Source organism: Rhinoderma darwinii, chromosome 1, assembly GCF_050947455.1.
Source record: "Rhinoderma darwinii isolate aRhiDar2 chromosome 1, aRhiDar2.hap1, whole genome shotgun sequence".
Lineage (NCBI taxonomy): Eukaryota > Metazoa > Chordata > Amphibia > Anura > Rhinodermatidae > Rhinoderma > Rhinoderma darwinii.
In genome coordinates, this window is record NC_134687.1 from 161,124,949 (window position 1) to 161,190,925 (window position 65,977).

Sequence of the window (65,977 nt, forward strand, 5' to 3'; positions counted from 1 at the left end):
TCAGGAGCACCGTTATAACCGCAGTTGGCTTGCCATGACTGTACACCACTCCCCGGGACACCACCCAGCAGGAGCCCAAAATAAGCCAGACTACTGACCAATTCTATCATTTGGGAGGGACCATACGAGCATACCCCGATCTGCCACACGAGCATACTTAGAACACCTTCAAGTCTGTGAGCCCCCACCACCCAACAAGGCCCGCTCTATCCCCTCCTGTATCCGTAAGACCCAAAGGTCAATACCGACAGCGTTCAGATGAACCCCATCCCCCAACCAGAAATTTCCCAAGCCATCCTCGAAATCGTAATGGCGGACAAAAACGCCGCCCTTTCTAACCACAAAACTGGAAACCGCCCGATTAACCTTACCCCGTGTTTTGTTAAGGCGCGCCAACGACCTATCATGTCTCCAAACCCTACGAGGGACTATTTCGGGCAAAACCACTACCACCCCGGGAAAGCATGACCAGAGACGGAGTAGGTCGTATTTTATATCCCTAATCAATTCTCGAAAGGGGCGTGCACCCAGGTCATTACCCCCTACATGTAGCACCAACATGTCCGGTGCTCTGTCTAACTGGGCATACCGATGGACATCCGGGAGGACCCTATTCCACACCATACCTCTAGAGCCGAGCCAATGAATTATTGTCGCCCATTAGGGCAAACATCTGCCCGTACAGCCCCCCAGTGCACATATGAGTGTCCTAATATCCACACCAACCGAGGACCCCGATCTACAATGAAAGGAAGCAAAATTAATTAGAAGAATCGAGAGAAGCAAACAAAGAAAGTGGGGGGGGGGGGGAGAGGAAGCCAACTAATATCACTGTATCACAACATACCAACAACATAAATTCCACAAGTACAAATGTAGTTATGCCAACTGAGAACGAACATAAGATCTAAAACGATTAGACTCCCAATGACCTATCCGTGTTACTATCCTTGGTCCCAAACCCCAAGCAGTCACCACCGTAGCGGGCCCAATACGAAACAAATGGGGAGAGAAAACCGATCCATCCAACCCCATAGCCACTAAACATCTACGGAAAACCCACGTGAACTGATACCGAGACAAAAATGTCCCATCAGCGTGACACAAAAACTGACCTCCTGCCCCCCTCTTAACTGCCCTATAGCGAGAACAACAGGTCACCGGGCACACACGCGCCGCAGGTACCGCCCCCAGCACCACGTGCTTACCCCTACCCTCTTGATCTGTTTTTGATCGCCGAATTCAAAACTCCACCCTGTCTTAAAATAACATAACATCTCCCGCCTGCAACCCTCCTGTCTTCTCGGTGCTTGGCACCACCAGTTCCCCCACCCACAGAGCCCCAAAAAACGCCCACGAAAATGCCAATCTATTCAAACTGACTTTAAACTCAGAAAAACAAACCTCCATCAGTACCTCTCCTATCCGTTCCAACATTAAGAAAGAAACTGGGCGACGCACCCATCTGGCCAAACCCCATCCCTATGGTACCCCCTCAGGGCCTGGACCACCAAAAAGTATTTTGTTACATCCCGCAAACCTCGAATCTTAAACCCGAAAGCCAGAACTGACAAGAACCGATTTACCTTGGACACTGACCAGCCCGTTACTGAAACCTGGCCTACGAACCCCAGCAATGCTACCACACGATCGCTGTCCCCCTCCACCCCTGTCAGTCCCACTAACCATGCCTCCCAATCCTTCCACGCCGCGTCGTACGCTATCCACGTACCAGGCGCAAGAGAAGACCGTAATCATCTTCCTGCTGCTCGTAAACCAGCCCCCAAAGATGTTCTAGGCAGGCAATCCCTTCTACTTCCATTTCTGGTGCCACCCGACGCTCCCACTGTAGGCGAGAAAGAGCATCTGCTATGTCATTCTGCACCCCGGGCACATGCACTGCAATGATCCACGCGTTCAAAGATAAGCAGCGCAACATTAACTGACGCAACAAGCGCATCACCGGAGGAGAAGATGCCGAGACATTATTAATGGCCATCACCACCCCTATATTATCACAATGGAAACAAACCTTGCTATCTCGGAACCGTTCGCCCCAAATCTCCATGGCCACCAAGATCGGGAAAAGTTCCAGGAGAGCAAGGTTCTTCACCAATCCTAGTTCGAACCAGTCCGCAGGCCAGCGTGACGCGCACCATTGTCCTCTACAATAGGCTCCAAAACCAACCCCCCCAGAAACGTCAGTAAGCAGCTCCCAATCAAAATTATCCACGACTGGAGACATAAGAAGCGACCTACCATTATAAGATTGCAAGAACTTCAACCAAACTGCCAAATCCTCCCTATGTTCCCTGGTCAATCTAACATAATGATGTGGGGCCCTAACGCCTGCCTTCGCCCCTGCCAACCTCCTAAAGAATACCCTACCCATAGGCATAATCCGACACGCAAAATTAAGTTTGCCTAGCAAGGATTGCAGATCCTTGAGTACCATTTTACGTAAATGTCTCTGTAATGACAGGGTAGGGAGACAGACAGGTGAGCCCTAATCTACCCGCAACTCAGTCCCTGCCTACTTGCAACGACCCATCCTAAGCGACGGGGTACAACTGGACGACGGTCCCTACGCTCAGTAAGTGCAAGACAGACAAAACAGACAAGGGTATACAGAAGCTAGGGAAACGGGGCAGCTGCCCACGGAGACACCGTGAGCAACAAGAGTAGTGAACGAGCCGAGTCAAACCAGGAGAGAGCGAGGTACAAAACACTGAGCAGGAGAGTGGTCAGAAAGCCAAGGTCAATCACAAGCAGAGGATGAGTAGTACAAGCAGCAGCAGCAAGCCAGGAAACAAGCATAGAAGAATCACAGGCAAAGGAGGAACAGGAAAGGCAGGTATAAATAGACAGTGGGCGGGAACTAGCTCCGTCTGGTTAGGCTGTGATAGGCTCTCCCACTCCTAAGCCTGCCATCCTGAGTGGTGGAAGATGGAGTCAGTCTCACAGACATAGGAGCAGGTGCAGACTGATTGCCCACAGGCGTAGACACAGAAGCTGTGTCTGGCAAATCCTTTACAGTACCCCCCCCCCTATTATGAGGGGCCACCGGACCCTTTCTAGGTGGACCTGGTTTATTGGGGAAACGAAGGTGGAACCTCCTGAGCAATACCCCAGCGTGAACATCCCGGGCGGGTACCCAAGTCCTCTCCTCAGGCCCGTATCCTCTCCAATGGACCAGGTACTGGAGGGAGCCTTGGACCATCCTGCTGTCCACAATCTTGGCCACCTCGAATTCTACCCCCTCAGGGGTGAGAACAGGGAATCGGAGGTTTCCTCGAGGGAGCCAAGGACGGGGAGCAGCGTTTAAGGAGGGAGGCATGAAAGACGTCGTGCACTCGAAAAGACGGGGGCAACTCCAGTCGGAAGGAGACAGGGTTAAGGACATCAATGACCTTGTACGGCCCTATAAACCGGGACTTTAAGGCGCAAATTTTTAGAAGATAGCCACACCAGATCCCCGACCACAAACAAGGGGTTAGCAGAACGTCTTCTATCTGCCTGAGTCTTTTGTATGCTCTGGGACGCCTCTAGGTTCTTCTGAACCTGGGCCCAGACTGTGCACAGTTCCTGATGAACGACATCTACCTCGGGATTGTTGGAACTACCAGGTGAAACGGAGGAGAGCCGAGGATTAAATCCAAAATTACAGAAAAAGGGGGAGACCCCTGACGAGTTACTGACCCGGTTATTAAGGGAAAATTCGGTGAGGGGAATGAATGAGACCCAATCATGTTGACAGTCAGAGATAAAACACCTTAAATATTGTTCTAGAGACTGATTAGTCCTCTCCGTTTGGCCATTAGTTTCAGGATGGAAAGCCGAGGAGAAGGACAGATCAATCTCCAACTTTTTACAGAAGGCTCTCCAGAACAATGAAACTAATTTTACCCCTCTGTCAGAAACAATATTGACAGGAACCCCATGGAGACGCAGGATGTGTTTGACAAACAAGGTAGCTAACGTCTTAGCATTGGGTAGTTTTTTGAGGGGCACAAAGTGGCACATCTTACTGAAGCGGTCTACTACAACCCACACCACCGACTTGCCTTGAGATGGAGGCAAATCGGTGATAAAATCCATGGAGATATGGGTCCAAGGTCTCTGGGGAATGGGCAAAGAACATAGTAAGCCCGCTGGTCGGGACCTGGGAGTCTTGGACCTAGCACAAACCTCACAAGCGGCGACGTAGGCCTTAACGTCTTTAAGCAACCCAGGCCACCAGTAGTTTCTGGCAATGAGGTGCTTGGTACCCAGGATGCCTGGATGGCCAGATAGTGCAGAGTCATGATTTTCCCTAAGTACCCTTAGCCGGAGTTGCAGGGGAACAAACAGCTTGTTCTAAGGAAGGTTCCCGGGAGCTGAACCTTGATCAGCCGCAATTTCGGAGACTAAATCAGAATCAATAGAGGAAATGATTATACCTGGAGGCAAAACACAAGCAGGATCCTCCTCCGAAGGAGGTCTGGCGATGAAGCTACGCAACAGTGTGTCAGCCTTAATATTTTTAGACCCAGCCCTATAGGTGACCAAAAAGTTTAATCTGGTAAAAAATAACGCCCATCGAGCTTGTCTCGGGTTTAGCCTCCGGGCAGATTGTAAGAAAACCAGATTCTTGTGGTCGGTAAGGACCGTTACCTGGTGCCTAGCCCCCTCCATGAAGTGGTGCCCTGCCATCCTGAGTGGTGGAAGATGGAGACAGTCTCACAGACATAGGAGCAGGTGCAGACTGATTGCCCACGGGCGTAGACACAGAACCTGTGTCTGGCAAATCCTTTACAGTCTCGCTCTCCCAATATCAACCCGCAGGGACTCCAACTCATCAACTGGAAGACGACACTCCATCTTAACAGAATCCACTGTAATTCCCAGAAAAACGAAAGAATTCCGAGGGTCCTCGGTTTTCTCAGAGGCCGGTGGAACTCCAAAACGAACTGTTACCCACTCTACCTTGCCTAGTAGCGACGAACACACCGATAAACCCGCGGGGCCGACACACAGGAAGTCGTCTAAGTAATGTATAACCGACCGTACCCCCACCACATCACAAACCACCCATTTCAAGAAGGAGCTGAAGGCCTCAAAGTAAGCACAGGAAATTGAACAGCCCATCGGCAGACAGCGATCCACAAAATAAGCCCCATTCCAATAACACCCCAACAGCCGTAAGCTGTCCGGGTGCACCGGGAGGAGGCGAAAAGGCTGACTCAATATCCGTATTTGCCCCCCTGATGCACCGCCGCACCAACTCAACTGCCGCATCGAAGGAGGTATATACCACGGAGCAAAGTTTCGGCGCAATGCCGTCGTTTACTGACAACCCATTGGGATGAGAGAGGTGGTGAATGATATGAAATTTATTCGGCTCTTTTTTTGGCACCACCCCCAAAGGTGACACAATCAGATCAGGTAAGGGAATGGTCAAAAACGGGCCCGCCTTCCTCCCCAACAACACTTTCTTATTAAATTTTTCGGTCACCACCCCGGGATACTGCATAGCTGAACATAAACTGCTTCGAGAAAAAGGGACCACATGCAGTGGGGAAGGGATCTTAAAACCAAAATGAAAACCCTCCAATAACAACTCTGCCCCCTTTTTGTCTGGATATCTACTTAGATAAGGCTCTATCCATTCCCAGCTCACAGTCGTCCGACCCTTGGCTAGCACCACCTGCTCCCCGCCCTTTTCCTTTTCGAAAACATTTTGAGGAGCCATGTGTCGTTCCTCCACATAACGAACAGGAATGTTTGAATTTGCATCCTGCCCCGAACTTGCACTGGCCGTCGTTGAACTGCCAGCACAAGCCCAACTTCCCTCCCGACGCTCCGTTACTCTGACTGGATTGCCCAAGGGACCGGCGACTCTGGCCCCCCCCCCTGGAAAGGACTGACCGAACCGGGGCCATAACCCGCAACCATAGCCCAATGTCTTTATTGTCCCACTTGATATTGCGACGAACCGCCTTCCTTTGCCTGAACTGCTCGTCGTATCTGAGCCAATTTTGCCCCCCCCCCCCATAAACCCTATGCGCTTCCCCTATAGCGTGCATATAACAGAAGAGGGCGGAACAATTTTCCGGTGCCTTTTCCCCTATGACGCTCGCCAAAATGGCAAATGCATGCAACCAATTGCCAAAAGTTTGTGGAATCAACCGATAGCAAAGCTTTTCCGCCTCCTCTTTTTTGCTCTCTAAGCGTTTACTCTTATCTAAATTGAATTTTTCAAGGGGGAGAAGGGAAAATATCTCCACATATTCATCCCTCCAAATCTTGTCTCTAACATCCTGCTTCAAATGAGCGCCCAAAGGACCCTCAAAACAAACATATACCTCGTCCTTAGCTTTGTCATCCAACCGCACCCTGTCTACCTCTTTATCCTTAACTGTCTGAATCTAGACGGTTACCCGCGCGTCCCTGGCCAGTGACCCCTCCCCCGAGAGTTGACCACCCCCTACAACGGGCCCAACCACCGGCGGCACCCACGCTAGAACCGGTGAAGAAGCTTGCAACAAACTGCCCTCACAGCGCGCAATAAGTTCCCTCACACAGCCCAACAATTCCTGGACCTCACCCGCAACATCACGCCCCTCTGACAACCCGCTAACACTTATAACCTCTGCAGTCCCACCCCGTGACCCACCCCCTACCCCTGGGTACCTAAATATAGCAAGAAAAGTATATGAAGGGGATATAGACTCACCGGGCTGCGCAGGTGCTGTGTTCCTATCAGCCGGGGCGAAGGATCGCTCCTGACGACCATCCTCATCAACCAATCCGTCTGCTTCATCCATACTGGTCTGGCCTGAATAAGCGTCCTCGGCACGACCACCGTGATCAAACGCAGCGACATCACGGGTCTCCACTGGGCCTTCCAGACCATCCTGCAGGAACCACCAGATCCACAGCAACGCGCCACCCTCTCAGTGAACAAAGGATTGGATGGATTAAAATTCAAGCTGTCTGACCAACAATATAGGCTTTTTTGTGGCATTTTCTCCATTGAGCTTATGTTTCTGTCTCATGCAAATGGAAAAGTCATGTGAATGGAGCCCATACAGTGGCACATGGAGATCCTATGGGTTTGTATTAAAGAGTTGTAGGCATTACACTTGCCGTGGTATAGTGCATCTGTGAGGCACATTATTCTGCACCTTTGTAATACAGAATGTGATGAGTGTGGGTCCACAAATTTTTATGCCACTCATTTGACAGATCTGTAAACTGTTCGTAATAAAGTCGCGTGCATGATATAGAAGACTTAGCTCTTCACACAAGCGTATTTCACTTCCATGTGCTGTCCATTTAAATAACTGACTCCACACTGACCATGGGTCGTGTGTTTGTGGTGTAAAATTCACTCCATGTACTTCTGTTTTTGCGGACCACATCACCCATTAAAGACAATGGGTGCATGAAAAAAACGGACAGCACACAGACAACATCAGTTGCTAAAAAAATGCAGAGAAAAAAAACTTTATGACTACCACTATGGAAGCTTAGTGGCAGCCATATTAGCTGTCACTCAGCTTCCCTAGAAATGGATATAACTGGACAAAGGCTGAAAAGAACTTGAAAGAAGGCGACATCTCGAGATCTTATATTTGATGTTATATCTTCTATAAATATAACCTGCCCTTACCTGCAACTTGGCTACTACAATTGCCCTATACTGTAGGCAGAAAATACAGGTTTGAGAAACCGTGACCAAGGATAAAAAGAGTAATAAATGGGAAGAAATGCGAATTACTAGTTATGACACATATGATAAGAACGACAGGTCCCATGTGTCACATAATTTGCAGTATTCCTCACCTCCATATCATCTGCTGCTGTCTCCTTTCAGACGGCAAACTGTACACTGGGGAAAGCAGCGGTCTATTTTACTTAGGTTGTGCCCCGTCCCGTGCTGCCGTTATGCCAAAAGACTAGTCATTTTAGTCTGCCCTAGCAACTGTTCCTAAACCAGGGGCAAGGGCAGGATTTTTAAAGGGGGGTTTCCAAACGAATACTTTTCAAATCAAGTTATTTTCGACAAAACACCGCCACTACCCTCTGGTTTTTACACTACGAGTATTGGTCTGCACGTATCCACCAGCCGAGCCATTTATGTTGCAAGCTCTAATAAAAAAAAAGGGCTAGGCGATATGTGCTGACCACTACCGGTAGTGTAAAAACCAGCATAGATAGTGCCACACTCAGTGCCCCTTCTAGATGGTGCCCCACACTGTCTCATGTAGATAGTGCCACAGTGACCCCAGTAGATAGTGCCACACACTGCTCCCTGTAGATATTGCCAAACACTGCTTCCTGTAAATAATGCCGCAGTGCCCCTGTGGACAGTGCCACATACAACCACCTGTAGGTAGTGTCGCACACACCACCTGTAGATAGTGCCACACGCACCCCTTGTAGATAGTGCCACACAAACCCTGTAGATAGTGCCACACACAGCCCCCTGTAAATAGTGCCACACACAGCCCCCTGTAAATAGTGCCCCACACCCCACTGTAGATAGTGCTACACACACCTTCTGTTGATAGTGCCACACACACACACACACACACACACACACACACACCCTGTAGATAGTGCCACACAGCCCTCTGTAAATAGTGCCACACACAACCCTCTGTAAATAGTGCCACACACCCCCTGTAGATAGTGCCACACACTACTTCTGTAGATAGTGACGCACATACCCCCTGTAGATAGTCCCTCCCTGTATATAGTGCCACACACCCCACTTTTTAGATAGTGCCACACTCCCACTTGTAGATAGTGACACACAGCACCACCTTGTAGATAGTTCCACACAGCACGACCTTGTAGATAGTTCCACACTCCCACCTTGTAGATAGTGCCACACACTCCCCCTTTATAGATAGTGCCGCACTCCCCCTTGGTGGATAGTGCCACACGGCCCGCCTGTAGATACTGCCACAACCCCCTGTAGTGTCCAGGTGACCCCCAAACAAATTAAAAAAATGTATACTCACCTAGCCTCATTCCCACGAATAACGGAGCTCCATAGTCTCTGCAGTCCCGCAGCCTATGAGACGCCGAGATGGAATCCTTGCGTAGACTGGCGTGATCCAGTGATTTTACCGTGCTGGCATGCGCAGGGATTCTGTCCCAGCGTCATTAGGCTCCAGGACTGAGGAGGCTGTGGGGCTTCGATCTTCACGGGCCTGTAGCGTAATGAATGGCAGAGCAGGAAGTGGTTGGTTTCCTGCTCCACCATAGTAGTCAATTGTACCTGCATTTTGAGGACGCAGATACAATTGAATATGGGGGGGGCGGGGTTTGCAGAGACATTACCTCTGAAAATTCGGAACTGTCCCGGAAACTTTGGGACTGTTGGCAGCTATGGCATTATGACTAAAATAACAATAAATTAAAAACACTTAAATACGTTTATGGGAAAAAAAGAATACAGTAAAAAGAAAATAAAACCACTTTTTTACGTAAAAAGTGGTTTTATTTAGTAAAAATAAAATATACATTTAAAAAAATACACATATATGGTATCGCCACGATTGAAACAATGAAGATAACACATTAATTAAACCGCCAGGTGAACGCCGTACAAAAAAAAATGAAATAAAAGTTAATTAACTTTAATTAAGTCCCATGCACCCCAAAATAGTATCAATGAAAACTACACCTTGTCCTGCAAAAAACAAGCCCATATAGCGCTACATTGACGTAAAAATAATAAAGTTACGGCTCTGCAAATACAAATTTATATTTTTTTTAAAGGGTTTTAGTATCTATACATATTTAGTATCGCCACAATGATACCGACGCATAGAATAAAGGAAACATTTTATTTACGCCGCATAGTGAATGGCGTAAACTTAAACCACGAAAAACAATACTGGAATAGCTGCTTTTTTTTAATTCCCTCGCAAAACAAGTTAATAAAAGTTAGACCCCATGCACACGACCGTATTTTTTCCCTCCCGTAAATACGGGTCCTTTATCACTTGTTTTTAACCAGTATTAACGGACCAGTGCACGTAAATACGGGTCCATTGTTATCCGTATTCCACCCGTATTTACGGACCCGTAAAAAATGGGGGGCTGGAAATGATGTCACAATCATGTCCAAACCCCTTAAAAGGGTCACATGATCGCTCAGACGCCATTTTCTCTGCTTCTCTTTATTCAAAAATTGAAATCCCATGACGTTGTCTAGCAATGCTCCCGTAATTACGGGAGCCCCATAGACTTCTATGGGCCTGCCCGTGCCGTAATTACAGCCTGAAATAGGACATGTTCTATATTTTTGAATGGCCCGGGCACCTTCCCGTACGCAAACGGGAAGGTACCCGTGGACAATAGAAGTCTATGGGCCCGTAATTCCGGGCGTTTTTACGGTCGTGTGCATGGGGCCTTAATAAATATACTATGTGCACCCAAACTGATGCAATTGAAAAATACAACTTGTCCCGCAAAATACAAGCCCTCATACGGCTATGTCGACGGAAAAATAAAAAAGTTAGAAATGCAACTGTGAAAAAACTGAAAATAATGCTTGGTGTTTTAGACCAAAATACGCCTGGTCGTTAAAGGGGTTTTCCCATCAGCGACATTTATGACATATCCACAGTATATGCCATAAATATCAGGTAGATGCGGGTCCCAACTCTCGGACCCGCACCTATCTCTAGAGGTGGGACCCGCATCTATCTGACATTTATGACCTATCCTGTGGATAGGTCATAAATGTCGCTGATGGGAAAATCATGTAGTATACATTGTATTGCGTGCATTTGTTTCTCAAATATACCACCTGCTGGCTGCAAATGAAATAATTTTTCATTACATGAATTGATTACAACCTGATATGAGCTTTAAGGCCTAGTTTACACAGAATAAAGTAGAAAAGAATATCAGATCACTACTGGATCTGCTTGAGCGCAGTACAATTTGTACGGTGCCAACAAAGGAGTAACAATTTCTCAAAAACAAACAGGAAAGGGGAGGGAGGGAAGGAAAAATAGGATTGGGAAGAGGGGTAGGAAAGGGGAGGGGAGGATCAAGACTAAGGAAAATCCCTGGTGCAAACACACACTCGGCTCAGCATTAATATAAAAATATTTAAAAAAAATATTTGCAAAATATTATTTAAAAACAGAAATAACACCATACCATATGTGATCCTGCATCTAAAAAATAATAAAAGGGCATAAACATCACAAGCCTGGCCGGGTGAAATAAGCCTAACTCACGCTACGCCAAGTCACTTATAAAGAATATATTATGCACATAAAATGCTACACATGAATTTATCTGATTACAACTTCAAATAGGTAAGTTGAGCATATGTGTAATCCATGTGAATAACAGAATTAAATAAAGATAGATCCCATATGGCAGCGGGGAATGAAAGGCAATCAGGTATAATACCACGTAAACATGAAAGATATCAGCCGCAGATGTAAAATTAATATTATCACTTATTCAAGGGCACAAATATTGCAAAATTGCCAAAAAAGTGAAAGTGATGGTAAAACCACATTGGGTCCGTAGCTATGTTAACACAATAGCTAAAAGTAAGCCAAATGCAGAACCAACTGCAAATAGTCAATGCATTTTTACAAACAAAGCATTAGTCATTTAGGCCATATACTTATCACCGTATAGCGTGGATTGTAGGTGATGAGCCAATACGTTCAGCTGCCGGTTTTAATCTGTAGGTTGGACCTAGTTTCCGTGTTAAAATCAGCGCCAAAATACTGTGTGAGCTAGAGATGCTTCCGATTTTCTAAGCAACCTTACTGATTATTAGATAAACTGCCATAATCATATGGAAATATGTTTTTTTTTCCTTTATTAGTTTTTGATCTCTATTTCATGTCATTACATTGTAGTGTCCTTGAAATAATCATCTTTTAACAGAGATCAAGCTTTTAAGAAGATGTTTCAGACTAAAGAAATTCTCCAAGATGGCGGTCCAAGATAGTCAAAAGATCAGGAAGCAAAACAGTTAAAGCACAGTGAGAGCTGTCATTGATTAATTCACACATCTGACTAGTGACCTGCTGTGAGTGCACCTACTAAAACAGATGAAAGGAAAAATCTTGACAGGTGAGTATGTGAAATCATCTCACTGCTCCTAGAAAAGAATTAATTGAGAGGAAATCTGGGACACGAAAACAAGATAAAGAAAAAACAGGTCCTTAGAGCAATGAATAGGATACTTACAATCATAGTATTAGTGCTATTGATTAAGGAAAGTCAATTAGACCGGCACAAGCTATAGCTATATAAAGCTTTAAAAATCAGCGGCGTGCCCTGAATTCTGCACGGATTTCAATACCCTGCAGCATTATGCCTACCAAAGTCTGTAGTATGTCTTTATGGTGTGAATAAATATTAAATAAGCTATAGACCTAGATCACAAGCAAGTGAACAAGGATGGTGGTTGTGTACAGGGCCATAGCTATAAGGCCTTATTTACACGAGCGTAGTTCACGTCCGTGATACGCGCGTGAAAATCACGCGCGTCGCGCGGACCTATGTAACTCAATGGGGCTGTTCAGACAGTCCGTGATTTTCACGCAGCGTGTGTCCACTGCGTAAAACTCACGACATGTCCTATACTTGTGCATTTTTCACGCATCACACACCCATTGAAGTCAATGGGTGCATGAAAATCATGCGCGGCACACGGACGCGTGTGATTCGCGCAACAGTGGATCAAGAAATGAAGGAAAAAATAAAACCACCTCCTTCATTTATTTTTCTCAACCTCAAAACCGCGTGTCATAAGGATGGCATATGCGTGAAAATCACGCAGCCACGCACCAATCACTTATGACACACGGAACTGCAATGCGCAAAAAACGCTGCGTTTTTTTGAGCGCGCTAAACGCGTGAAGTACGTGTGAATTTAGTCTGAGGGTATGTTCACACGGCCTATTTTCCGCCGTTTTTGGGGCCGTAAACAGCCGAAAAACTGCAGAAAAATCCGAAGCAGAACGCCTCAAAAGATCTGCCCATTGATTGCAATGGGAAATACGGCGTTCTGTTCCGATGGGCCGTTTTTTTCCGTGGCCGTTTTGAAAAACGGCCGTGTAAAAAAATGGCCGCGAAAAAGAAGTACAGGACACTTCTTGGGACGTTTTTGGAGCTGTTTTTCATAGACTCTATTGAAAAAAGCTCCAAAAACGGCCGTAAAAAACGCTGCGAATATCGCGAGTGGCTTCAAAAACATCTGAAAATCAGGAGCTGTTTTCCCTTGAAAACAGCTCCGTATTTTGAGACGTTTTTGACTCATCGTGTGAACATACCCTAAGGGTTGCAGACGTGGAAATATGGTACCTGAGGTGGCGCTAAAGGTCCATCTGCTACTTGAGAAGACACCAGTATGAACAGTGATTGGCAGGTGGAAGACCCTGTTAAAGATTTTGCACAGGGGCCCAGGAGCCTCAAGTTACACCTCTGGCTGTGCAGTTGAGAACCACATTAACTTTCACACCATTCGTCAAAAAAAAACAATGTGATAGTGGGGCCCGTCAATTTAGCTTTATGAGGCCTCAGGGGCATAGGCTACCTATACTATCTTAGGGGCCCCTCTGCCACATAAGGTTACACCCACACAAAGCAGAGTTTTCTCTGTTGCGGATTTTGCCGTCCACAACATTTTGCGACATTTTCACAACAGAATGGGCATGCTGCAAATTTTAAAATCCATGGCCTGAATTCTACACAGATTTTTCTCACTGCATGTGGATGGGGTTTTAAAAAAAACCCCATCAGAATGTATTGAACTGTAAATTGTTGCAGAATCCACACAGAAAATTGGCATAACACACCCTAAGAATATATCAGTATTATAAATGGCACATGGTTAATGGGGTACCCTGCCCTTTTTTTTTTAAGTCCTATCAAAAAGCCTATAGAAAATACTTTTAACCATACCTAAATGTTGACGAAATCATGGCCCAAAATATATTAGACTGAATTTGTAAGGCTAGATTCACACGAGGTCATGTTTTCAGTACGGAACAGTTGTCCGGCAGCGAGGCAGGGACTTCTAGCATCGTACATAAGTATGATGCTAGGAGCCCGGCTCCCTGCACTGTGTTCGGTCCGGGACTTGCGGCCGAAATACGTCCGTCAATTACGGACATAATGACCTCGTGTGAATCCAGCCTTATAGGTATGTCAACCGATACCACCCCCCCCCCCCCCAGTGAATTGATCCAGATCCAAATCATAGGTTATATCAATATATCGGAGAGAAGTAAGACACACAGATGCTGCTTGTATGCTCAAAAATGCTCCTCTGACATTTATTGATCAAACAATTACAATAATATCTTTCAAAAAGGGTGTAGGCCAATCATTTACAATATGACAATAACTCTGATTCAGCCAATAGCGTACAATGAGAATATTTCATATTGAGGCTATCACAGACATAGAATATATTTCAAATGTAATATTATAATTTTTCATTAGATGCTTACGTCAGACTTAACACCTGCAAATTCTCTTAGACAGGAATACAATACCATAGTTTGCCTTGTTCTCTCCCACCAAAAGTATATTTTTCCCTCCAGATTAGAACAAACTCTTATCTCACTCCCCTCACTCCCTATGTAAGAGCTGTTTCAACTTTGAGGTCACCCTGCATCTCTTACAACAAGCTTCTCATAAGCATCAAGGACACACATAGCTAAGAAATAGCATTAATATACTTGTCTCTAAGGAACCTTGACTTCAATTCAATTCATCCGTAAAAGTGCGGATGAATTGAGGACCCATTCATTTCTATGGGCCCATACACACGAGTGTGGTTTACACGGACCATGTGGGGACTGCAATTGTGGTCCGCAAAAACTCAGGACAAGTAATTTTACGGTCCACAGTTGCGGTCCGGTCCCATTTTAATAAATGCACATCTTTTTTGTCACGGTCCGTGATTGCGGACGGCCCGCGGAAGACACTCCGTGGCCGTCTGTACCATAATCACAGGCCGTGCACACGGCTACGGCCATGTGCATGAGACATTAGGCCCCATGCACACAAACATGTTTTTGCGTCCGCAATTCCTCCAAAAAAGTGAGAATGAATTGCGGACCCATTCATTTCTATGGACCCATACACATGACTGTGGTTAACATGAACTGTGAGGGGGCCGCAATTGTGTATTGCAAAAACTCAGGACAAGTCAATTTACGGTCCGCAATTGCGGTCCGGTCCCATTGAAATAAATGCACACCTTCTGTGCACGGTCCGTGATTGCGGACAGCCCGCAGATGACACTCCATGGCCGTCCGTGCCATAATCATAGGCCGTGTGTATGAGGCCTTAGGCTGGGTTCCCACGTAGCGTAAACGCTGCGGAATTTCCGTAATGTAAATTACAGTAGCAGCAAAGTGGATGAGAGTTAAAAAATCTCATGCCCAAGCTGCGAAAAAAAAAAACGCCGCGTAAGGTCCATGCACACAACCATAATTTTGGTCCAGGATCAAAATACGACTCCATTAATTTCTATGGCCCACGGAAACCCTCCCGTATATTTAGAAAAGTGTGATTCTACCATAGTTGTTTTTTTTATGCCATTCACTGATCAACAAAAAAATAGTTTTTACTTTATAGTATCGGCTGTATTGGTTGTTATTGGGGATACCAACTATGACATTGAAATAAAGTTCCCAGTAAGGGGGGGCATTCTGGGGGCTGAATACTGGTGTCCTTCCCTTCATATATCCTAAATTTGTAGGTATACCCTGATGCACTCTCGCACAGCTTATACATCTTCACGCCATACCTTGCCCTCTTACACGGCAGGTACTGGCGGAATTGAAGCCTCCCTTTAAAATGTACCAAGGACTCATCAATAGAAATACACTTCTCGGGGGTGAATGCTTGGGAAAACCGGGCACTGAAACGGTCTAATAGGGGTCTCCGTTTACTCAAACGGTCAAAACTGGGGTCATCTCGGGGTGGGCACGGCTCATTATCAGTATAATGTAAGAAGCAAAGTATTGCCTCATTTTTTTTTTTTTTAGCTTCCAGTTCAGTTCTGAAGTTGCTTTGAGGGGCCTATATATTAGAAACCCCTATTAAACACCCCATTTTAGAAACTAGACCCCTCAAAGTATTCACAACAGCATTTAGAAAGTTTATTAACCCTTTAGGTGTTTCACAGGAATTTAGAGCAAAGTAGAGGTGAAATTTAATGAATTTAATTTAATTTATTAGGCACCATGTCCGGTTTGAAGAAGTCTTGTGGTGCCAAAACAGTGGAAACCCCCCAAAAGTGACCTTATTTTGAAAACTAGACCATTGTAGTTTTCTTGGGGTGCATGCGACTTTTTGATCAGTTTTTATTCTATTTTTAAGTGGCGTGCTGACTAAAAAACAGCAATTTTACTATTGTTTTTTATTCTTTTTTTCTACAGCGTCACCCTGCGCTATAAATGACATATTCACTTTATTCTGCGTGGCGATACAATTACGGCGATACCATATGTTTATCTTTTTTTTATGTCTTTTGGCATTTGCACAATAAAATACATTTTGTAAAAAATCATTCACTTTTTGTGTTACCTTATTCTAAGAGCCATAACGTTTTATTTTTCCATCAATAAAGCCGTGCGAGGACTTGTTTTTTGCGAAACGAACTGTAGTTTCCATCAGTAACATGTTTAGGTACATGTGACTTTTTGATCTCTTTTTATTCAATTTTTTGGGAGGTTTCTGGTACGGTTTATTATTTTCTTTTATGGCGTTCACCGAATGGGATAAATAACTTTTGTATTTCAGGCCGTTACGGACGCGGCGATACCAATTATGTATAGTTTATTTGTTTATTTATCTATTTTTATTAATAATAAAAGACTGATGAGAGAAAAAGGGGGATTTTTACTTTTATCACTTTTAAAACTTTTATTTTCTTATTTTTACAAATCTTTTTTTTACTTTATTACTTTGTCCCACTAGGGGACTTGAGGGCAGGAGGCCCTGATCGCTATTCTATTACACTGCACTACATGCGTAGTGCAGTGTATTAGAGCTGTCAGCTATTCGCTGACAGCAAGCATAGTGGGTCCTGACTTCCGTCGATGGCATAGCCAGAGTCCATTGTTAGTACTCTGGTTGCCATAGTTACAATCGCCGGCCTCTATCGTGTAGCGGGCCGTCGATTGTGGCTTAACCCCTAAGAAGCCGCGATCAGTATTGAACGCGGCTTCTAAGGGGTTAATCGGCGGGGACCGCCGCGATCGGTCCCTGCACACTGAGCTCATAGTAGGAGTGGAAACCCTAATCCCCGGCCACAGCGTTGCTGAAGCTGTGGCAAGGGATTCCACTCCAGGAGAAGTCCCTGACTTCACTGTCCATATATGGACAGTCACATCAGGGACTTCTCCTGGAGCGGTCCCCTACTCCTGAAGCAGAATTCCCGGCGCTGTGGCCGGTGTTTCCGCTCCAGGAGAAGTACCTGGCTCCACTGTCCATATATGAACAGTGACGTCAGGGACTTCTGAAACAGAATCCCCGGCGCTGTGGCCGGTGATTCCGTTCCAGAAGTCCCTGACGTCACTCTCCATATATGGACACAGTGACGTCAGGGACTTCTGAAGCGCAATCCCCGCCGCTGTGGCCAGTGATTCCGATCCAAGAGTAGGGGACCGCATTTAAGTCAGGCACTTCTCCTGTATTGGTCCCCCACAGTGGCGCTATATACAGGAAGGTAGGGGGGTGCCATCTATGGGAGAGGGGTGTGGTATATAAAAGGGGGCTGTGTAGCACTACCTACAGGGGGCTCAGTAGCACTACCTATGGGGGGGCTGTGTGGCACTACCTACATGGGGGGGGGCTGTGTGGCACTACCTACAGGGGGCTGTGCAGCATTACCTACAGGGGGCTGTGCGGCATTACCTACATGGGGGGGCTGTGTAGCACTACCTACAGGGGGCTCAGTAGCACTACCTATGGGGGGGCTGTGTGGCACTACCTACATGGGGGGGGCTGTGTGGCACTACCTACAGGGGGCTGTGCAGCATTACCTACAGGGGGCTGTGCGGCATTACCTACATGGGGGGGGGGCTGTGTGGCACTACCTACAGGGGGCTGTGCAGCATTACCTACAGGGGGCTGTGCGGCATTACCTACATGGGGGGGCTGTGTGGCACTACCTACAGGGGGCTGTGTTGCACTATTTACAGGGGGCTGTGCAGCATTACCTACAGGGGGATGTGCGGCATTACCTACATGGGGGGCTGTGTGGCACTACCTACAGGGGGCTGTGTGGCACGACCTACAGGGGGGTGTGGCAGTATCTACAGAGGGCAGTTTGTGGCATTATCTACAGAGGGCAGTGTGTGGCATTATCTACAGAGGGAAGAGTGTGGCAAAAAATGTACAAATAAATGCATCAGTTTTTAAAACGGACAGGGAAAAAAAACTATTGCAAAACAGGTGAAAATTGGCCGTTAAAAACGGAAACACGGCCCGGAACGGAAAACGGCCGAGAAAAACGGACGTTTTTATCGGCCGACACTCGGATCCTGTCGTGTGAATAGAGCCTAACAGGGCCCCCAGCTTCCATGTGCCATTTATAATACTGGTGTCTTCCTATGTGACAGAGGTGTCTTTGGACACCCCTAAGGCATCAGGACCCAAGTAGGGCTGCTACCTCTGCACCCCCTATAATTACGCCTCTGGCTCCATTATTTATAATACACTTGCTCCAGAGTACTAGTACTACAGAATAGATGCATAGTATTAGTCATGCGGCTCTTTACTACCACCATGCGGGAGGAGGCCATATTGCCTGCTATTAGTACTATTGCGGTGCGGACATTGCAAACACCTCGGACACAACTACTGTCACGTGTCACTACATAGACTGACAGCGAAATAAGTCCAAAATTGTTCACTCTGCGCCTCCATAACCACTTCCGGAATCTGTACGGAGGCTCTAGAGGCAGAGTGGGCGGGGCCAGCAGTAATTTCTCCACTCGGCTCCTTCCTGCCTTCCTTTCTCTTCCGGTGACGGCGGCACCAGGTATGGCCGCCCTTGTGTGTTATTCTGCCACGATGTATCCGTCTCAATCCTGCTTCGGGTTCTATTTGAGCAGGCGGTTAAGGCCGCGGGGTTGTGAAGGAGACATGTTGGTATCCCGTCATGGTTATATCGTAAGGAGCGGATAGGGCTGAGCGCTACTTGTGGGCCGCAGATCGGTTGTTCGTGCGAAGGTTCGGTCTATGGTCCCGCTCGGTGTAGTAAAGGTGGCGGCTTGTTTGTGGAGTTCTCCGCTCTTCCAGTCTATTGTCCAGTGTGCTCAGGTCTTGTACAGTAATCTATGACGTAAGACTCTTCCTGTGTATACCGGCTTATTGCAGACTCGTCACGTACTTGCAGGTTATATTGTATTATTTGCCTTCCAGGATCATTACGTCTTGTAGTATAGATAGGTGTACGAGTTATAACACCGATGAGCTAGGCCAGAACTGTCAGTAGTTCATAGCGATCTTCTGCACGACATGTTTGTTGTATCTGATTCTAAAGTGTTAAGTATGGGCTGTCCAGAATCCGGGGTGTTACCAAACAATTGTTGGATCCTATAGAATAAAACAACTCTAACGTTTTGTATTTGAGTTCTTCATCTTGTCCCTGCTGCCAGTATCCATATCCAGTGTTATGACTGGACTTGGTGACATTTGTCTGTTTTGTATTCTGGTGGCTGAAAACAGAGTTAGGGGCCGTAGAAACTTTGTCTTCTATTTTCTGCCAGTTCCTGGGATCGTTTTAAAGTGCCCTGAATCTTTGCCCCTTAAAACTGAAAGATACCTGCGTGACCGATCTGATCTATTCAGACACTTATATACTAATGTTGTTGTGGGTGTTTAGCAGCAGAAAATGGAGCAATATGGCGCGTGTGTATTTATGTACTTTCATTTGGTTGTAAAGGGATTGAGGCATGAGCCCTGTTTTACTTGTGGTTACAGCACTGCTATTTTAGGGATAAGAGAAACCTATCAGCAATGCTTGACCTGATCTTTATTCCTCTAGATATAAAGAATGGTTCAGCGCCTGACATACCGTCGTAGGCTGTCCTACAACACCACCTCCAACAAGACCCGACTGTAAGTAGCTTTATATGGTACTCTGTAATGTAAGACGTTGTGTACGGAGGACTTTATAAGTTGTGTTTTGTTTCTAGGTCTCGAACACCAGGAAACAGAATTGTTTACCTGTACACCAAGAAAGTTGGCAAAGCCCCTAAATCGGCATGTGGCATCTGCCCTGGAAGACTTCGTGGTGTAAGTGTTCCTTATGTATTTAAAGAGTAACTGAATTATCGCACAACTTTTGATACGTCATAGAGACTTATCAGATGTTTTGATTGATGAGGGTCTGGGCACACGGGATGCATTGATTTCAATGGGGCCGTTCACACATGCATGTTTTTTCACACCGCGAGAGTCCGCTGCGTAAAACTCACTGCATGAAGTCAATGCGTGCGTGAAAACCATCCACCGCACACGGATGCACGCTCGTGTGAATTCGGCCTTAGCTGAATGAGCATGTGACATCACTCACCATAGAGATGAATGGGAGCATCAGAAAAGCAGGACACTCACTGGTTCCAATACCCCCCCCCCCCCCCCTGGGGCTGGACTGGGGCTTAAGAATGTAATAAATGTAACATGTTTTCTTGTATCGTTTCAGATCCGAGCAGTTAGACCTAAAGTGCTCATGAGGCTCTCAAAGACCAAAAAACATGTCAGCAGAGCATATGGTGGTTCTATGTGCGCAAAATGTGTTCGGGACAGGTAAGGGTGTCTTTACGTTATCCAGTCAGATTTTGGAGTTCCCTTTGTAAAAAAAAATAACATTTAAATACGTGTGTGTGTGTGTGTGTGTGTGTGTGTATATATATATATATTGCACTGAATTTCTGTGTGTGTTTTTGTTTTTTCTGGTTACCCCTACATCAGGGGGGGAAATGCTTGTAAAAATACACCTCTCACCATATGGTCTTAAAGATGCCAGATGTATTAGTAGCATTATTCACAAGGGGAGCCAGAAGCAGTCTCCTCTTTATCTTGTTAAAATCTTCTTGAACTGTTCCATAAAAATTTGCAGGCGTTTTGCTTCAGAGATTTGCATTTTGTGTATAATGTATGCCGGCACCCAGTCCGTATTCCACATATCCATTACCTGTGTGCGGCTTTGTTGTGTGCATGAGTCCTTACTGGTTTGGAGGTCTCTGGCTAACAAATTATCTGCGCTTCCCATATATATTTTCACTAGTATAGAAAACCTGTTACGGGGGATTGCTAGCAAAAGGAATGCAGTGCTCTGTTAATATATACAAATGCTCCCTATAGCTGCCCCCACACAGTATAATGCTCCCTACACAGCGTAATGCTCCCCATAGCTGCCCCCCACACAGCGTAATGCTCCCTACACAGCGTAATGCTCCCCATAGCTGCCCCCCACACAGCGTAATGCCCCCTCCCACCGTATGATTCCCCCATGTGTACGGACCAAATAGGAAAATAACATACATACTTGCCTATCCCCATTCCCCCGCCGGATGGAGGATCCTTTGCCTCCTCTGCACTGTGCTCAGTGTGCTGTGAGTGGCTCGGCAAAGGCAGGTGCGTTGTAGTGACATCATCGCGCCTGTCTGCACCGAGTCACTCACATCGCACAGACCGGAGGAGAAGGATCCTCCATCCAGCGGGGGAACGGGGATAGTTAAGTATGTATGTTATTATTTTTTCTATTTGGTCTGTACATATGGGCGCATTATCCTGTGTATGGGAGGGAGATGGGGCATTATACTGTGTATGGGAGGGAGATGGGGGCATTGTAGCTACGCCACTAATCACTCACATCTCCTTCCTCAGTCTTCTGGCTGTGGGTGGAGCTAACTGGCGGTTGGGCTGTGGGCGGACCTCTGAGCTTCAGATGCCACGTTCTTCTCGGTTATATAATGGATTAATAAAATCACTGCTGCAAGTAGCAGCAGTCTGGAGTCACTATACTTCTGATGTAATATTTAATACTTCTGATGTCATATTTAACCCCTTCCCGACATTTGTCATACGTATACCACATGGAAAGCCAGTGCTTCCTGCAAAATGTCATATACTTACGACAAATGTATTGCACCGGCTCAGAAGCGGAGTCTGTGCCAAAAGCGGAGTCAGTGCCATCATCCCCAGATGTCAGCTGTATCTGACCTGCTGTAACGGCGGGGACCGAAGTTGGCTTTGATCCCTGCCATTAACCCCTTAAATGCATCCATCAAAAGTGATCGCTACCTTTAAGGTGTTTGCAGCTCATAGACACCACAGCAATTAAATCGCCGGGGTGTCAGTGGCTGCAATGGCAACCAGTGGTCTAATACTCGCCTCCCGGTGTGCCTGGCACGGAAAACTTCCAGCCCAGGGGCGGGGCCTCAAGGGCTACCGTAGCCGCCGGCAAGATGGCGCCGGCCCAGGAACTGAGCCGGCGTCATCAGCGGTGGATATCAGCTGTAAGTTACAGCCGACACCTCCTTTTAACGGCAGGAACCGGAGCGAACTCCGATCCCTGCCATTAACCCCTCAGATGCAGCGATCGCTGCATCTTTGTGGTTGCTAGCAGACTGCTATTATGACACCAGGAGACCTAACGATTAGGCCCCGCTAGGTAGTGCAATGTATTAGAAAAAAAAATCTGACAGTTGGACATTCAAGTCCCCTCGTGGGACTAAAAAATATAAAAGTTTTAAGTAATAAAATAAAACACAATCTCCCTTTTTCCCTTATCAAGTCCTTTATTATTGAAAAAAATAAATAAATCATACATATTTGTTATCGCCACGACCGTAATGGCCTAAACTATAAAAATATTATGTTATTTATAACACACGGTGAACGGCGTAAAAAATAATGCCAGAAGTTCTGTTTTTTGGACACTTTGCCCTACAAAAATGTAAATCGAAAGTGATCAAAAAGATGCATGTATCCAAAAATGGTGCCTATAAAAACTATAACTCGTCTTGCAAAAAACAAGCCCTCATACAGCTCCATCAACGAAAAAATTAGTTATGGTTCTCACAACATGGCGACAGAAAAATACATTCTTTTTACAAAAGTAACTTTGTTGTGCAAAAAGTTGTAAAACATAAAAAAGTGCCATAAATTAGGTATCGCCGGAATCGTACTGACTCGCAGAATAAAGGTAAAATGTAATTTATAACGCATGGTGAACGCTGTATAAAAAAAAAACCCTAAAAAACTATGCCAGAATTGCTGTTTTTTTGGTCACCTTGCCTCCCAAAAAATAGGATAAAAGGTGATCAAGAAGTCGCATGTACCCCAAAATGGTACCAATAATAACTACAGCTCGTCCCGAAAAAAAATAGCCTTCATACCACTACATCTATGAAAAAGTTAAATTAGTTAAAGAGGCTCTGTCACCACATTATAAGTGCCCTGTCTCCTATATAAGGAGATCGGCGCTGTAATGTAGGTGACAGTAATGCTTTTTATTTAAAAAAACGATCTATTTTCACAACGTTACGAGCGATTTTGGTTTATGCTAATGAGTTGCTTAATGCCCAAGTGGGCGTATTTTTACTTTCGACCAAGTGGGCGTTGTACAGAGGAGTGTTTCAAGAGGCGATTTATCGGGGCCCTAAAATTAGGGAACCAGGAAGGGGGGGCCCAAACCTATCTACTAGAAGCAAGGGTGCCCGTATTATACCAGGACAACACTTTCCCAGCAAAATTACCCAAACTACAAAGGTGCGGAGTGTGGACCAAAAGGACACCATTTATCAGTGCGACACCGGCCTGTGCAGAAAGGATAGCTCCACAGCGTAACACACATCTATGGATTATTTTATTGTTGACCCCCATTATTATACCACCTGACTATGCCCCTGATGTATTCTGCCCAGCTTACATATGTCCCACATTATAAACTGAAACACCAGTAATACTCAAACAAATCTACTACCAAGCAAAATCTACGCTTCAAAAGCCAAATGCCACTCCCACCCATCTGAGCCCTACATCGTGCCCAAACAGCAGTTTACTTCCACATATATGGCACCGCCATACCCGGGAGAACCCTTTTTTAGGGTGTCTACAGTGGCATAACCTGGGCACGACATACTTGCCACTGAATTGGCAATTCTGGGGAAAAATTTAAATTTTTACTTTGCACCATACGCAGCACATTTATTTATGGAAAAGACCTGTGGGGTGAAAATGCTCACTACACCCCTTAAAGAGGCTCTGTCACCAGATTTTGCAACCCCTATCTGCTATTGCAGCAGATAGGCGCTGCAATGTAGATTACAGTAACGTTTCTATTTTTAAAAAACGAGCATTTTTGGCCAAGTTATGACCATTTTTGTAGTTATGCAAATGAGGCTTGCAAAAGTCCAAGTGGGTGTGTTTAAAAGTAAAAGTCCAAGTGGGCGTGTATTATGTGCGTACATCGGGGCGTTTTTAATACTTTTACTAGCTGGGCGCTCTGATGAGAAGTATCATCCACTTCTCTTCAGAACGCCCAGCTTCTGGCAGTGCAGACACAGCGTGTTCTCGAGAGATCACGCTGTGACGTCACTCACAGGTCCTGCATCGTGTCAGACGAGCGAGGACACCGGCACCAGAGGCTACAGTTGATTCTGCAGCAGCATCAGCGTTTGCAGGTAAGTAGCTACATCGACTTACCTGCTAACGCCGATGCTGCTGCAGAATCAACTGAAGCCTCTGGTGCCGTTGTCCTCGCTCGTCTGACACGATGCAGGACCTGTGAGTGACGTCACAGCGTGATCTGGCAGAAGCTGGGCGTTCTGAAGAGAAGTGGATGATACTTCTCATCAGAGCGCCCAGCTAGTAAAAGTATTAAAAACGCCCCGATGTACGCACCTAATACACACCCACTTGGACTTTTGCAAGCCTCATTTGCATAACTACAAAAATGGTCATAACTTGGCCAAAAATGCTCGTTTTTTAAAAATAAAAACGTTACTGTAATCTACATTGCAGCGCCGATCTGCTGCAATAGCAGATAGGGGTTGCAAAATCTGGTGACAGAGCCTCTTTAAAAAATGCCTTGAGGGGTGTAGTTTCTAAAATGGGGTCATTTCTAGGGGTTTCTTTTTATTATTACCCATCTGAGCCTCTGCAATTATGAACCAATTCTGTGTAAATCGCCAAATTAGGCCTCCATTTCGCATGGTATTCTCTCACTCCTGAGCCCTGTCAAATGTTCAGGCAAAAGATTAGGGCCCCATGTAGGGTAATTCTAAAACCAGGAAACACAGCATAATAATTAGAGACCTGTCTTCACCCTGCAATATCGAGTGCACACTAATTTATGCAAAACACCTGCAGGGTTAACATGCTCACTACACCCCTAGGTGAATACCTTGAGGGGTGTAGTTTCCAAAATGGGGGACACTTTTGGGGGGTTTCCACTGTTTTGGTCCCACAGGGATTTTGCAAATGCTACATAGCGACCAGAAATCAATCCAGCAAAATCTGTACTCCGAAAGCCAAATGGCACTCCTTCCCTTCTGAGCCCTGCCGTGTGCCCAAAAATGAGTTTAGAAGCACATATGGGGTATTGCCATATTCGGGAGAAATTGCTTAACAAATGTTCGGGTTCTTTTTCTGCTTTTATTTTTTGAGGAAATGAAAAATGTTGCGCTAAAGCTACGTCTTGGGAAAAAAAAATTAATTTTATTTTCACTGCCCAATTCAAATAAAACCTATGAAACACCTGTGGGGTCAAAATGCTCGCTACACCCCTAGATTAATTCCTCAAAGGGAGTTTCCACTGTACTGGTACTTTAGGGGTTTTGCAAAAGCGACATGGTGTCAAGAAATCAATCCAGCAAAATCTGTGCTCCAAATGCCGCTTCTCTTCTGAGCCCTGCCGTGTGCCCAAACAGCAGTTTATGACCACATATGGGGTATTGCTGTACTCGGGAGAAGTTGCTTTACAAATGTTGGGTTCTTTTTTTCCTTTATTTGTTGAGATAATGAAAAAGTTTGAGCTAAAGCTACGTCTTATTGAAGAAAAATTCTAATAAATTCTATGAAACACCTGTGGGGTCAAAATGCTCACTACACCCCTAGATGAATTCCTCAAGGGGTGTAGTTTCCTAAATGGAGTCACTTTTTGGGCGTTTTCCCTGTTTTGGTCCCTTAGGGGCTTTGCCAATCTGACCTGGCCTCTGCAAACCATTCCTGCTAAATTTGAGCTCCAAAAGCCAAATGGCGCTCTTTTCCTTTGAAGCTCTGCCGTGTGTCCAAACAGCCATTTATGACGACATATGGGGTATTGTTTTACTCGGGAGAAATTGCTTTACAAATGTTGCAGTGCTTTTTCTCCTTTTAGTCCTTGTGGAAGTGAGTAAAAATTAGCTAAACCTACATTTTCTTTGAAAGAATGTAGATTTCCATTTTCACGGTCTAATTCCAATAATTTCTGCAATAAACCTGTGGGGTCAAAATGCTCACTATAGCCCTAGATCATTTCCTTGAGGTGTGTAGTTTCCCAAATGGGGTCACTTTTGGGGGATTTCCACTGTTTTGGCACCGCAAGAGCCCTTCAAACCTGACAAGGTGCCTAAAATATATTCTAATAAAAAGAAGGCCCCAAAATCCTCTAGGTGATCCTTTGCTTCTGAGGCCGGTGCTTTAGTCCAGTAGCACGCTACGGCCTCATGTGGGATATTTCCTAAATCTGCAGAACCTGGGCAACAAATATTGAGTTGCGTTTCTTTTGTAAAACTTTCTGTTACAAAAAAAAATTGATTAAAAATGATTTTCTGTGGGGGGGGGGGCGTGGCTGACTTCCGCCGCGAGCAGTCGCATGCTGTGAGAGCTCCGTCCCGGCTCCGGTGTTTCTGCATTAATCCTGCTGTAAAACTTCCCGCAAAAACTTCTTGAACGTGGGGCAATCGCAGGCACAGTAGAGGAGAGCTCAAAATGAGCAAGACACGCAATTCGGCGGCCGCGGACCGCCTTAAAGAGTTCGCCAGAGCAAGTAGCCATCATGGCGCCGTTACTCCTGGACAGCAGCATGACGAGGCGGACCCTCAGGGAGATGAGGATCCGGAACCATCACTGAAACAAGTCACAGCACAGCTCCTGACTGCTATACGTGAGTCTACTACTTCTCTTACTGGGAAAATAGATGAGGTTAAGGTGGACCTTGGATTGATGCGTCAGGATCTCCAGAAGCTAAGAGACCGGGTTCGTGATACCGAAACTCGGATCTCGCAAATAGAGGATGATTCTGCTCCTGTGGCGCGGCAAATCGGGGCCTTGGAAAGGGCTGCAGAAGCATGGGCGCAAAGATCGGATGATCTTGAGAATAGGATGCGCAGGAATAATCTTCGTATCCTGGGCCTGCCAGAGCGTGCTGAAGGCAGAGATCCAGGGACATTTATGGAGCAATGGCTCAAAGATACGCTGCCTGATGCTACACTGTCTGCGGCCTATGCGGTTGAACGAGCACATCGCGTTCCCGCCAGACCACCACCGCCAGGGGCCATGCCTAGGCCTATGTTGGTTCGCTTACTCAGCAGCAAAGATAGAGACGCCATTTTGAGAGCTGCGCGCCAAAAAGGCCAGATCACACACAACGCCGCTACGGTCACGATTTTTCCAGATTTCTCTGCAGCACTCCAGAAAGCTCGAGCTACATTTGTCGGCATTAAACGACGGTTGAGAGATCTTCAGATTCAATACTCCATGGTCTTCCCAGCACGGCTCAGAGTTGTACATCATGATAAATCTATCTTTTTCAATACTCCGGGAGAGGCTGACGAATGGCTGAACAGCCGAAATAACCTAGGCCCCAGACCATGATTGTGGTTTTACTATCCGACACCTAGAATCGTGGACACGGAGACTCTGGGACTTTTGTGGAGCTGAGGACTGCTCCGGGAACTTTTATTATCCTCTTCTCTTGACGTTGATCCAGGTTGCTGCGTTGTGGTATAATATATGCATATCTGATACGTTTTCATTGAATGTATGCTCTCTCTAACCACTGTATTTTACTTTTGCTTATATTGTTGATATTGGATTGGGATTGTCCATGAATGGGTTGCTAGACCGATCTGAGGCGACTAGATACTCCATATTATTGCGGGTTCTAATGTGACGGGTTGTATACCTGTCTTATGTGGGTTGGAGACGCTGGAGGAGGGAAGTTGGAGTAATAGTCTGTGTGGAGTTTCCAGTCTCACACAGGCTACCCCCGTGATTCAGAAGGGATATATTCCCCTAGTTCGGAAGATTTTCTTGATAGGGCGACTGAGTTCACCCTCCTACTATTGTTGTTTTGTTAAATCTTCTACTTTTGTATTTTAAGGATCGTTCATTTAGCGGTGCATGATGTTTCTAAGTGTTATGTCTTGGAATGTGCGGGGACTGGGAGAGCCACGTAAACGCAATCAAATCTTCTCACAGATCAGGGCAAGAGGCCCGCAAATAATATGTTTGCAAGAAACGCACTTAATGTCAGACACTATTAAATTTATGAGGAAGCCATGGATACAATGGTCAGCTCACTCCACGCACTCCTCATATTCCAGGGGGGTCTCCTTGTTAATTCACAAGTCCCTAAGGTGGGAGCCAGGAGTTATGCAAAAAGACCCAGATGGGAGATATATTTTTGTACATGCCTGGATAGAGAGTCATCCTTTTGTCATACTGGGTATTTATATTCCCCCGACACAATCCCTAGCGGTACTATATGAGGCAGCCAAATTTGCATCAGAGTATCCCCAAGCTACGGTCCTCTGCATGGGAGACTATAATACTGTAGCAAATCCTACATTGGACAGATTTCGTCCGGATGTGGGGACAGATCCCCCCGGTATAGCTAGACCCCCTTCTTTATTGCTATTTCTGGAAGAGGTGGGATGGCATGATCTATGGAGGTATATGTGGCCGGATGTTCTAGAATATACTTGTTATACCCCGGGGAGAAATGCATTGTCCCGGATTGACTACATTTGCGGTAATGTACGAGCATGTTCGATGCTCTCATCTGTAGAACATTTACCCCGGGTGTTTTCTGACCACTCCCCTATGATGGTTAAATTGGTCACGTCCCAGAGAAGGAGCCATATCTGTAGGAAAATACATCCATTTTGGTTAACTCAATTTACCCAGCAGGATCGCATTCCCGATCAAATTCATATTTACACACAGGGCAACGGAAATGGTACAAATCACTCAGCTTACTGGGATGCATTAAAAGCCTATTTGAGGGGCTGTCTCCAGTCCTCCATTTCTTATATTAAAAAGGAATCGGTTAAAAGGGAACAGGAACTAGCTAACTTCTGCAAGGTACTAGAGGCCACTTATGTCTCGGACCCATCGGAGAACAATAGGGTCAGCTGGTTAAAAGCGGGAAGACAATATTTGCTGTATTTGACGGAAAAAAGCAAGCGTAAAATGTTCTTTGCAAACCAGAAGTATTTTGAACAGGGAAACCAATCCAGCAGCCTGTTAGCACACCTCATCCATCAGAATACTTCCTCCCCAGCTATCTTGAAAATTAGAAGCCCTAATGGGGTTATTCTCACTGCTACGTCAGATATACTTTCTGCATTTTCTGATTTTTACAAAGACTTATATGTCTCTAGAACTACGGAAACGGCAGAAGAGTTGCAGGTATATTGTGAATCTGTCCCCTGCCCCTCTATAACTAATGAACAGAGTCTCCTACTTGATAGTATGATCACGATAGAAGAGCTGAATGAGGCAGTGACTGATATGTCTAAGGGGAAAGCCTCGGGACCGGATGGAATACCTTTAGAAGTTTATTTGAAATACCAAGAGCAGTTACTCCCAGAACTCCTTCAGACCTACCATAAATCCTTGTTAGCGGGGTCCCTGCCCGACTCCTTCTATGAAGCCACAGTAGTGGTGATACTTAAACCAGATAAAGATCCCTTGGACTGTTCTTCCTATCGGCCTATAGCATTACTTAACGTAGATTATAAAATTTTAACTAAGGTATTGGCAAATAGACTTAATGGTATTATGCCCTCTATTATCCATCCTGATCAGGCCGGGTTTATACAGGGGAGAAGTACGTCGGACAACCTACGCAGAGTCCAAATTGTTTCTCAGATTGCATCGCGGCAGGGTGCGGACTGGGCCTTGGCATCTTTGGATGCAGCAAAGGCCTTTGACTCTATTGAATGGCCATATCTACTTCAAGTTCTGCGGAGGTTTGGATTTGGCCCTGTGTTCTGTCATTGGGTCTCCTTATTGTATCTTCATCCCAGAGCAGCGGTGTTCTTAAACGGACAGCTCTCCCCATACTTTGATTTGGCTCGTGGTACCAGACAGGGGTGTCCGCTTTCACCTTTATTATTTGCAATCGCTGTAGAACCCTTAGCTATTCGACTCAGATCGGATGTGGTTTACCGGGGTATACCCCTAGACTCTGCGGAACACCGAGTGGCATTATATGCTGACGACCTGTTGCTATTTATGTCATCTCCTGATGAGTCCCTAGATGAAGCAATGACCATAATTGATAGGTTTGGAGATTTTTCTGGACTGTCCATTAACTGGGGCAAGTCGTGTCTGATGTACTTTTCCCCGCGCAGAAATGGTATGGTGGGATCATTGGTAGGGGGTTTGAGGGTGGTTCCTAGTTTTAAGTATTTGGGAATTCAAATCACGAGATTGGATGCTGACCTGATACAGGCAAATGTTGCTCCCCTAATACCGATGTTTCGAGACAAATTTAAGATTTGGTCAGGATTACCTCTTTCCGTAGCAGGACGTATCAATCTTATCAAAATGGTGGTTCAGCCTAAATGTCTTTATATTCTGCAACACATATTTGTATATATCCCAAGGGCATTTTTCCAAGAAATAGACTCGCAACTAATTAAATTCATATGGGGATCTTCTAGATCTAAGCTACAGCTAGCAAAATTGCAACGACCCAGAGATCTAGGGGGAATGGCCCTCTCTGATTTATATTTATACTACCTGGCGGGTCAGCTCAAGTATATGGCTGCCTGGGTGTCACCTGAAGTACCGGAAGGATTGGAACTATGTCTGGCAAAATACTTAGATATTCCTAAACTCTGGCCTGTATTAGAACCCTCACTTCCCCTTAGTAGGAAATCTTTACCGATACATAGGGTGGCTCGTAATGTCTGGTCGGCGGCACTTAAGATCTCAGGAGAAGACCAAATAATAGCGGAAACACCCCTATGGCAGAATGAGGCACTAGATCAGTTACTCTCCTCACAGGATGATACATTTTGGTCGACACTAGGGGTAAATACGGTGGGAGATCTATTTGTGAATAATGTGATGCTGTCCTTTACTCAAGTTGAGGAAACCTATCAAGCTCCGAGAAGAGCTTTCTATAAGTATTTACAATTGCGCCATTCACTACTGACCCAGTATAGGGGAAGAGAAACACCTATTTCCACCTATCCCTTGATTGGGGTTATTAGATCACAGGGACCTGGAGGATTAATCTCATCTATCTATTCTTACCTTATACATGCGAAGGCAAATAAAGCGGATCTCCCAGCAATGGGCAGGTGGCAGACCTTGATCCCATCCCTAGATGAGGATTCTAGATTGGATCTACTAGAGTCACATAGATTCGTCTCTCCTGCTATTAACAACAAGCTTATACAGCTCTACATCATACACCAGAGCTATCTTACCCCGGTCAGTCTTTTTAAAATGGGTAGACGGCCTAACCCCAGTTGTCATAGGTGTCCTTATGAACCTGCGGATTTTCATCACATGATATGGGAATGTCCTCTGCTTCAGGTTTTCTGGACTGAAGTTACTGACCTGTTATCCCGGGTATTGGAAGTTCCAGTTAGACTGGAACCAGGAGTTTGTCTATTTGGATTGGTGGAGGATGGGATGTATGCTCATACAACACGTACGTGCCTTCGAGAGACGTTATTTATAGCTAGGAAGGCTATTGCTATTAGGTGGATGAATCCTCGTACTCCCACTAAATCTATGTGGATAGAAATGATTAATTCCATGATACCTTATGAACGAATTGTGTATGTTAATAGAAGATGTCCGGATAAATTTCATAGGGTGTGGGATCAGTGGTGTAATTCTGAACTCACATCCTACTCCAACAATGCTTTATCTAGGGCTCTTGAAGCAGCCCCCACTTAATGTGTGTTGTAAAGGGAAGGGAGGAGGTTGCCTCTCCTATCTGTTTGGGTAATGTATAAGCTTTAAGATGAGATGCGATATTATAGGTACCCTAGATCGCTTAGATGGAATCGAGATTTGTGGGATCTCTGTCTTCTGCATATGGTGATATATTATTGCTTCTAAAATATGGAGCACCATGCACTATGAACGATTGTGAAAAGGTTTTTTGTATACTATGTTTTAGTTTATTACCTGTTTAAATTTGAAAGAGATTGTAATGCCATGCATTGCTGATATGATATTGTAACACGCACTTTTGTATTTAATGTAGGGCATGTCCGCTGTGCGGGGGCCCAGAAATGTCTTGTATCATGGTGTTTATGTATCTCCTTCAATAAAACGAGTTTAAAAAAAAAAAAATGATTTTCTGTAACAACAAATCTTCAGCATTGCTCAAATCAATTTGGATATTTTTTCAGCATATGTGAATGGAGTTTTGTGAAATGCCACTTGTTTACATTGTACTATAATTTGTTTGAGGTTTTCTGTGCGAGAAACACATATACATGCTGTAACCAAATTTCAGGTATATCTCCTATATACAAATGTATTCTTGTAAATGTTCACTGAGTATGTAACTGAAACATGCCATAATTATATGGATAAGGCCTCATTCACATCTACGTTGGAGACTCCGTTAGGGGCCTCTCTTGCTGGTCCGGCCAAGATTACCAGAGACAATAGCGCAGCGTGCACGGTAAAATCAAACACCCCAACGGAACCTATTAGACAATGGGTTTCGGCGGCCGCTGGCGATGTCCACCGTGCAACTAAACTGCTGCTTTTGGTTTTTCCCTTGTTCTGCTCCTCTGATGGAACGGAACACAGATGCAGGTGTGAACTAAGCCTTTTATCTTCCACTTTATGACAAGGCTGACAGTGTCATTTAAGACACCAGAGTAGCTGAAGGCTTCATTACTATAATTTTCTGGTAACGCTCTGTTCACGCCGATGTTATGGGTTCTGTAACGGATCATTGATGGAATAGTACTAGAAATCTATTGTCATCATGGCCTGAGGTATAAATTATTAAAACTGTTCCTGTAAAATGGACTCTGAAAACTGTAGTAGTTTGGATCTGAAATGGAAGCCGTGACGCAAATGTTTCCTCCTCACTGCGCCTCCGTAGAAATGACTCCCATGGCTTCTAGACTTCATAGCGGCTCTATTTAACCCCTTAAGGACGTGGCCAATTTTGTTCTCGAGGACAGAACAACTTTTTTTCTATTTCCCTCTGCTTCCTGATTCTCATAACTTTTATTTTTTGTGTGACAGTTTTTTGCAGTTTTAATTATTTTTTTTTACACAGATCATAAGTAATGTTATACGTTTGTTACGGTCGTGGCGATGCCAAATGTGTCTTCATGTTTTGGGACTTACATTTTAAAGTTTATTTATTGTAATAAATGTTATGTTTTTCTTTTTTTTTTTTTTTTTTTTTTTTAAAAAAAAAAACTTTTTTCTTTACATTAATCTACGTTTGTTTTTTTTTAGTCCCGTAAAGGGATTTTTTTTATTTAAATTGAACTAATGTACTGGCATTGATCTATATGCCAGTACATTAGCCTGTGTACTGAAGTATGCCCTAACAGGAAAGATGTTCAAATAGCCCACGGTCCATTGAAGGGACCCCTGGGCTATCTGGCCATACAAGTTATGGGCTTTGATCTCGTCACAGGGATTCTGTGACGCGATCGACGGGCAGTACCCCCTCCTCTGAACGCCGCGTTCATAATTGATTGCGGTTAATGGCGGAGAGATGTTTCTCGTCTCTCCGATGTTAGTGGGGCTGCGGCTATGTATTTCAGCCGTTGCCCCGCTCTTAATCATGCGCGGACACTAGCTGTCACTCAGGACGAGAATGCTTGTCCTAATGTGTGAAGTACCCGCCCCTCAGGATGAGCATTTACGTCCTGTGTCGGCAACCAGTTAAAGGGGTGTTCCAATTATAGAATATGGCACTGTTGCTAGGATAAGCCGTAACATCGGTGGCAAGTTTGATTTGGGTAATCAGATGCTATAGAGTTGATTTATCAATGCATTTACACTTTATGCAGCACTTGCATTGAGAAATGTGGTATTTGACCTGAATACTATTTATGATTCGCATGTCGCCGCTTTTTCGAAAAGTTTCAGTTTTGAAAACCTAGCGGTGTTTAGAAGCATGTGCTGGATAGGGTTGTCACGATGCTTTGGACTTTGTTACCGATGCGTTTGTGTAGGATTTTCTATACCAAAACGATACTTTGCCAACAATAAAAAAAAATTCCTTCCGTTTTCTGATGTGAAAAACTATCGCAATATATGAATCCACGGTATCAAATGGTTTGAGGGTGCACGGAATCTAAATCGAAATTTTGATGCATTGTTCAACCCTAGTGCTGGATTCCTCAAATGGCTTGCGCCATGTTGAGTAATATGGCATATACTGTGAAACTGGCACACCGTTTGCACTATAAAGGTTTAGAACCAAATCACAAAAACGAGCAATGTTAATTTAAAATCACTGAAAAAAAAGCTAAACTTACAGTGGCCGATGCACGCACGCATTCACGTGAGGATACAGACAGACTACAATGCTACGTAGAGGGAGATTGCACAGGTGCAAAAATACTGATGAACAGACCGTCTCATGCCTCCTATTCAAGAGGGGGGGGGGTGGCTGCATAGTATATCATTGCACATAGATATAGCTTCTATAAGTGGCAGTCACATGGGCGCATGTAGTGCACTATCCTGGCATACAGCCTATTAGTTACGCCCAAACTATTAGATAAGGCTGGCTGCCCAGCACATTGTGAGTGTACCACACAAAGTACTGACCCTATTCTCCCCAGCACTATCCCTGGCTGCGTCCTGAAAAGATATCCATGATAAACGATAAATATTCATGATAAACATTAGGTATTGGTTGATGATTTGGCCAAAATACGCAAGCTCGCAAATGAGCAATATTAATTTAAAGTGACTCTGTCACCACATTATAAGTGCCCTGTCTCCTATATAAGGAGATCGGCGCTGTAATGTAGGTGACAGTAATGCTTTTTATTTAGAAAACAGATCTATTTTTACCACGTTATTGGCAATTTTAGCTTTAAGCTAATGAGTTTCTTAATGCCCAAGTGGGCATGTTTTTACGTTGGACCAAGTGGGCGTTGTACAGGGGAGTGTATGGCGCTGACCAATCAGCATCATGCACTCCTCTCCATTCATTTAGTAAGCGCATAGTGACACTGCGTTCACTATGTGCTGACTTATACTGACATATTTACGTTACCGAAGTGTTTAGACTGACTAGCCATTCCTTCCAGTCAGGATGGGATGTCTATTCACAATCCCGGCACTTCGTTAACATTTGTTTGGTACTTACAGCAGAGAAAACATAAGCTTGCGAGATCTCGCTGTAAATGACTGGTTACAGCAAAATTATGCTTTGCTCTGCTCTAAGTACCACAGAAACGTTACTGAAGTGTCGGGATTGTGAATAGACATCCCGTCCTGGCTGGAAGGAATGGCTAGTCACAGTCCAAACACTTCAGTAACGTTAATATGTCAGTATAAGACAGCACATAGTGAACGCAGTGTCACTATGCGCTTACTAAATGAATGGAGAGAAGTGTATGACACTGATTGGTCAGCGTCATACACTCCTCTGTACATCGCCCACTTGGTCTAAAGTAAAAACGCCCACTTGGGCATTAAGAAACTAATTAGCATAAAGCTAAAATCGCTCCTAATGTGGTGAAAATTGTTTTTCTAAATAAAAAGCACTGCTGTCACCTACATTATAGCGCCGATCTCCTTATGTAAGAGATAGGGCACTTATAATGTCGTGACAGCCTCTTTAAAATCACTGAAAAAAGCCAAACTTACTCACCATGGCAGATGCACGCACCAATTCACGTGAGGACGCGGACTGACTACAATGCTACATAGAGGGGAAATTGCACAGGTTTAGAACCCCTTTGTTATGGGTACCTTTTTACTTTATGTATGTAATTGAAATTGAAGCTATATATTAATGTATGCGATTGATATTAAACCAGCTTTTACATTTTTCTTTGCAGAATTAAGCGGGCATTCCTCATCGAGGAACAGAAGATTGTTGTTAAAGTACTGAAGGCCCAAGCACAGAGCCAGAAGGCAAAGTAACCTCCTGTTTATAGTGATCACATCAAAATAAATGTTTCTGTTGTAACTTTTGTTCTTTGGTCAGTGCTTTCTTTCTCTGACGTTCAGCAGCCGTTACCCACAGATATATGTGGCACATGGTGGTGGTGCTCTTTGGCTTGCAGCGGCAGTAGATGTTGCTAAAGTTTTTTTGTTTTTTTTCTTAGTGTTTGCTTGGAATAATCATTAATTCTTTGTGAACCAGCCTTCGCAATGGCCGACTAGTATCCGATGTCTTCCAGAAAGGTGAACAGCTATGTTGGATATAATTCAGCTGGTCCTTGGCTTAACCCTTCCATGTCGCTGATCCGTAGATCTATATTGGTAAAGGGTCTTTAGATATGGCGCCGGGTCTCCCCTTTCCCTAGATCACATATAAAAATAAACACACATTAGGTATCCTCGTGTCCAAAAATGCCCGAATTATGAAAATTATCCAATACGGTGAACGTCTTATCTGGAAAAGAGAAATGGCCAAATCAGTTTTTTGTGCCACTTCAACCCCCAAAAAGATGTACTAAAAAGTGATCGAATTGCCTGACGGTTCCCTAAATGGTCTTAATAAAAACTACATCTTACCATGCACTAAAATACTCCTTACACAGCTCTGTACACAAAAACTAAAAAAGGGGGGTCCGAATATGGCGATGCAAAAAGTCTTTCAAACATTTCCATGCTTTTTCTAAAGGTATTAACCCCTTAGTGACCAGCCCATTTTAGGCCCTAATGACCAAGCTATTTTATTTGTTTTTCTATAGTCGCATTCAAAGAGCTATAACTTTTTTCTTTTCGTCTACATAGCTGTATGAGGACTTGTTTTTTGCGGGATTAGTTGTACTTTTTAATGGCACCATTTTTGGGTACATATAATTTTTTTATTAACTTTTTTGGGTGGAATTATAAAAAAAACCTGAAATTCCGCCATTGTTCTATGCGTTTTTAAATTGACGCCGTTCACTATGACACAGCGTTTGAACATCAAGAAGCTCTGTTACAACAAACAATTGAGAAATTACAATCATCTATTAAAGAGAGAAAACACTCACAGTTCACAAGGGACCTAGAGGCTTTTAAAGAACGCAGAGCCTACAACTTTAGTGGTCCTACACAAAAAATGGACTCCAACTCTGAATTATCATCCTCCGATATAGAGCCCCCTGACTCTGATATAGAGCCCCCAAACAACAGTCAGGCTCAAGTTATAACCACTCCAGAATGAGACAAACCTATAGAGGATCTCAACGTAATAGAGGGCGACGATCTAGAAGGGGAAATCCTGGCAATAGGGATTTTTTAGGGACAAACTACCCCATAACCAATTACACACTACGGACCAGATCTACACAGCATTAAAAAGCGCTCCTGTAAGGTGTGGAAAAGAGGGGGAAAAGCATAGTGACAAGATGCAGATCATTAATATCTCTCATAAAATCTTGACAGAGGAAGAAATTAGGTTACTAACCAAGGGACTAACGTATGTTCCCACCACTAAATTTAATACATTTGATTGGGTCAGAGACTTGAAAATTGAAATGGACCAAGTTCTACAAGAACCATGATTTACAACAATGTAGGGAACTAGGAATTGAGGAGACAGAGTATCCCGATTTTCTGAATTTAATGGAACTATGGCAGGAAAGTGAGGGGACCCCGGGGGAAGGCCCTTTCACAAAACTTAGAAATAAGAGTACAAAATCGGCGCCGTTTGTAGAAACACATAATATTGATCTGTTTGTGCAATTGGTCGCCAAAGAGATTGAACAACTGGGTTCTCCTATCGAAATAAACCAGTATAGGAGCAATTTAACATCTGAAGAGACAGCTACATTGCTGAGACTTGAAAGAGACAAGTCAATAATTCTGAAACCCACGGACAAAGGGGGGAATCTAGTGATAATGGACGTGGTAACCTATAAGATGATGTGCCAACGCATATTAAATGATCAAACAAATTATCGAAAGCTTAACGAAAACCCTTTGGCTGAAGACATAGAACAACTTAAGGTTATCTTACTTCAAGCGCTGAAAGACAAACTCATCAATAAACATGAATTTGAATTCATGAGTCCAAAATATCCACAGATTCCAACCTTTTACAGTGTGCCAAAAGTACATAAAGGCTTAAATCCCCTTAAAGGACGACCGATTGTCTCAGGGATAGACAGCTTATCCCAAAACATCAGTATTTATGTGGATAATATACTACGGGACTTTGTTATGGGTCTTCCCTCATATGTAAGAGACACCATGGACATCCTTAAGAGACTTGAGGGGATAGAGCTCCCATCTGGAGCACTACTGGCAAGCCTGGATGTTGAGGCACTGTACAGCTCCATACCCCATGAACGGATGTGGGGCTGTACGGAGCTTTCTCGAAACACGAGGCATCCAATTCAAAGCGCATAATGAACTGGTTTTGACCCTATTGAACTTCGTCCTCACCAAAAACAATTTTTGATTTAGGGGACAACTATTCCACCAGCTCAAAGGTACAGCTATGGGCAGCCCATGTGCCCCCAGCTATGCTAACTTATATCTGGGCTGGTGGGAGGATCAGGTGGTCTTTGCAGAGAACATGGCATCATATACCTCGTCCATCATTCTGTGGGCAAGATTTATAGATGACGTGCTGATACTATGGGATGACTATCGACAGTTTTAATCAATTTGACGACGACCTGAATGTGAACGACTTAGGCCTATATTTCACATCAGAGATAGGGGAAACGTCAATCAACTTTCTGGACATTACGGTGACTAAGAACACAACGGGAAACTTGACCACGAGCCTGTTCCGTAAACCTATGGCCACTAATAACCTACTCGCATGGGATAGCCATCACCCAGTTCCTCTCAAAAGGGGGATCCCCAAAGGACAGTATTTAAGACTCAGGCGAAACTGTTCCAACCTAGGGGACTTTATGGAGAAATCCCAACAACTTCGTAAAAGATTTGGGAGTAGAGGATACCCAGATAGGACATTGAGGGATGCTTATCATGCATTATCTGTGAACAGAACAAGCTTACTGGTCCCCAAATCAAAAGAGGTGGAGACACTCCCGCCAATTAGAATAGTAGGTACTTTTGACCACAGACAGGGAGGTCAAAATCATCCTATGTAAATATTGGGGGATCCTAATGGCCGATCAAGATCTAAATAAAGTAGTGCATTCCCATCCACTGATTACCTTCAGGAGGGGAAAAAATCTCATTTCAATAAACCTCCCTCCCAATCGACATGGCTCCCTAATAGACCATTAGGCACCTTTAAAGGGAATGTGTTGCCAGAAAAACATGTTGTTTTTTAAATTAAACATTGTTCAAATTTTTTTTATTTTTTTTACGAGTCAGGAAATATTATAAATTAATTCTAATTTATAGTATTACCCATTTCTGGTCACTAGATGGAGCTATTCCCAAAATTGCAGCATTGCAAAATTGGGTAAAAAGCCCTCGCTCTCAGCATCCCCCCCTCCTTTATCCTGGCTAGTGCCGGGATAAACGAGGGGTTTGAACGGTGTAACCTCCTACACTGTGTGTCGCCATTTTTTGAGCTAACACACAGTGTAGTAGGTTTACATACAGTAGTAAACACACACAAACACGAACATACATTGAAATCTCTTACCTGCTCCTGCCGCCGCGGCTCCCTCCGGCCCGTCCGCTCCGTCTGCTGCCGCTGGTCCAAGTGCACAAGTCCGGAAGCCGCGACCGGAAGTAGTAATATTACTGTCCGGCCGCGACTTCCGGTCCACAGGAAAATGGCGCCGGACGGCGCCAATTTCAAATTGGACTGTGTGCGAGCGGCGCATGCGCAGTTCCCACACAGACGCCGTACACACAAGTGAATGGGACGGGAGCCGTTCGCAGTCCCTATGGGACTGTGGCTGCCGTATTCCATGTCTGTATGTGTCGTTAATCGACACATACAGAAATGGAACAAAAAATGGCAGCCCCCATAGGGAAGAAAAAGTGTAAAAATAAGAAAAAGTAAAACACAAACACACAAATAAATATAAACCTTTTTAATAAAGCACTAACATCTTTAACATATAAAAAAATAATTTGTGATGACACTGTTCCTTTAAATGCGGCGCCTGCAAGGCGTGCAGATATATCGCTAAAAGTAGCACATTCATCAGTGCAGCGACGGGAAAAATCTATGAAAATAGGGAATTTGCCAATTGTAGAACTAAGGGGGTCATTTACATGGCTACCTGTGCCTGTGAGCAAAACTATATAGGCAAAACAATTCGGGAATTTCGGAGGAGAATCTTGGACCACATCGGCAACGTACGTAGGAAAGATGATACTTGCTTAGCAAGACATATGAGAGAAAAACATACAGATAAACAAGATGAAATTACATTCAAAGTCATAGAAGTGATCAGACCCTCTATCAGAGGAGGTAACCTAGACAGGTTACTTTTACAGAAGGAATGTAGATGGATTTATCGTTTGAAAACACTACATCCATATGGAATCAATGACTATATGTCATATGTAAGCTTTATCTAAATTTCAGCATAATACATGACATATAATTCCATGTCCACCTTTAATACAAGAAGATAAGGGATTATGTGCTACTAATAATATAATCCGATATCAGCATCAAAACACAAGGGATGTGCCACTAATAATATGACTCGATATCTGCATCATAATACAGATCAAATAGGGGACTATGCGCTATAAATAGCATGATCTGAGATCTACATCTAACATAACTAGAAAAGGGATGTGCTGATATATCACTCCCTTAAATATATACTACACACACCCCCAGGGCATTGGAATATGCCATCTACTATATGTGCTGATAGCCTGACACACGCTGTATATTACCCCATACTGTTATAACATATGCATTGGACAGACAGGTCTGGCATCACTCACTATGTATATAGTGAATCCTGGTGCTGTCCCTCTGCTCTAACGTGGAGGAAGAGTCTGTACAGCACATTCCTGCAGTTTAGTGTGGAGAGACAGGGCATGCCCATTTCCAACAGGGCTGACTCTGGTACTTGGACCACGCCCCCTCATGACATCAAGGGAGGCTGCAAGGGTGCAGACCATTGATTGGCCAGCACAGCCACCCCCAAAAATCGGGGCGGGATTCCAGCAAAGACGTGATGCCAGTTCATTGGCTGAAGATAACAGTGAGCTCATGAGGAGGGTACTCGGTCTTTAACCCCTTAGTGACCACTAATACGCCTTTTTACGTCGGTCATTAATGGGCTTTAGGCTAGGCTGACGCCTTTTCACGTCAGCCTAGTCTAAGTCCTGCACGGGTCTCCCGTGCAGGCAGGAGCCGGGGCTCTGCTGTCTGATGACAGCTGAGCTCCTGCTCCCAACGCCCGCGATCGAAGTTTACTTCGATCGCGGCCGTTTAACCCGTTAAATGCCGCTGTCAATAGCGACCGCGGCATTTAACTTTGTTTACAGAGGGAGTGCGCTCCCTCTGTCACCCATCGGCGGCCCGCGAATGAAATCGCGGGTCTCCGATGGGGTGTCATGGCAGCCGGGGGCTTGATAAAAGCCCCCAGGTCTGCCCTGGACATATTCCTGTTAGGACGCGCCGGAGGCACGTCCTAACAGATTGCCTGTCAGATTTACACTGACAGGCAATAATGCTCTGGTATACGAAGTATACCAGAGCATTATAGCAGCGATCGGAACATCGCACAGTAAAGTCCCCTAGTGGGACTAGTGAAATAAATAATAAAATGTGAAATAAAGATTAATAATAAAAAGTACAGTAAAAAAATAAATAAAACCATTTTTTTCCATAAAAAGTGGTTTTATTTAGTAAAAGTGTAAAAAAAAAAAAAAAAAGTACACATGTGGTATCGCCGCGACCGTAATAACTCCATTAATAAAGTTAATATGTAATTTAAACCGCAAAGTGAACACCGTAAAAAAAAAACCACAAAAAACCATGGCGAAATTGCAATTTTTTTCCATTGCCCCCCAAAAAAGTCATAATAAAAATGAATCAATAAGTCCCATGTACCCCAAAACAGTACCAATCAAGACTACGTCTTGTCCCGCAGAAAACAAGCCCAAAAAATCACTACATTGATGGAAAAATAAAAAAATTACGGCTCTTGGAAAGCGACGATGCAAAAACAAATAATTTTAGTTCAAAAGTGTTTTTATTGTGCAAAAGTCGTAAAACATAAAAAAACCTCTACATATGTGGTATCGCCGTAATCATACCGACCCATAGAATAAAGGTAACATGTTATTTACGTCGCATAGTGAACGGCGTCAATTTAAAAACGCATAGAACAATGGCGGAATTTCAGTTTTTTTTTATAATCCCCCCCAAAAGGGTTAATAAAAGTTAATATAAAAATTATATGTACCCAAAAATGGTGCTATTAAAAAGCACAACTAATCCCGCAAAAAAACAAGTCCTCATACAGCTATGTAGACGAAAAAATAAGAACGTTATAGCTCTTTGAATGCGACTATAGAAAAACGAATAAAATAGCTTGGTCATTAGGGCCTAAAATGGGCTGGTCACTAAGGGGTTAAAAGACAGAACACTTTGCCACTGACAGTGGCTAGCAACTATGTCCACGTTTGATCATAGAATCAGTGCATTGTCTACACAGACCTCTGGAATGCCAGAAGGTCTAATCTATTAACTCTGTGAGCCCCTGATGAATTACTGCAGAGTTAGTTATGAGTAAGGGTATGTGCACACACTAATTACGTCCGTAATTGACGGACGTATTTCGGCTGCAAGTCCCGGACCGAACACAGTGCAGGGAGCCGGGCTCCTAGCATCATAGTTATGTACGATGCTAGGAGTCCCTGCCTCTCTGCAGGACAACTGTCCCGTACTGTAATCGTGTTTTCAGTACGGGACAGTAGTTCCACGGAGAGGCAGGGACTCCTAGCATCGTACATATGTATGATGCTAGGAGCCCGGCTCCCTGCACTGAGTTCGGTCCACTACATGCGGCCGAAATACGTCCGTCAATTACGGACGTAATTAGTGTGTGTGCACATACCCTAAGGAAACGCGTAGGGCTAGATAACTACAGATAGGCAGGATTAGTGTGTTGCTAAACACGAGATCCTCACAGTGGAATCCACAGCAGCAGCACTTGATAAAGCAGCTGATCTGCTAATAAGGGTATGTTCACACGTAGTCAACAAAAACGTCTGAAAATCCAGAGCTGTTTTCAAGGGAAAACAGACCCTGCTTTTCAGACGTTTTTTTACCAACTCGCATTTTTCGCGGCGTTTTTCGCGCCGTTATCGCGGCGTTTTTTACGTCCGTTTTTGGAGCTGTTTTCATTGGAGTCTATGAGAAAACAGCTCCAAAAACGTCCAAAGAAGTGTCCTGCACTTCTTTTGACGAGGCTGTATTTTTACGCGTCGTCGTTTGACAGCTGTCAAACGACGACGCGTAAATAACAGGTCGTCTGCACAGTACGTCGGCAAACCCATTCAAATGAATGGGCAGATGTTTGCCGACGTATTGGAGCCCTATTTTCAGACATAAAACGAGGCATAATACGTCTCGTATACGTCTGAAATTTGGCCGTGTGAACATACCCTAAGAGAGCTGCACAGAGATCTCTATAGCAGCAGTAGCTGGAATACAAGAGATTCATCTAGAGGAACTCCTAGAGCAGCTGCTCATGTTGCATCAGTTCCTGGCACACACCTTGTGACAAGGAGGGTACAGGTCCCAACTTGGAACTAAAATATTTAAACATAATATTTTTAAAAAAAATATAAAAATAAATAAAAACCAGGAAAATTCTAAAATAAATTATAAATACTAGAGTGTGATGGTATTAACCATTTAAATCTCATCCTTGTCCTATCTGAACTTATTACATATGTCAATGTAAAGTGCGCAAGCGCTAGTGAACGAACTTTATGGATACAATTATATCACTATCTTAAATTGCTAAAAAGAGAAATAAATGTCACATTAAAGGTTAGGCTCTAACCAAAAAATTCCCATTGGTATTCATCCAGTGAAACACATATATTACTCAAGGGAAAAACCACGTATATTTACTATTGCACAGTGAATAAAACTATGCGACGTAAATAACATGTTACCTTTATTCTATGGGTCGGTACGATTACGGCGATACCACATATGTAGAGGTTTTTTTTATGTTTTACGACTTTTGCACAATAAAAACACTTTTGAACTAAATTTATTTGTTTTTGCATCGTTGCTTTCCAAGAGCCGTAACTTTTTTATTTTTCCATCAATGTAGTGATTTTTTGGGCTTGTTTTCTGCGGGACGAGACGTAGTTTTGATTGGTACTGTTTTGGGGTGCATGGCACTTATTGATTCATTTTTATTATGACTTTTTTGGGGGGCAATGGAAAAAATTGCAATTTCGCAATTGTTTTTTGCGTTGTTTTTTTTTACGGTGTTCACCTTGCGGTTTAAATCACATAAACTTTATTAATGGAGTCATTACGGTCGCGGCGATACCAGATATGTGTACTTTTATTTATTTTTTACACTTTTACTAAATAAAACCACTTTTTATGGAAAAAAATTGTTTTATTTATTTTTTTACTGTAACTTTTATTATTAATCTTTATTTCACATTTATGACTTATTTCACTAGTCCCACTAGGGGACTTTACTGTGCGATCTTCCGATCGCTGCTATAATGCTTTGGTATACTTCGTATACCAGAGCATTATTGCCTGTCAGTGTAAATCTGACAGGCAATCTGTTAGGACGTGCCTCCGGCGCGTCCTAACAGGCATATGTCCAGGGCAGACCTGGGGGCTTTTATCAAGCCCCCAGCTGCCATGATACCCCATCGGAGACCCGCGATTGCATTCGCGGGCCGCCGATGGGTGACAGAGGGAGCGCACTCCCTCTGTAAACAAAGTTAAATGCCGCGGTCGCTATTGACGGCGGCATTTAACGGGTTAAACGGCCGCGATCGAAGTAAACTTCGATCGCGGGCGTTGGAGCAGGAGCTCAGCTGTCATCAGACAGCTGAGCCCCGGCTCCAGCCTGCACAGGAAACCCGTGCAGGACTTAGACTAGGCGAACGTGAAAAGGCGTCAGCCTAGCCTATGGCCCCTTAGTGACAACCGTAAAAAGGTGTATTGGTGGTCACTAAGGGGTTAAAACAACGAACTATATAAATTTGGTATCCGCGATTGTACTGACTGCAGAATAAAGAGAACGTGTCATTTTCACCGTACATTGAACACCGTAAGGGTATGTGCACACACACTAATTACGTCCGTAATTGACGGACGTATTTCGGCCGCAAGTCCCGGACCGAACACAGTGCAGGGAGCCGGGCTCCTGGCATCATAGTTATATACGATGCTAGGAGTCCCTGCCTCTCTGCAGGACTACTGTCCCGTACTGTAATCATGTTTTCAGTACGGGACAGTTGTCCTGCAGCGAGGCAGGGACTCCTAGCGTCGTACATAACTATGATGCTAGGAGCCCGGCTCCCTGCACTGTGTTCGGTCCACTACTTGCGGCCGAAATACGTCCGTCAATTACGGACGTAATTAGTGTGTGTGCACATACCCTAAGAGAAACCCATAAGAAAATGGCGGAATTTTTTTCCCCCGAATTCAGAGTTTTGTTTTTTTCCGGCTTCCCAGTACAGCGCACATAATATTAAATAGTACCATTAGAAAGTATAGCTTGTCCCGTAAATATTAAGCCCTCATGGCTGTGTCAATGAAAAAAATAAGGGTATGTGCAGACAACTCAAAGTCTGAAAATACGGCGCTGTATTCAAAGGAAAACAGCTCCTGATTTTCAGAAGTTTTTAAAGCACACTCACATTTTTTACGGCTGTATTTGGAGCATTTTTTTTATAGTCCATAAACTGCTACAAAACGTCTTAAGTGACATGCACTCCTTTTTCGCGGCTGATTTTTACGCGGCAGTTTTAAAACTGCCGCGTAAAAAAAACGGCACGACGGAACAGCGCCATTTTTCCCATTGAAATCAATAGGCAGATGTTTGGTGGCTGAAAATAAGCAGTGTGAACATACCCTAAGGCTGGATTCACACGAGGTCATTACGTCTGTAATTGACGGACGTATTTCGGCCGCAAGTCCCGGACCGAACACACTGCAGGGAGCCGGGCTCCTAGCATCATACTTATGCACGATGCTAGGAGTCCCTGACTCGCTGCAGGACAACTATCCCGTACTGAAAACATGATTACAGTACGGGACAGTTGTCCTGCAGCGAGGCAGGGACTCCTAGCATCGTACATAACTATGATGCTAGGAGCCCTGCTCCCTGCAGTGTGTTCGGTCCGGGACTTGCAGCCGAAATACGTTCCGTCCATTACGGACGTAATGTGCTCGTGTGAATCCAGCCTTAGTTATGACCTTTTTGAAGGCGAGGAGGATAAAAAAAAACATAAAAACGAAAATTAGTCTTGTCCTGAAAGTGTTAGGCCTCATTTACACGAGCGTATTATACGCGCGTGCGACGCGCGTGCTTTTCACGCGTGTCGTACGCACCTATAATAGTCTATAGGGCTGTTTAGACGATGCGTGAATTTTGCGCTGCGTGAGTGCGTTGCGTAAAACTCACGACATGTTCTATATTCTTGCGTTTTTCACGCAACACGCACCCATTGACTTCAATGGGTGCGTGAAAACAACGCATGCCACACGGACGGTCCTGCGTTGCATGCGCGAAAATCACGCAAGAGCTGTCAAACTCCTGAATGTAAACAGAAAAGCACCACGTGCTTTTCTGTTTACAAACATCCAAACGGAGTGTCAAATTCGAGATGAGCGCACCGAACTTCACCGGGTTCGGCCAAACTCGTTTTGACCGAAACCGGTAAAAAATGTTCGGGTACGCGACGTCAGGAGACAGTCACTGTCCACGGTGCTGAAAGCGTTAAACTGGTTCAGCACCATGGACAGTGACTTCCGCTCCGAAAATCCATGAACCTGTAAAAAAAAAAAGACGTTCTGACTTACCGATAACTCCGGTCCGACCTCCCGGGATGACAGTTTAGTCCAAGTGACAGCTGCAGCCAATCACAGGCCAAGCACAGACTGCAGCCAATCACAGGCCAAGCACAGGCTGCAGCCAATCACAGGCTGCAGCGGTCTCATGGACTGCGGCGTCATCCTGGGAGGTGGGGCCGGATGACAAGAGAGGGACGCGTCACCAAGGCAACGGCCGGGAGCCCGGACTGGGGGAAGCAGGAAGTTCTTGGTAAGTATGAAAGTCTTTTTTTATTCACAGGTTGGTGTATATTGTGTTCGGCATTCACTGTCGAGGGTGCTGAAAGAGTTACTGCCGATCAGTTAGCTCTTTCAGCACCTTGGACAGTGACGGGCGTCGACTAGCCTCATCTCTATGATGGCGGCTGCGTGAAAATCACGCAGCCGCGCATCATACACGGATGACACACGGAGCTGCCAAGTGCCTTTTGCGCGCGCAAAACGCAGCGTTTTTTGCGCGCGCAAAACGCACACGCTCGTGTAAATGAGGCCTTAAACTGTATTAGCAGAGTGGGACCGTTATAAATTATATCTCTCACCACATTACGCAAGCACGTTTTTGTTTAAAATAGTTTGGGTATATTCAGACAGGGCGGGTACACTCCATATAACCACACCGCATATCCGCCCTGGTCACTGCAGGGAGTTCCACGCCAAATTGTGCAGTCTTTCGGCCGGAATGTCCGGTGTGGAAAACTGCACGTAGGAAGTTTCATGCTTACCTTGTCCGTCCTGCAGCCCAGCTCCTGGGATGACCATACATCCCACGTGACCACTGTAGCCTGTGACTGGCTGCAGCAGGCACATGGGATGAAAAGTCCTCCCAGGAGGCCAGCCTGGACCAAGAAGCATGGAATTCTGTTAGTATTATTTTTCATTATTATTTATTTTTTACACTTCGGTTTTGTTTGTTTTGCGTTTGAAATCGCCGCTTTTTCACTAAAAAATCCCATCTATTTGTTGCAGGTATTACCTCCCCATTAAACTCCATGGGGAAATCGTGCAACAGAAAAGCAGCGGTTAGGCCTCATTCACACAAGCATGTTTGGTCCGTGATATATGGACTGTATATCGGCCGCCTTTCCAAACACTGTTCAGAGAGCTGGAGTTCCCAGCATCCGTTCTGTATGATGGTAGGAGTCTCTGCCTCCCCGTGGGAGTCCTGTACTGAAAACATGATTACAGTATGGGACGGTATTTCTGTGGGTTGGCAGGGACACCTAGCATCATAGATAACTATGATGCTAGGAACTCCGGCTCTCTGTACTGTGATCGGTCCGACAGGAAATGCGGCCGATATACGGTCTGTATATTACGGACCAAACACACGGTCGTCTGCATGAGGCCTTAAGCAAATACAATTGACATGCTGTGGATTAGAAAACCACACCGCAGGTCAGTTTCTGAGCGTTTTTCTGCTTATTCAAATCTCCGCTCTGCTGCTACTGTAGTATGCTGCCGATTTTCTACAAAAATATACAGCATAAATACTGCAGATGAACCCAGCCTTACTGATCTGCCATCTTTTAGTCCGCTATAAGCTTGGTAGGATCATTTGTATAATGCTTTGACATACAATTGATCTGCCACATGGTGGATTTTATACTAGAGTAGGGCAGTCTTAAGGCGACGTCTACACACAGGCTTATTATCCCGGCTGCTGCAGGACACGGGTGTACAAGGAGTCTGTACATTTTATGAAAATCTCATGAAAGTTGAAACCAATGCAAACCTGTATAAAGATAAATGCTAATAATAAAGACCGGACTGATGTTGTGGCCTACATGGGGACACTGATATACAGCTGGTGCATGAAGTCCTGCAACAAACGGGGAATGACTATTTTAGATGAGATTATAACAATTCATCACATGATGGGTTTTACGATCTGCAATTTTCATATAATCTAGACAGAAATAATAAAAACCACACGCTACAGAAACATGTTGCAGTAGAATGCACGCCATAGTTTGGCGGGTGTCAGATGTATATATTACTGCAGCGTAATGATTCTTCGTGGGCCGCCTGAGACTGCTAGATGTTTGACTGTTTTCACTGTGTGGCTTCAACCTGCTTCTTATTGATGACTCTCGGGCGCCTTTGATCTACTCCTCAATCTTGTTTACATTAATCAATTTGCAGCCATTAGTCACCTACTAAAAATGGGGCTGCGCCACAGTATGAAATGTTCTGAAGGAAACCTAAGCAGCATTGTGACATTAGGAAAGCGCATCCGTCAAACCGTTATTCTTGGCAAAGAAGGGGGTTTCTTCATCAAGTGGCTGGACACTTTGTGCTTGGCAGCGTCTCTCAAAATGATTTGTGGAAATGACCAGTTATATCTAAAGCAGTGTCAACCAGACCAATTGTCTGGATCAGAGGACCAATATATAAATCTATGTTCACTCAGCACGGAATCTTTAACAAAGATACATAGGGCCTCCTATAAAAGCTGGTGGTCACTCAGAATTTAGGCCAAGTTCACACAATCTGTTACTCTGATCCGTTTTTATATCCAAATCACTGATCAAAATGGATCCGTTAAAAATCCCATTGAAATCACTGTCCATGTTAATCAGCTTTTTTTTTTTTTCTTTACATTCTTTATTCAGTAAACTTTTTTACTAAGGATAAACAATCAATGCATTTAACCCCTTAGTGACCATCCTATTTTAGGCCCTAATGACAAGCTATTTATTTTTTTTTTTCGTTTTTCTATAGTCTCATGCAAAGCGCTATAACTTTTTTTTATTCTTCTGTCGACATAGCTGTATGAGGACTTATTTTTTGCGGTATTCATTGTACTTTTTAATGCCATCATTTTGGGGTAGATCTCATCGTTTTTCAATTAACTTTCATTAACTTTTTTTTGGGGTGAATAGAAAAAACCCCTGAAATTCTGCCATTGTTCTATGCGGTTTAAATTGACGCTGTTCACTGTGCGGCGTAAATAACACGTTATCTTTATTCTATGGGTCGGTACGATTACGACGATACCACATATGTACAGGTTTTTAAGATTTTACCGCTTAAAGGGAATGTGATTACACATTGTTCTAATTTTTTTTCATTTTTTCACAAGTCAGGAAATATTATAAATTAGTTTCTAATTTAAAACATTTCCATGTGCTGGTCACTAGAGGGAGCAATTCCCAAAATTGCAGCATTGGCATGTGGTAAAGCAACCTCATTGCTTTATGCTGCAAACTTGGAGAAGACACACTCGCTCTAGTGTGCTCAAACAATCCCCCCTCCTTTATCCTGGCTAGTTCCAGGAGAAAGAAGGGGGTTGAATGTTCAAACCTCCTACACTGTGTGCTGCCATTTTTTGAGCGAATGTACAGTGTAGGAGGATTAGATACAGTGTTAATCACACATTAAAACACGAACATACACAAACATAACTTACCTGCTCCTGCCGCCGCCGCCGCTCCCCTTGCTTCTGAACATATGTCCGGAAGCCGCGACAGGAAGTACTCCTCTTACTGTCCAGCCGCGGCTTCTGGTCCACATGAAAATGGTGCCGGACGTCGCTTGGCCAAAGATCTTCCTTTTGGACTCTGTGGGAGCGGCGCATGCGCTGTTTCCACACAGACGGCGTGCACCATAGTGAATGGAACGGCTCCCGTTCGCATTCTCTATGGGGATGCATGTGCCGTATTCCATCTCTGTATGTGTCGTTAATCGACACATACAGAGATGAAAAAAAAAATGGCAGCCCCCATAGTGAAGTAAAAGTAAGAAAAAATAAAGTAAAACACAAATTAATAAAATTTATTTTAATAACACACTAAAAGCAAATTTTATATAAAAAAAAGTGTTTTGCGACACCCGTCCTTTAAATTATTTATTTTTGCATAGTCTCTTTCCAAGAGCCAGAATTCTATTATTTTTCTGTCAATGTAGTTTATATGAGGGCTTGTTTTTTGCGGGACGAGGTGTAGTTTTGATTGGTACTGTTTTGGGGTACTTGGGACTTCTTTAACTTTTATTATGACTTTTTTGAGGGGCAATAGAAAAAAATAGCAATTTTGGCGTTTTGTTTTTTTAAATCGAGTTTACCTTGCGGTTTAAATTGCATATTAACTTTATTGTTTGGGTAATTTACGGTTGTGGCGATACCATATATGTGTAGTTTTATTTCTTTTTTTACACTTACTAAATAAAACCACTTTTTATGGAAAAAAAATGGATTTATTTTACTGTAATTTTTATTAATCTTTATTTCACATTTATTACTTATTTTATATACTTTTCACTATGCGATCATTCGATCGCTGCTATGCTTTGGTATACTTAGGCAATAATGCTTTGGTATACTGTCAGTGTAAGGCTGGATTCACACGAGCAAATTACGTCCGTAATTGATGAACGTATTTCGGCCGCAAGTCCCGGACCGAACACAGTGCAGGGAGCCGGGCTCCTAGCATCATAGTTATGTACGATTCTAGGAGTCGCTGCCTGACAACTGTCCCGTACTGAAAGCATGATTACAGTACGGGACAGTTGTCCGGCAGGGTCTCCTAGCATCGTATATAACTATGATGCTAGGAGCCCGGCTCCCTGCACTGTGTTCGGTCCGGGATTTGCGGCCGAAATACGTCCGTCAATTACAGACGTAAGGTGCTCGTGTGAATCCAGCCTAAACCTGACAGGCAATCTATTAGGACGTGCCTCTGTCATGTCCTAAGGCCTCATGCCCACTTCAGTTTTTTCCTTTAGGGTTTTTTTTTTCACCGATGGCACCCTGACCCATTCATTTCCATGGGCCCATGCACACTTCCGTTATTTTCACGGATCCGTTCCGTCAAAAGTAGAGCATGTCCTACTTATGTCAGTGATTCCGTGACCGTGGGGCCCATAGAAGTCAATGGGTCTGTGAAAAAAAACGGACGGCACACTGAAGGCTTCAGTGTGCCGTTCGTTTTTTATGGATCCGTTGCCCTAGCAACGACAGGGCATGCCAAAGTTCAGACTACAGTACACATTCATTCCTGAAGATGGATGGACACTGAGTACACACGGATCTGTGAAAACGGTGATGGAAATGTGCATGAGGCCTAATAGGCATATGCCCAGGGCAGACCTGGGGGCCTTTTTTTTTTCTTTTTTTTTAAGGCCCCCGGCTGCCATGACACCCCATCGGAGACCCGTGATTGCATTTGCGGGCCGCCGATGGGTGAGAGAGGGAGCTCCCTCCCTCTGCAAATGATTTAAATGCCGCGGTCGGTAAATAGTGTGGCATGTAACGGGTTAAACGGCCGCGATCTACGTGAACTTCGGTCGTGTCAGTAGACAGCCGAGCTCCGGCTCCAGCCTACACGGGACACCCGTGCAGGGCGTAGACTGGGCTGCCGTGAAAAGGCAATGGCCTAGCATAAGGCCCCTTAGTGACCGCTGTGAAAAGGTGTATTGGTGGTCACTAAGGGGTTACATATCCGGATACAAAATATCGACCATAAGCCTATATGACATTCTGAGTCAAGTTATCTGACGCATCAGATGACGAAAGATGTTACAAAATATGTAAAGATATCAAGTTTTTCTTAGCATAAATCACATCAAAAGTTACTGAATCTATAGAGAAATTATGTATCTCTTGTCCATGTGAGAATGAAACCAAACAATGGTATACATTTTGTAGCATTGGGTGTAAAAAGGGAGAGCAGAAAAGCGGGCAAGTAAAATAAAGGGTATTACAATCATGCCGACAAGCAACAATGAGGGTAGGAGAGGGTCCTGTTCTGACTCCTACCAGAGCACAAAGTAATGTTACTGTATCAAAAAACCTAGACAAGCAATGTTTACAAAGTAAGACTACAAATAATTAAACGACTAATATTTTTATCGCAATGTTATGCGTAGACGAGAAAGTGTTCGCGGTCTCCAAATTCTCAGATATTTGTCCATCAATTCCTCCATTGTCTGTAGATGCGTAATTTCTCTAAACCAATCAGATATGGTGGGGGCGGTTTTACTCTTCCATGGTCTGGGGGTTTCAAACTCTCATTGGACAGTACCTGTTTAAATTTCAAAATATCCTCAGTTTGTGATCTTGCTAAAATGTTAATGCTAAGCCTGAAGGGAAGTCTTTATTTCCCATAATTGCCGTGAGTGGACCATCTCTTGAAAAGCGTTTCACTTTAGAGAGATCTGTCTTGCAGGCCATGATCACACTTCCCACGGCAGTCAGCTTTTTTGACGATAAAAGTGCAGAGTACAGGACCCTTTTCTCTGTTCAAAAAAACGGATGTCTACCGGACGGGGGATTTTTTATCATTGGTGTCCATGTAAAATGGATACCACTTGATTGTAATCTGTTCTCTTGATACCATCCGCTGATCTAAAACTGAATCGGAGTAACAAATTATACAACGCAAGTGTGAATTCAGCCTTATCGGATTTCAGTGATCAAATTGGTTGTTACTGGTCTTCACTTGCTATACATAAGTGCCCATAAGATGGCTTTTTAGTATGACCGCTATCTCTCCCGACTTTCCTGTAACCATGCACTTTTGGATTGGCCAAGCTGCTTACATGTTTATTTCAGTACAGGGAGTAAGCTGCTGCCAGACGTGTTAGTTCCCTCGAAAAAAGCTGCTGATAAAGGATCAGGCAGGTAAAATTGAACGTGCATCATCCTTCTTTTAGGGCTACCCCTTATACATGAATGTGTATGGCGAGCTTAAAAGAGTATGCGGGACTTTCTACAATTGGCATGGCAGCCAGGGGCCTCCCAAAGGCCCCCCCAGGTCTGCCATAGAGTTGGAATAGAATTATACATATGTGATATCACAGTACTCGTAAAGATAAATTAAATTTGTCATTTACACCACACGGTATAGTGTGTAAAAATAATCTGTGCAATAACTACAACTTGTTCTGTAAAAACAAAAACTGGCCCTCATACAGCTACATTAATGGGAAAGGTTACGGCTCTCGGAAAGTGAAGATGAAAAAAACCCAAAAATTGCTGCATCCTGAAGGCCAAAATAGGCTGCGCCTTTATGAGTAGCAGACTCTTAGGGTATGTTCACACGCAGTGTTTTCAAGCATCTGTCGGGGCACTTACGCCTCGAAAAACGCCTGAAAAAACGGAAGCTGAATGCCTACAAGCATCTGCCCATTGAAATCAATGGAAAAAACAGCATTTAGTTCATATGGGGCCGTCTTTTTACGCCTCTGTTTAAAAAACAGAGCGTAAAAAGTCGCTCCGTAAAAAGAAGTGCATGTCACTTCTTGAGGCGTTTTTTGGAGCTGATTTTCCATTGAACACTGTGAAAAACGCCTCAAAAGAAGCTCCAAATTAAAAGAAGCTTCATTTTCAGCTTCAAAAACGCCTAAAAATCAGAGGCTGTTTTCTCTGAGCTGTTAAAGAGGGGGGTGGCCCCATCTGACAGTCCATTGCCCCTCCCCGCGATGTGATTGTGGGCCTAATGAAGGCCACCAGGTCTGCCTTCTTTCTGCTCCTGTTAAGCGCTGCCTCTGACAGGGCTTAACAGGAGCCTGTAAAACTGACAATACTCTGTGATACATTAGTATTGCCGTGTATTTAATCAGCGATCTGACAATCGCTGGTTCAAATCCCCTAGGGGACTAATAAAAGTGTACAAGATAATTAAATAAAGTTTTCAGTAGTGTACAAAAAATTTAAAAATATTAAAAGTTCTAATGTAATAAAATTAGTATTGCCCTGTCTGTAAAAGTCTGAACTATTAAAATATACTCGCTGTTTTTGGTTACCTTAGCGCTTAAAAAAAAAAAAGTGTAAGAAAAAGGGATCAAAAAGTCTTATGGTATCAATAAAAACTACAGCTCGTCCCACAATGAATAAACCTTGCACCCAGCAACTAGCTGTAATCTGTGGGGGAACTCGAATCCAGTGTTCAATATTCATCACCGAATAATAAAGCATTACAAGGTGCCCATTAAAATCAATGGGGTGTCCATGTAATGCACATGAAGATCTAGGGGTTCATCTTAGATACCTGTAGTGCAGTCCATGCACATGAATAGCCATGTGCATGAGGCCTTAGTATATTAAAGGGATGGTCTCATGAAGAAATGTCCTGTCCATATGCATTATTAGGACACTAGTCGGCACAATGGGGCAGGTTTACTACCGCCAGTAGATACACCAAATTTATCACAGTGGTGCATGCTGTATGATCAATTTGTCACATCTTAATTGACTTGTTAGACACTTTTCTCCACCTCTGATGTGGATTATTTTGCAAATGAATTTTGGCACATTTAAGCTATGCCCCTTTCCACAAGGCCACACACCCTTTTACATTAAACCACACCCCTTTTTAGCACACTATTGAAAAGTGTCTAGTGAGGTGCAAACATCTGGTATAAAATGTCGTATTAGACACAGTAGTAAATCTGCCCCAATCATCTAGTCAGAGCGCACGAGTGCAAGGGAGTAAGAACCTTACCTTTCTCTGGAGCAACACTGTAGGATAATAGGCTAAACTAGATGGACCTCTGTCTTTTTTCTGCCTTACATCCTATAAGCTGGAACGGAAAGCCATTATCCAGTATTACATGGACTACCATTTATCTGAATGGACACCATCTACATTTCCCCTGGCTGGCCACGGCTTCCACTTGAAAGTTTTTGTCTATGAGCAGACAAACCCTTTAAGGGCCAGTTCACACAGAGTTCTTTTTCACATGTTTTTTGACGCGGAAAACGCGTCAAAAAACGGCTGAAAATGCCTCCCATTGATTTTAATGGGAGGCGGAGGTGTTTTTTTCCCGCGAGTGGAAAAACCGTCTCGCGGGAAAAAGAAGCGACATGCCCTATCTTCGGGCGTTTACGTCTCTGACCTCCCATTGACATCAATGGGAGGCAGAGAAAGCGTATTTCGCTGCGTTTTTTTCCCGCGGTGCTCAGCGGACGAAAAACGCCTCGAAAATCGTCATGCAGGCAGAACAAAATCTGCCTCAAAATGACAAACAACATTTTGAGGCAGATTTTCAGCCTGCAAAAAACTCTGTGTGAACCCAGCCTAAGATGACCTTCTTACTAAATTGCGCACAATGTTATATTTTGCAAACATTAACATATCTTTTGGAGTATCGTGACAAAGGCCTATGTGTCTTCCACACCATACCATTTCTCAAAATACTATATAAAATTATATATTAACTGGTTGCCGACACAGGACGAGTATGCTCGTCCTGAGCGGCGAGCACTTCGCGCATTAGGACGAGCATACTCGTCCTGTGTGACAGCCGTCTGTGCGCGCAATCGAGAGCGGGGTAACGGCTGTAATACACAGCCACGGCCCCGCTCTGACAGCGGAGAGGAGAGAAACATCTTCTCTCCGCCGTTAACCCTTTGAACGCCGCGATGATAGCTGATCGCGGCGTTCAAAGAGGGGGGACTGCACATTGATCGCGTCACAGAAAATAACTGTGACGCGATCAAAGCACACAACTCGTATGACCAGACAGCCCAGGGTCCATGGAAGGACCCCAGGGCTGTCTGAACATATTTCCTGTTGTTAGGGCATACTGAGGTATGCCCTAACAACTGCCTGTGTACAATCAGTACACAGGCTAATGTACTGGCATATAGATATATGCCAGTACATTACAGTTAAAAAATCAAAATCTAAATGATAAATCCCTTTATGGGATTAAAAAAAAAGTTAAATGAATGTAAAAAAAAATTAATGATAAATAAATAAATAAAAAGTAAAAAAAAAATACACAAACACACATTTTTTCTAATACATAAACTTTTTAAAATATAAGTCCCAAAACATGAAATAATATAGACATATTTGGTATCGCCACGACCGTAACAACCTGTACAACAAATGTATAACATTATTTATGATCGGTGTATGGTGTAAAAAAAATAAATTAAAACTGCAGCGGAACTGCTTTTTTTTCTGCATTTTCGCCAAAATAAAAATTTATAGAAATTAAACGATAATGTATTTGTACCAAAAAATGGTACCCACAATGTATCCAACCTGGAACCCCCAGCACCTCCCGTCCGAAAAACCACACAACATTGTGCGGAACAAAAGCGCTCATACTTACCCCCTCCGTCTTCTCTGCACGTAGCCCGGCCTCCTACAATGATGTTGCAGGCCATGTGACGCTGCAGCCTGTGATTGGCTGCAGTTGTCATATGGCCGGACTGCAAGAAGAAGAGCGTTCTGGGTAAGTATGAAGTATGAGTTATGATTTTCCGGAGTCGCAACATTTTGCTTTCTGTTGCGGATTTTGCATTCCCATTGAATTCAATGGGGAAAACAACTGAAAATCAACAAAATCGCAGCATAAATTGACAAGCTGCGGAATTAAGTTCCGCACTGCAGATCAATTTCTGAACTTTTATGCTGCGGTTTTTTTCCGCAGCGTGGGCGTGAGATCTTCTAAATCTCATCCACTTTGTTGCTACTGTAAATGCTGTGGAATTTCCGCACCAAATTCCGTTGCGTTTACGCTACGTGGGAACCCGGCCTTATAGTCACAGCAAGGCCTTTCCTAATATACTCACCTCTCGCACAGCCTGTTGGGTTGTAGCTTCTTGCACTGGGCTAATTTATTTGTTTCTATTACTTATATAACGTCAGCATAATCCACAGGACTGTACAGAAGTTGTCATCACTCATTGTCCCTAGTAGGACTAAAACTCTAAACTTCCTATCTGTATGTTTTTTGGAACAAGGGTGGAAACCAGGGTACCCAGAGAAAACCCACACAACACTCGGAGAGCATACAAATGCCATGCAGATGTCGCCCTTGGTCGGATTCAAACCCAAGACTCCAGCGCTGCACAGCAATAGTGCTAACCACCAAGTCACCGTGCTGCTTTTCTAACAGAGTATATGACTGAACATCATTTAAAATGGGGTAATAAATATAAACGGTGGTATTATGAACATCCCATTCTTGCTAGGCATTGAATGAACAGTATATGAAGTTTGTGTGTAGTGGAATGAACAGATAATCCATATAAATAGATGCACAAATACTTTCCTGTGTTAGCTAGGCATGGAGCTGAATACATTTAAAGTGTCACTGTCATTTTAGATAAATATTCAGAATGACAATGTGTGTACATGAATTATAACACTTTCTTGTATCTGCATTTTTCAGAAATGTTTCATTGTCACTCAAAGCGTACCTAAACTTTCAGGTGACTTTTCAAAATAAGCTGTCATTTGTGTGTACATGAGGAATAACACTATTTCTGGCCATTATATGATTTGTAGTCTGTATTATTTAGCAGTTTTCCCCTCTCTAGTTCTAATTCTCAGCTGTCTCTGAGCTAGTGGGCGGAGCCTAACAGCTATCTTGTCTTGTATACACTGCACATAGATAAGAGAATTCTGCTCTCCTATCTCTATATATCTATTAATCAATCAATCAATCAATCAATCACATATATAGAAGCTGCAGCATAATAGAGATTATACAGCAGTAATGAGTAGTGTAGCTGAGAATCCAGCACTAGGGTGACATATAACACTTACTAGAAGCTGCAGCAGCGTCTCTGTCTGCCTCTCTCTCTCTCTGCTCCTGCTGTCCTCCCTTTCTTATCTCCATAGACTTCTATGGGCAGCTGTAACTTGATACTGTTGTGTCTGCGGTGGTCGCTGAACAACCGCAAGCCGTACTTACCTCCTAGGAGACGCAGACTCTCGCGGCTGTTTCCCCCTGCTTCTAGGGTGCGTGGTCGGCCCCAGCCTTAAAGGGCTGGCGTGCGCACAAGCCAGAATGTTCCCTAACCAATCCCCTTACTCCCTGGACTGTATAAAGGGCACTGCACTTCCACTATTTGCCTGAGCATTGTTGTTGTATTCCCATGTTAGAGCTGCAAATCGTCCCTTAGTTGTTATCCTGCTCCCAGTGTTCCCGCATCCTACTACCTGTATCCCGTAACTGTGCTTGTTCCTGAGTTGCACCTAGTGTTGTCATCTGCCACATTCCGTGTCATCCGCCACATCTGGTGTCATCTGCCACGCCCCGCATCACCATGCCACATGTCTGCTACTCTGAGCATCTGCCTGAACATCCTCCCAGGTACTTTTGCCCTAGAGACTGTTATTGACTGTAGTTGGCCAGCTGCCACTCCGCTACGGCAGGCCCCATCAATGGTCAGTTTTCCCTGAACTCAGCTCCAAAGTGGGAGGAGACTAACTGCTTTGACATTTCTCATACACCACACACACAGAACAGCGTAGATCCTTCTTTCCTATCTTTCTCTCACACACTCAGAAGCAGCAGCATGGAGGACATTATACAGTGAAGATGAGAATCCAGCACTAGGGTGGGATAGTAAAACACAGTGTGTCTCTGCCTCTCCCTCTCTCTGTAGTTGCTCCCTCCTCCATCTCCTCTCTCTCTATAGACTTCTATGGGCAGCAGCTGTAACCTTCAGAAAATCAGTCTCATCTCTGCCTCTCATTTTAGCAGTAAATTGAGAGTGAATGCATTAGACGGAGGGGGGGGGGGGGGGAGAGAGGAAGTGGCTGTTAAGTTTAGAAAAAAAGGGATTTTTCTGTAATATGATATATTACAACGTTTATTATCTTCACTTGTACTCTACAAACTATATTTAACGTTACAGAAGGTGTACATAAAAGAAAGTGCATTTTATATCAATGTGACAAGACACGAAAAACAATTCATCATAAAGTAACAACCATGGTTTGTGCGCAATTGAAAAGTGTAATAACACAAAAAAACAGGATAACAAGAGGCAAAGGGGTGCATTCTCATACTACTAAAGGACATATATCATATAATGCATTAAAGTAAGCAAACCATCAAAAAAAGAGCAACGCAGCAGCACTCAAAAGTGAAGTGGGTTTATTCACCAGACATAATCCACAGCATTTCACCTTCTCAATGAAGGCACTATCAAGCAATTTGTGATAGAAACACAGTTAGGTCCAGAATTATTTGGACAGTGACACAATCTTCAGGATTTTGCCTCTGCATGCCACCACATTGGATGTGAAATGAAACAACTGACATACAATTGAAGTGTAGACTTTCAGGTTTAATTCAAGGGGTTGAACAAAAATATCCTGTGAAATGTTTAGGAATTGCAACCATTTTTCTACACAGCCTCCTCATTTCCGGGGCTCAAAAGTAATTGGACAAATTAACATTACTATAAATAAAATATGTTTTTTTTTAATACTTTGTAGAGAATCCTTTGCAGGCAATGACTGCCTGAAGTCTGGAACCCATGGACATCACCAAACGCTGGGTTTCCTCCTTTGTGATGCTTTGCCAGGCCTTTACTGCAGCTGTCTTCAGTTCTTGCTTGTTTGTAGGTCTTTCTGCCTGAAGTTTTGTCTTAAGCAAGTGAAATGCAGCTCGATCGGGTTGAGATCTGGTGATTGACTTGGCCATGGCAGAATATTCCACTTCTTTGCCGCAAGAAACACCTGGGTTGCTTTCGCAGTATATTTTGGGTCATTGTCCATCTGTACTGTGAAGCGACGTCCAATCAACCTTGTTGCATTTGGATCAATCTGAGCAGAAAGTATATCCCTGAACACTTCAGAATTCATCCGGCTGCTTCTGTCTTCAGTTACATCACCAATAAACACTAGTGACCCAGTGCCTTTGGCAGCCATGCATGCCCATGCCATCACACTGCCTCCACCATGTTTTACAGAGGATGTGGTGTGCGGTTCCAAGCCTTCTCCATACTTTCTTCCTCCCATCATTCTGGTACAGGTTGATCTCAGTTTCATCTGTCCTAAGAATGCTGTTCCAGAACTGGACTGGCTTCTTTACGTGTTGTTTGGCAAAGTCTAAACTGGCCTTTCTATTTTTGAGGCTGATTAATGGTTTGCCCCTTGTGGTGAACCCTCTGTATTTGCTTTCATGAAGTCTTCTCTTTATGGTAGACTTAGATACTGATACACCTACTTCCAGGAGAGTGTTCTTCACTTGGGTAGATGTTGTGAAGGGTTTTTTCTTCACCGTATTAACCCCTTAGTGACCAGCCCATTTTAGGCCCTAATGACCAAGCTATTTTATTCGTTTTTCTATAGTCGCATTCAAAGAGCTATAACTTTTTTATTTTTTCGTCTACATAGCTGTATGAGGACTTGTTTTTTGCGGGATTAGTTGTACTTTTTAATAGCACCATTTTTGGGTACATATAATTTTTTTATTACGTTTTATTAACTTTTTTTGGTGGGATTATTAAAAAAAACTGAAATTCCGCCATTGTTCTATGCGTTTTTAAATAGACGCCGTTCACTATGCGACGTAAATAACATGTTACCTTTATTCTATGGGTCGGTACGATTACGGCGATACCACATATGTAGAGGTTTTTTATGTTTTACGACTTTTGCACAATAAAAACACTTTTGAACTAAAATTATTTGTTTTTGCATCGTTGCTTTCCAAGAGCAGTAACTTTTTTATTTTTCCATCAATGTAGTGATTTTTTGGGCTTGTTTTCTGCGGGATGAGACGTAGTTTTGATTGGTACTGTTTTGGGGTGCATGGGACTTATTGATTCATTTTTATTATGACTTTTTTGGGGGCCAATGGAAAAAAATTGCAATTTCGTCATTGTTTTTTGAGTTTGTTTTTTTACGGTGTTCACCTGGCGGTTTAAATTACATATTAACTTTATTAATGGAGTCATTACGGTCGCGGCGATACCATATATGTGTACTTTTATTTATTTTTTACACTTTTACTAAATAAAACAGCTTTTTATGGAAAAAAATGTTTTTTGTTTTTTTTTACTATAACTTTTATTATTAATCTTTATTTCACATTTATTATTTATTTCACTAGTCCCACTAGGGGACTTTACTGTGCGATCTTCAGATCGCTGATATAATGCTCTGGTATACTTCGTATACCAGAGCATTATTGCCTGTCAGTGTAAATCTGACAAGCAATCTGTTAGGACGTGCCTCCGGCGCGTCCTAACAGGCATATGTCCAGGGCAGACCTGGGGGCTTTTATCAAGCCCCCGGCTGCCATGACACCCCATCGGAGACTCGCGATTGCATTCGAGGGCCGCCAATGGGTGACAGAGGGAGCTCACTCCCTCTGTAAACAAAGTTAAATGCTGCGGTCGCTATTGACGGCGGCATTTAATGGGTTAAACGGCCGCGATCGAAGACCCGGGGAGACCCGTGCAGGACTTAGACTAGGCGAATGTGAAAAGGCGTCAGCCTAGCCTAAGGCCCCTTAGTGACCAACGTAAAAAGGCGTATTGGTGGTCACTAAGGGGTTAAGGATTCTGCGATCATCCATCACTGTTGTCTTCCGTGGACGTCCAGGCCTTTTGGAGTTCACAAGATCACCAGTGCGCTCTTTTTTCAAGAATGTACCAAACTGTTGATTTGGCCACTCCTAACATTAGTGCTATCTCTCTCGGATGGATTTCTTCTTTTTTTTCAGCCTAACGATGCTTTGTTTCACTTGCATTGATCGCTCCTTTGACCTCATTTTGTGGGTTCACAGCAACAGCTTCCAAATGCAAATGCCACACCTGGAATCAACTCCAGACCTTTTACCTGCTTAATTGATGATGGATTAATGAGGGAATAGCCCATGCAGCCTATTAACCCCTTAATGACCAGCCTATTTTAAACCTTAATGACCAAGCCATTTTTTAAGTTTTTCCATCGTCGCATTCCAAGAGCTATAACCTTTTTATTTTTGCGTCAACATAGCTGTATAAGGTCTTATTTTTTGCGAGACAAGTTGTATTTTTTAATAGCACCATTTTGGGGGACATATTATTTATTGATTAACTTTTATTAACTTTTATTTGGGGGGAAATAGAAAAAAAACTGACATTTCGCCACTCTTTCGCGTCTTAAATCTACGTCGTTTACCGTGTGATATAACTAACACAATAACTTTATTCAGCGGGTTGTTACGATTGCAACGATACCAAATTTGTATAGTTTTTGTATGTTTTACTACTTTTACACAGTAAAAACGCTTTTTTTTTCAAAATTATTTGTTTTTGTGTCTCCATATTTGAAGAGCCGTAACGTTTTTATTTTTTCGCCGATGCGGCTGTATGAGGGCTTTTTTTTTGCGGGAAGACTTGTAGTTTTTATTGGTACCATTTTGGAGTAGATGCGACTTTTTGATCACATTTTATCACATTTTTTTAAAGTCAGGATTCACAGAAAACAGCAATTTTTCCATAGTTTTTTATTACATTTTTTACGGCGTTCACCGTGCGGGTTAAATAATGTAATAGATTTATAGTCGGGTCGTTACGGACGCGGCGATACCAAATATGTGTAACTTTTTAACTTTATTTTGTTTTTTTAATAGTAAAGCATTTTGTAAGGGGAAAAGCTGGGTTTTTCATTTTTTTTCACATTTTTTTTAAAATTAACTTTATGAAACTTTTTTTTTACTTTTTTACTAGTCCCACTAGGGGACTATAATATGCGATTCTGCGATCGCATTTATAATACACTGCAATACTTTTGTATTGCAGTGTATTACTGCCTGTCCGTTTAACACGGACAGGCATCTGCTAGGTCATGCCAGAGGCATGATCTAGCAGGCATTCACTCCAGGCAGACCTGGGGGCCTTTATTAGGCCCCCGGCTGCCATTGGAGACACAGACACTCGGCGATCGTATCGCCGGGTGTCGGTGGGAGAGAGAGGGAGCTCCCTCCCTCTCTCCAAAACAACTCAGATGCGGTGCACGCTATTGTGCACCGCATCTGAGGGGTTAAACGGGTGAGATCGATACTAATATTGATCTCACCCGGCAGAGCAGGGACGCTCCCGGCCCTCAGCTGCCTCTGGCAGCTGAGAGCAGGGAGATTTGACAGCTCCCTGCTCTGTTTACTTATTCCGATGCCACGACGTAAAAAGTCTATGGCATCGGAATAAGGCCCGTTAGTGACCGACGTAGAAACACGATGGGCCGGTCACTAACGGGTTAAATAGCTTTTGAGATAATTGTCCAATTACCTTTGGTCCCTTGAAAAAAAGACAGCTACATATTAACCCCTTACCGACATTTGTCGTAAGTATACGACATGGAAAGCCAGTGCTTCCCGCAAAATGTTGTATACTTATGACAAATGTTTGGCACCGGCTCAGAAGCTGAGTCGGTGCCATCATCCCCGGATGTCAACTGTATCTGACAGCTGACATCCTGCTGTAACGGCGGGGACCGAAGTTAACTTTGATCCCCGCCATTAACCCCTTAAATGCAGCCGTCAAAATCGATGGCTACATTTAAGGTGTTTGCAGCTCATCGACACCCCAGCAATGAAATCGCCGGGGTATCGGTGGCTGCAATGGAAATCGGAGGCCTAATAGTGGCCTCCTGGTGTGCCTAGCATGGAAAACTTCCAGCCCCCGCCCGGAGGCGGGGCCTGAAAGGCTTCTGTAGCCGCCGGCAAGAAGGTGCCGGCTCAGGAGATGAGCCGGCGTCATCAGCGGTGGATATCAGCTGTATGTTACAGCTAACATCCACCTGTAACGGCAGGAACCGGAGCTAGCTCCGATCCCTGCCATTAAACCCTCAGATGCAGCGATCGGATCCGATCGCTGCATCTTTGTGGTTGCTAGCAGATCGGCAGCTATGCCCTGCAATTGCACGACTGCCGACTGCTATTATGACACCAGGAAACCTAACAATGGCCTCCTGTTTGCCATTAAGGAAGCCGATTAGGCCCCGCTCGGAGGGGAAGCCTAATCGGCTTGCTGTCAGTGAATGACTGACGGATCTAATACATTCCACTACATAGGTAGTGCAATGTATTAGAAAAAAAATCTGACAGTTGGACCTTCAAGTCCCCTAGTGGGACTAAAGTAAAGTGTAAAAAAAAGTGAAGAAAAAAAGTTGTAAAAAATATAATAAAAGTTTTAAGTAATAAAATAAAACACAATCTCCCTTTTTACCTTATCAAGTCCTTTATTATTGAAAAAAAACCATACATATTTGGTATTGCCGCGACCACAACGGCCTAAACTATACAAATATTATGTTATTTATTCCACGCGGTGAACGGCGTAAAAAAAACTTAAAAAATAATGACAGAATTTCTGTTTTATTGTCACTTAGCCCTACAAAAATTTAAATAAAAAGTGATCAAAAAGTTGCATGTATCCAAAAATGGTGCCTATAAAAACTATAGCTCGTCTCGCAAAGAGCAAGCCCTCATACAGCTCCGTTGACGGAAAAATTTAAAAGTTATGGTTCTCACAACATGGCGGCAGAAAAAAGACATTCTTTTTCCAAAAGTAATTTTATCGTGCAAAAAGTTGTAAAACATAAAAAAGTGCTATAAATTAGGTATCGCCGGAATCTTATTGACCCGCAGAATAAAGGTAACATGTAATTTATAAGGCGTGGTGAACGCTGTATAAAAAAATAACTAAAAAACTATGACAGAATTGCTGTTTTTTGGTCACCTTACCTCTCAAAAAATAGGATAAAAAGTGATCAAAAAGTCGAATGTACCCCAAAATGGTACCAATAATAACTACAGCTCGTCCTGCAAAAAAACAGCCCTCATACCACTACATCTATGAAA

General features: G+C 43.8%; 1 protein-coding gene and 1 long non-coding RNA gene across 3 annotated transcripts; both read left to right on the forward strand.

Annotated features, from left to right (window-relative positions):
• Positions 1-6,484: 6,484 nt before the first annotated feature.
• Positions 6,485-36,449, forward strand: RPL34 (ribosomal protein L34). 2 transcript variants are annotated; one of them, XM_075860515.1, is made up of 5 exons: positions 6,485-6,495; positions 20,052-20,127; positions 20,205-20,304; positions 20,714-20,817; positions 36,315-36,449. In XM_075860515.1, exons 2-5 carry the CDS (start codon positions 20,063-20,065, stop codon positions 36,397-36,399), a joined length of 354 nt encoding a protein of 117 aa, XP_075716630.1. In that variant the 5' UTR covers positions 6,485-6,495; positions 20,052-20,062; the 3' UTR covers positions 36,400-36,449. The 2 variants fall into 2 exon arrangements, with proteins under 2 accessions (XP_075716630.1, XP_075716629.1); XM_075860514.1 differs by lacking the exon at positions 6,485-6,495 and adding an exon at positions 19,008-19,045 and having other exon boundaries at positions 20,054-20,127.
• A 93-nt stretch (positions 36,450-36,542) lies between these two features.
• On the forward strand, positions 36,543-58,662 carry LOC142756184 (uncharacterized). Its single transcript, XR_012883024.1, has 2 exons — positions 36,543-36,663; positions 58,128-58,662. It is a non-coding gene; the product is annotated as an uncharacterized LOC142756184 (long non-coding RNA).
• The last annotated feature ends 7,315 nt before the right edge of the window (positions 58,663-65,977 follow it).

What these genes read in the sequence shown, in the direction of transcription:
- RPL34 (XM_075860515.1), top strand. Translation starts at nt 20,063, where the DNA reads ATGGTTCAGCGCCTGACATACCGTCGTAGGCTGTCCTACAACACCACC. An exon ending in ACCTCCAACAAGACCCGACT is followed by an intron (nt 20,128 to 20,204) that starts GTAAGTAGCTTT and finishes TTTTGTTTCTAG; the next exon opens with GTCTCGAACACCAGGAAACA. An exon ending in GCCCTGGAAGACTTCGTGGT is followed by an intron (nt 20,305 to 20,713) that starts GTAAGTGTTCCT and finishes GTATCGTTTCAG; the next exon opens with ATCCGAGCAGTTAGACCTAA.